Raw genomic sequence first — 72,089 nt, forward strand, 5'->3', positions numbered from 1 at the left:
AACATGCAGCCACTAGTCAGTCTACATTTAGACTAAGCCACAATACTAAGGTAAGGCTTCAATCTCTCTATATTCAGTGCAGATGGGTTCCCAGGAGTAACTTGAACTCTGTTTACTCCAGTTAGTTAAGCTTGGGTAGTATGGCTTAGGTCGCATCTCCAGCTGAATTCTATTTTAGTTTTAACCAAAGACAATATATAAATTGCAACAAAGACATGCTAACTCCTGGATGAAGCCTCTGACTTGTGTAAACCTGCAACAGGCAAACTGAAAATTGGTCTCAGCATCAGAAAGAAAAACTGTCTTAATCCACTCTCTCATGGTCTTTCAGAGAAAAATAATTCCTTTCTCACTCTGGATATCTTTCACATGGAGACACAGTTCCTCATGCAGCCAGAACAAAGTGAATTCCACACAAGAGTCTAGTCATTACTAGGAGCCGTAACCACCGCCCAAATTTGCAATGGTTGCATAATATTTTCTGTGAAAAAGAATTCAACTTCATCTAGTGAATTACTGTAGGCAGCTATTAAGAAACAAAGCAAAACAAAGCATTTTATGTATTTAAGGGGAAAAAAACAACAAGGAATTGCCAGTTTTGCTTGTTTGTTTGTTTTTAAAAGACATAATTCAGTGCTTTCAAAACCCACAAAACAAACCATGACAAGAGGCAGGATGTTCTCGGAAGTTACAGAAGAAACTCCCAGGAATCTCCTCTCAAAACAGAGACTCACTAACATAGGTGTCAGCTGTTTAGAAAAGTAAATAGGGTGATTGGTTTGGTTTGGTTTGGTTTGGTTTGGTTTCATACTAAGGGTCCCTGGTGATGGGCTGTCCACTCAGCGTTACTCACTTGTCTTCCGAGCTTTCAGATAATCTTCCCTAGTAACCCCTGCCTTGGTGCAAGGACTCTCAGGGTCTCTTGGCATGCATCTCTCTGAGACAAGGACAATTTCTGGTTTACATTTTACTGGGAGATTACTTGTCAGATGATACACTGAAACACTGCATGGTATAAAGTTTCATAAGACAAACTTTTTGGTTTTTCCCAGGGTGACAGCCTCTTAACATCATCTTTTCTGCCTTTGCAATAATTTAGTGCATCTTTTTTCAACATCCATAGTTTCCCTCAGAATAGTTTTCTATTATACCAGTGTGTTCCAGAGTCTTAGCCTCCAGTACAAAGGAAAAGGAGGACAAAAGAATCAGAAAGCTGCACTATGCCCCTTCCTTGAACATAACCCTCCAGGTGAAGTGCGGCTCTGGTTCAGCACAGAGACACACCAAGGCTTTTCTCAACCTGCCCCAGCCAGACAGTAAAATACTAATCTTGGGATGCCTTCTTTCAACCAAAACCTAAAAGAAAGGAGTGAGAAACAGAAAAATAGAGGGAGACACCAAAATTCCTTAGCTTAAATCTGATAACTATTTATATAACCCTTCTAGGCCAACTGAGTATGAGGTTTCCCAGCTTCTCCTTGGTTCCTGAACTAGGGAGCTCTTAGGTTAATAGCCTCTATGTCCCAGAGAGGAAAAGGTCTTAGAGACAGAGGCACTGAACTTGAATTTCACCTTCCCACCACACTTCTCATATGACCTTGAGCAAGTTAATTAGGATGGGTATCGCAAAGGAATTTGGGCACCTAAAACTTACAAAGTTCTAGGGGAATCAGGTGCATACTCTAATGAAGGCATTTTCCTGAGATTTCTAGTATTAACAGAATACTATTCACATTTTACTGTATAAGAACTTGTGCCTGAGATGCAGGGACAAAAATTTGGTTGTGTTGTTGTTTTGGGTTATTTTACATTTCACTGGGGGTGTATTAAAGAAAAAAAAGACTGAGCCTCTATAGAAATTGAAGCAATAAGAATAAAAAAAGTGATCCTTTCTGGGCAAAAGTAATGAACTCCTGCCTAGGCTTGTAACAACCTTAATACCAGAGTGTACACAACACCTTACTTAGTTTACTGTTCTTTAAATGCTAGTTTCTTAATCTTTAATTTTTTTTTTAATTTCTTAAAATATCTATCCTATTTCATCTACTTTCCTAGTTTTTTATCTTCTTTTCTTCACACTCCAAGTCCCCTGTCCACTTATCCCACAGCAGGGCACACTCTTTTGTCATGGTGGCTAGATTCTGTGGTCCCCTCTCCAGCTTTCCTGCCTCTCACCCCAATGCTTTGTGTAGCTACAATTCCCTCCTCTCCCAGTTTATCTCCAACAACTGAAAAATAATTGTCCTGGAATGCAGAAGGACAGTATTTTTGAATCAGTGATTTAAAATTCAATGTCTCATTTCTTTGTGCCACACATGCTTTTGTTTAGGTATCACCCATCTTTTAAAAAACACCTCTATGTGACAAAAAGTTACTGCTGCTGGGTGCTATCCTGGGTTGCACAATTAAAGAAGGATGTGAAAGCCCTTGAATGTGTCCAGATGAGGGCAACAAAGGTGGTGAGAGGCTCATAGGAATGTTTCATGAGGAGCAGCTAAGGACTTTGGGCTCATCTAGTTTGGAGAAGGAGGTGCTGATCACTCCTTCCTGTTATGCTGGGACAGGACACATGGGAATGGTTCAAAGCTGCACCAGGGGAAGTTTAGAATTAACATTAGGAAGCATTTCTCTACTGAGAGAATGACCAAATACTGGTACAGGCTCCCTAGAGAGGTGGTTGATGCCCCCAGCCTGTCAGTGTGTAAGAGGCATTTGGACAATGCCCTTAACAGCATGCCCCAACTTTTGGTCTGCCCTGAACTGGTCAGGCAGTTGGATTATATGATCATTGTAGGTCTTTTCCAACTGAAATATCTATTCTATGCCCTTAAAATCACTTAAGCATCTTTCCAACAGAAGGTCACATTCTGGAAGAGAAAAGCAAACAATGGTTAGGAATAAAATATCCTTTTTATTATACTGCTAGAATTTTTTTTTTTTTAATTTTGAGTACCAGAAAAGAAGTGTCTAGAAAATAAATGGGATTTATTACCATCTTCAGATTAAAAAGTGCAATCATCTGATATTATTGTTGTATCATAAACTATTTTAATAATATAAACATAATCCTCTGATCATGGTGGTTATTATTGCCTCAGTCTAAAGAGAAAGCAGGAAAATTTTCACAGACCCAGTACAAATGTCAGGTGTGAAAGAAATCAAAGTCTCATCCTCTAAGTATACCAAAATATTAGAGGCTGTATTGTTTGGAAATTTTGTTAAGAAACTGTGGTTTAGTTTTGTGCAACTGAGATGATACAAAACCAGATGAGATGAAAAGAGCTAGGGATGGATCACTTTCAAGAGTCTTTCTCTCTCTGAGACAGCTTTTTTTTCATGTAAGGATGTACCTAGATAAAAACTTCAAATTATTTCTACAGGTTTTTCATCAGTTTGCTTAATAGGGAATGGATGAGGAAAGAATGTTCATTTATATCTATTTTTATATCCATTAACTATGTGAATAATACATCCATAACATCTAGATCTCAACGATGTAATGTGTCCTGTCTCTTAAGTAGACCATGGGTCTCTGAGAAATCGAAATATTTGCCATATTGCACCTGTGAAACAAGACCTATCTAATAGCTAAAGTCCAAGGGCTCCAGCCTTCAAGCAATCTCTTTATCATACCACTTCTTTCTCCTTCCTTCCAGCCCAAGCAACTTATACTGTAATTTTACTGTGCTCCCTTGATGGGTTCTTCTTGGAGCAGGATATGACAATTATTTGGGTGCAGAAGCAGGGGAATTTTCTGCAGTTCACAATCCATATGCCAAAACTGTTATTTCAACCAAGCTGGATTTGGTAAAGTTCACAAAATTATTTCAGTTAGGGGACAAATTTGGGGAACAGCCAAATTCCAGGAAGAGTGTTACAAGAGTAACAATCTCCTTTTAATTCTGGTACCAATTCCAGTGGTACAAGCACCCCACTGAGAAATAGGAAACTCTTACACATACTTTCCTCTCCTACCTACCAGCACGGCACCCTCACCATGATACCATCAAAATTTGGCAAAGAGCCAGAGAAGAGCCTATTTCTCAGTGATGTTTTTCAACTTGGCATAAACAACTAAACATTTGGTGTCACAGAGGCTCCCTTCTGAATTGACCATGCTAAACTCCAGGCTAGACCTATCCTCACTGGCTAGTCACAAATTCTCAACTAGGATTTCAGGATATTTAATGCAAAAAAAAAAAGCAAAGCCCAAGCCTTTGGCTCAAAGCTCTGCCCCAGCTCACCAGAAACTGAGTCTCATCCTGTCACTTGTGTTTTCAGCAGCTGCTGAGGCTGGGCCCAAACTTTGCATGTTGTCTCCTGAATTCACTGCACCTATTGGAAGCTCTGGAATACCTTTGAATGAATAAACACATAGAGAACTTGTGCACTCAGAAAGTCGTGGACTTTCAAGAGTGTAGGATAAGAGTCTCGGATAAGTGCAATAGCTAGATAACAGCTTAAAAATTAAAGAGAAAGTAAGAAATAGAAAAACTACATTGACAGCTGAATTTTCATCTTTAGGACTATGTTAAATCCCACTTAAAAGGGGAAAAATTATACCTCTCAGAACTATTGCTTTAGAGGATGCCTAGAAAAGGCAAAAATGATGCACCACTTACTCTCATGCCATACTTTGAAAATCTCCCAACAGCCACATCCTGGTGCAGCTCAATTTGAGCTCTCTGTGTGACACCATGCTTAAAGGATCCCTGGGTCTCTAAGGAGGGGTTACAGCAGTGGAAGCAGACAGAACATTAATAGGAGGCTTTTGGTGTACACTGTTAAAAAAATCGTTGCTGGAACCCATCTTGGGCTGTGGTATCCAGGTTTGAACAGGAGCCTCCTTCAGAGCAGGGTGCTGCACTGAGGGAGGGTCACTCTACTGAGATTATCTAGTGATACGAGAGAGATAATTTAATCTACTGAGTTCATATGTGGATTTATACAGCTGAGAAACCCCACATATATCCACTCAGCTTCTTCTGAGGCTCTCACTGTCTCAGACATGGGCTCCATCCTATAAGATGGATGCAGGGATTTAGGGTGAGATTTCTGCACTGTCTCCTGTGAGGTTCCAACACAAAGTCTTACTAACATCCTTTGTATGGAAGAGTACCATTCTTAATTCAAATTGACACCGTGAAGCACCCAAGCACAAATTCAGGAATATAGGTGTCTCTCATGCTGTTTCAACTTGCACAGCAGAGGGACCTGCAGTGAGTGTTGCTTGACCCCTGGTACCTTGTCTCCTGTAGATCTTTGCAGGCATGATGAATTCAGTTCACCTTATCTGGCCGTGAAGGGGAGAAGCAGGGGATGCTGCTTCCTAAGAGATTTTCATTCCTGCATTTCTTGGTAGATTTTAGGCCACTACAACTGCTCTGGGTCTGTGTTTAAAACCTGTATTCTCATATTGTAGCATTTCCACAAATGCCCTTTGTTCAGTATCTCATTTCTCTCCACCTTCAAGCATGGCCCACCTCACACTGTATTGCCCAGAGAGAAGATGGCAAATTCCTTTATTCAACCTTAGACCCTGCATTTGACCATACCTAGAAAACCCCAGGTGGCCACTTCTTCCAACCACCACCATTTCCTTAGTCAATAATAACCTCCTATAGCAACACCCCCTTAAATGACAGGCCATTACAGCAACCATCCGGCACTGCTGTCCCACACACGACGCTTACTGGGGACGTATAAGCTGGCCACGGCAAATACAGTCCCGTTGCTCAGAACCTGGGATTAATCTCAATGAGTCAATAGCACTTAATTTATCAATTCAGTGTGTGTCACTGTAAACCTCAACTTTTGCCCACAGCTAACACCAGGCAGTCCTTTAAGTGTGAGAGTTGTCCCTGCTTGGTTTCATTTTGTCACCTACCACTGGACATGATGGAGCCTCAATTCTTTTGACATTGTCATATTAATTATCTTCAGTCATACCAAGTTGCCATAGCTGGGTTATCAATGTCCCCTTTATGATTTAGTATGACCACAATGAAATTAAAAATATTATTGCTGCAGAATGCAGCAATTAGCAGTCACCTGGATCATGCGAAAAAATAGTGCTTCCTATATAGATCCTAATATTGTAACATAATTTATAACTAAAGCTTGTCTTAAAATAGACTAGGTGTTTAAAACCTTATAGGGACTATTCACACTATTAGCTGCCATTTGAAGTCAGTATGATTTCTTGTACAAAACAAAGTAAGCACATTTACTGGTGTCATATGGGGATAGACAGTTGCAGGACATTCAAAAATCAGTCTTGTTAGTATCAAGGTGGAACCTTCATTTCCTCTTCTGATTATGTCTCTTTCACTTTCCCCTTTGAGAAACCATTTCCCATTTAAATGAATAAAGTTATTAATGCAATTTATGTTACAATGAAGTATAGTCGGGAAAGGTACCTCAGGGAAAAGAGAAAAAATTTGCCTCACGGGGCTTGTGGTCTACAATGGTTTCCTCTCATAAAAATATTAACATCTTGCACACATTCACACTGCTTTGGGGAGATGCTGAATGGACCTGTCAATGCAATAGCAAAGGTCTTTCAATTAAAGCAGAATCACACCTAGAAATCTCCCACTATACATAGGCCAAATCTATCCTTTTAACTAATATGGTCATCCTCAGAAAAGACAGAGTTTTCATAAGTAAAAATTCTCCCTTCTTGTTTCTCCATATTTGAACAACTATCTATATCACAGAACTATGCAATGACCTGGATTGGAAGAGACCTTAAAGATCATCTCGTTCCACCCCCCCTGCCTTAGACAGGGACACCTTCCACTAGACCAGGTTGCTCAGAGCCCCAACCTGGCCTTGAATACTTCCAGGTATGGTGCATCCACAACTTTTCTGGGAAACCTGTTCCAGTACCTCAGCACCCTCACAGTAAAGAATTTCTTCCTAATATCTAATCTAAACCGACGCTCTTTTAGTTTGAATCCCATTCCCCCTTGTCCTTGTCACTACATAGCCTTGTAAATAGTCTCTTTCCATCTTTCTTGTAGGTTCCCTTTGGGTACTAGAAGGTGGCCCCAAAGCCTTCTCTTTTCCAGGCCGAACAATCCCAGTTTTCTGAGCCTTTCCACCTAGGAGAGGTGTTCCACCCTTCTAACGAATTTGGTAGCCTCCTCTGAATTTGCTCCAATGTATCGATGTCCTTCCTGTGCTGGGGACCCCAGAGCTGGATGCAATGTTCCAGGTGGGGTCTCACCAGAGCAGAGCAGAGGAGTGAAGAAGAATCTCCTGCCTCGCCCTGCTTGCCACGCTGCTTTGGACGCAGCCCAGGACACGTTTGGCTTTCTGGGCTGTGAGTGCCCATGGCTGGGTCATGTCCAGCCTCTCATCCACCAGCATCCACAAGTCCTTCCCTGTAGGGCTGCTCTCAGTCCCTTCATCCCCCAGCCTGGGTTGACATGAGGGTTGCCCCAACCCAGGTGTAGCACCTTGCACTTGGCCTTGTTGAACCTCATGAGATTCCCACGTGCCTATTTCTAGAGCTTGTTCAGGTCCCTCTCGATGGCATCCTGTCCTTCAGGTGTGTCAGCAGCACCACTCAGCTTGGTGTCACCTGCAAATTTACTGGGAGTGCCCTCTATCCCTTTTTCTATGTCATTAATACAATGGTCTATCTATAGATCATTACTTATGATTACTCCCAACAGCACAACTGCACAAGCGAAATTATGAGGAAGGGTCCTTCTTCACTAACCTGTAATTTGTCCACTTCTTTAATGAGGAAGAGATACAATTTCTTCAACTGATTTAGTTGCAACTTTAACGAGTTTTTAACAAAGAAAATTACAAAACTTTACAAGAAAATTGGGGGTTTTGGGGAAAAGGACTGTATTTTTTATCACAGTCCATTTACACAGTCCATAATGTATCTTTGACTAAGTGACTAGGTAAATATTATCACTTGAAGTAAAGTTTCAAGCTTGTTTCTAATGTTATTTTTACATTAGAATACATCATAAAGAATAAAGAATAAATACGTAGAGAATATGTCATCCTAAAAGAGAAGCAAAGCCTTATTCTGGCAAATCTGAGGCTTAAGCCAGATCTACCACCTCCAATGTGTGTAGCTTTTATACACAGCCCCTTGCCTTTGTGCATCATAGGAGCAAACAGCAGGCTGGCCAATGTTAATTACAGCTAAATGCACCCTAGCAGGGAAAACGGAGTACAGATAGGAATGCTGAGATGAGTAATGCTGCCAGCTCTCCACGTTTCAAGTCAGCACACAATTGCTGTGTGAGTCATCTTAGCAGAGCCTCTAAACTTTCAACCCAATGTGAGAGGGAGCCCTGCCCAGCACTGCTGGCAGGATGCTCACACAGACCTCGCACACACTGAACCAGCAACAGGGTCTTCTTGAATGTTTGTAGCTGCACTTGGGCTTCCCTTTACTGAGCCCCTTTCAGCCCTCCTGACGGTGTCTGTCAGGTCTCAGAATTAAGGAAAAGCTACAGCTCACATCACAGATGAGGTCAAAGATTAAACCCTCCAGATAGCCACACTCCCCTGTGGTAGCTCACACAGTGTGTCCTGCTCCTGCCTGGTGACCTGACATTCCCTGGAACTCCATAGTACACTGGATGCTAAAGTTTGTGGAAATCATGGCTTGTAATGCACTCTATTTCTTCAAATTGTAGAGAGGGTAGACCACACAACTCGATCTTCTACCAAGATTTCCCCTTGTCAGACTATGCACTTATCAAGGGGATGGAAGCAAAAAATCTCAGAAGCAAACTTCTGAACCAAATTCTTCTCCTGCCAGCCAGGTCTTCTAACCTCTCTTCCTCATTCTCCATTAAACTAAAGCAGAGAGAACACTCCCTTATCCATGTCAAACCAGCTTCTTATTATTAGTTAATTAACCTTTGTATTCATAAGGTTCTAGAAAACCATAGAATTGAATGCGTGGGAGGACAGAGTATAATTTGAAAGAAAAAACTTATATAGGTAAAATAAATGTGACAAGAGAGTGGTACTACATGCAGTGAGGCAAGAACAGAGAAAAAAATTCAATTGGATACAGGATAAAGTCAAGGATGTTTGTTAACCCAGAGAGGGATATTGAAGAATGAAGACACTATTTCTGAGTAGCAGTAATGTTAGGAATTTATAGCAAGAATACAGGCAAAAGCCCACATCTTTCCTAAAGCTGAAGAGAATTTCATAGTAGTAGCTTTTAAATGCAACAGTGGTTGTTTGGGCCTTTGACAATAAAAGGGCTTGAGTCTGAGTAATCTGAAAGTAAAATTTAAAACTCATCCCAACCATTCATGGAAATTTTTAAAAAATGCCAATCCGCCCACTCACTGTGATCCTCTTGTCCAAAGTCAAGTTATCAACCCAAGGGACAGAAGAAGAAAAACAGAGCAATGAACTCTAAACCCAGTACTTTTAGAGGTGAGTAGGTCTCTGGGGTTGATAAAATATAGCTGAGTGTCCTTGCAAAGACAAGAGAACTGATATCATTATACTTGCAAACTATTTTAAATCACAGCAGAGTATTAATTTTCTAACCTTGCATCTTTTGCTGTTGTTGGCTTGGCTGCTTCTCTGAACTGGTCTCTGGGAATTAAAACTGCTGTCCTTAAGAGTGGTCCCAGGTCTGCTTACAGAAACATGCTCTGCTGTAAAGTATATACAAAACATTGTTTACTCAGAGTTCAAGGAACTTTTGGGTAGGTATTATTTGGCACAAGGAGCTGACTGGCTGCCTTTAAAAAAGGAAGAGAAAGGAGAAATGCTCCTTAAAGTTTGGCTAGGCTGGATACTACGAAAAAGCAGTTAATTTCAAATTTCCTTTAAGAAGCCTTCATTAAATTACACGTTTTTTTAACAGCACTGCTTATCTTCCTTCACACATATCATGATCACTGTTATCTGGTGTTTCCCAAATAAGTGTCTCAAGGCACCCAGTAAAGCCATCAATGGACATGCAACAGATCTCATTGTCTGTGTCAATGGAAACACAAAACATAATTCTTAGTTCATATTGTAAATACTGGCCCTTGAAAAGCATAAAATCAATACAATATTTGTTGCATTAATAAATGTGACAAAGCATTAATTACTAATAGACAGTTTATTTGTCCTTGCAGAATTTTTCATTCCACAGAATTCTGTTCCAGAAAAAAATCACTAAATCTTGATTCAAATAATCTGAAGTCATTAAAATCAGCTTTTGTGTCCCACAAAATGTTCCTGGTCCATTTGGTTTTCAGAAATACTTAAATTATTTAAAAAAAAAATAAAATCAGATTAAGAGAGAAGAACCAGAATGATGTTTCACACTGAAAATCTCAGATCATTAACTCCTACTAAATTCCACTGCCAAAAGGGCAAGTGAGTAATAAAAAATTAAAATCTTGTCATTTAACCTTTCATCTAGAATGGATACTTACATACTTTGCTTTAAAAGGGGGGAAAGTATACAACAGAACAGAATTCAACATCTTCCATTTTCATTTCATCATAGTGTACTTGATGATACCATATTTTGCCAGTAGACATAGAATCTCAGTTGTCAAGAAAATAAAATAGATGTGACCATTTAAATGTACTGAAACACAGTATAAATTAAGTGAATTATGTGTATGCTACATCTTCAAACTGTAATCTCATCTAAGAATCACCATCATACACATAAAAGCAAGAAATCGAGAAGGAATGACATGATGAAAAGGTTTTATTGGTTTTGGGTTAAATGGGAGTACTGTCATGAGAAACAGGCAACTTATGAAGACTGCTGCAAATGAGCTCTAATTAAGACAGAACACTGTAGAAAGACAAGAAAGACATAAAGATATAAACCTAATAAGAAAAAAAACATCACAGGATATTTCATTTTATACTTAGTAGGCTGTTTTTATATATTTCCACTTATAAAGATAGCTGTGCAAATAACAAGCAGAACTGACATAGAGAAGCAATGAGCTATAAATATTAGCAAAACTTTCCAAAAGGCATTTGCTAATTGATAAATCTGTTATAACTTCAAAGCTCCTATAGAAGAAGAAAATTCTGTCTTTTTCACTCTCCTGGAAGCAAATACCCCCAGTGTATGCAGACTCCTGCTTCCACTTCTGTAAAACGCCAGGTTAGAAGCCAGCAACTATCTAGATTTTCGTCTTTTCTGTTCTGAAGCTCCATGAACAGCAGTTTGTGCTAGAGCTAGAAAGCCTAAGAGCACCACAGCATATTCCAAACTGTTGTCCAATGGACCTTTCTCTCTCAGTCCTTTGCATGGGCACACTTACATCACAGCCTTGCAACAGAAATCTCAGCAAATTCTCATGTGCCTTCATGGCATTTCAGTGAACCACAGATAAGAGCAGAAAGGGAGGATGTTTCTCAGAAGTTTTTTAAGTCTGCATCTTCAAAGGTGCTTGGTCACTATAAATGCTTGAACAAAGCTGATTAGTAGGGGATGTAATCAGTGACTCCCAATTTTTAACTATATACCAGACTACTAACAAACTTCAGTCTTTCTTGTAGTCATCTGACACTCGTATCACACTTTCTTTGACAACATTATGTAATTTCTTTCTGTGAAGCAGGTGGGGAACACCTCCAACCTCAAAACCATTTTTGGAGAACTACAGCGAAGGAGGCAGAGCATCACTGAAATGACCAAATATACTTATCAAACACTGTTTTCATGTATGCACAACCATGACCATGACCATCTATATTTAGAAACAGTTTCAGAACCTTTTTATATTGGAATAAGAGATACTGGAAGCAAATTCACCCTTTTACCTCTGTAAATGGACAGTATCAACTGGCAGCTATCAAAACCTACTGTCATAAATTACATTAGTTCTTTTTGGGGTTTTATATTACAGAAAAAAAAAACAAAAATCCACAAAGTCCTATTTCAGGTGACTATTTCCAGTTCTGCAGGAAGTTTAAACAAGATTAAACAGATAAACATGCAGCAATAATACCACCAACTAAAATTAAGAAAACCAAACAGCCCCTATTTCATGAACCCATAACTTTCCAAAGAATTGCTATTTTTATCTGAGGTATTCAAATTTCAATCTTTCCTGCAATTGTCTTTATTTTAAAATTTGAATAAAATGCAAAGAAATGAGGTCTACTCTTTCTATGTTTTCCTCACAAAGATAAAGCCTAACCATGTATTTTGGGCAGCACTGGAGAAGAGGAGACTGTAGTGTGAAGCCCAGGGAGGAAATGACCATTGGTGAAGTGTGTATGCTTTGACTGTGTTGAAACAGAAGTATCAGCAGTTGAAAAGTTATTTCTGAAAACATATGAAGAATAAATTAATCTCACTGGTTTTTTCTTTCTTTTTCCCCTTACATGAACATCCTCCCTGCTTACTGGGAACCACCTCATTAAACTCACTTCTTACATGTCTTTGTACCTAAAGCCAGTTGCAATAATAAGAACTTGGATTTGCCCAATAAAACCTGTGAACAGTGCTGAATATTTTTGCACGCCATCTACTGGTACATTTTACCAAAACGATGACATCTATGATTAAAAAAGAAAAAAAATTGCCATGAAAGAATACTTGAGCAATTTCAACCTTGCATGGAGTTCAAGTGTTTGCAGCCAAGCTGAAGCAGTTCTTACCTGCAGCAAGCTGAATTTTGCTGCATAGATTATCAATTTTTATGTGCTAAAGCAACTAGTCAACGAGTGAACCAGCAGCAGCTTCCCTTCACAAACCCCTGCTCCTGCCTATGCAGGGATAGAGGAGTTACTACCTCTATCCCTGCTCTCCTCTGTGATACTCATCCATACACAGCCTTACTCCCAACACATCAGCAACCAACTTTATTCTCACCAGCATCTTCTCCCCACATTTTCACAGTCCTTTACTGAGGATCGGCAAACAAACTCACCCCCCTACACAAACAACCCCCGCACGTACAGAATGACAGAGGCTTTTTAAAGCCTTTTGAATAGTTATTTGATCTCTGAGCTATGAGACTTCACATTAATTTCAGGCCCTCTCCTTAGCTTCTTAATGCTGCCAGCTCTCCCACTTCCATGAGCCAGTGTTTCATAAAGCCCCAGCTGCTGTAATCAAGATATCTGCAAGGGAAGCTCAAATCTTGTTTTTAAAGTAAATTTCCAGCCTTTGCTGCAGATGAAAAGTCTGAAAGCACTAGGGCCTCAGGCTCAAAAACAGGCAAACAAGCCCTAAATGTATTATTAAAAATATAATCAAAGGCTTGGAAAGAATGACTCATTAGTTTTGAATTCTTCAGATAAGTAATACTTATTTTTGGTGAGCACTTCACTGCTCAGATTCCACTTTAGAGAAAAAAAAAATGTTATAAAGACAACTTTCAAACTGACCAATACCTTCAGCCCTTTATTCCCTACTGCCCCTCCCAGCAGGCCATCAACTCATCAGTTGTTGAGGTTGTAGGTCCCAAACTCCTGGGCTACAATGAGCTGAGACCTTCCAGAAGGTAGGCTGTCATCAGCCTGCTCTTAAATGGAACTGCATGTCACAGGCCTTTGAAATAAATGCCTTTATCAAAACATGGGACAAAATCTCCACAAATGTCTAATGCTGCTGTGCAGAGCAGGAGGAAAACCTGTGGTGTGGGTAAGAGTGAAGGTGTATTGAGGCTGTGTGCATCAGGTTTTGTTGTATCCCACACGGCTCTGCATTTTCTGTGCTCTCAGTTAATTAAAAGTGCATTAACACCCACCAGAGCATGATATACCTCTGCCACAGTTTTAACTGATTATTCACCACTTGTCTTTGTCAGACACACCTTCAGTCATAGTAGCACTATGATTTCTGGGGTGGACAAATAAATATCTTAGGAGGTAAATCACATGTCCTTTTCCCCTATATTTAAATACAGTACAATTTCTAATGAAAGAATATAATTTTGGTATTCAGTATCAAGGAGAAGGCTTACTAAAATAAACACAGAGATATTTACACATGTCCAAGCTGCAGACTGAAAAGCCAAAGATGTGTACGCAAGATCTTTTCTTCATCAATCTATAGTGACACAGGTGAAAACAAGTGTAAAAGGTGTAGCTCTTCAAGGGTATGTCAGACAGATTCTTATATTTGTACCAGGTTAAAATTTGGCTTAATTTACCACAAGAGCATCCAAATTCATGTAGATACCTGGAACAGTAAGTGTAAGATCAGTCATTTTTAACCCAGGGTGTACTGTAGAGATGGGCAACATTTTAAAAATCTTTCTACCTTAAAATATCAGTGGAAGCAAATATGAAACTTTTAAAACCACAGAAGCTGGGCGAACACACCTTCTGTTTTCTGCGTAGTTCACAGTAGCTACCTCAAGCTTATTTTACCTATTAAACCCTTCTCCAACTCTGTACTGGCCCATCAGGCTGGCATATGTCCAGCCATGGACAAAGTGCCGGTGTCTTCTCCCTTCTGATCTTCATCACCTTAACCTGCACTTCTGCCTGCAATCCATACTCTCCACTTTCCATCCTTGCCAGCCTCACATGCCTTACTTATCTCCAGTGGCTTATGTTTGCCTCTCTTGGCTGAAGCTACAAACTAATACGTGCAGAAATGTCAGTGTTTTTAAAGCTCCGTGTAAAGACGGTGCTTTATGCTACAGATAGATTTGAGGATCCTTCCTCACTCCAAGCTCTATCTCATTCTTCCAATAGTCCCATTCAATTCTGTGGGCCAAATTTTGTCACTCCCTTTGTCATGTAGAGTAGGATCTCAGCCTTTGAATAGTCTCACTGATTTAAATGGGACTTTTTCACACAATCAGCCTTTAGTAAGAATGGAAAGAGAAGCTGATATTATATAGTAACATTTCTAATATATGTCTTCTGATGGAGCAGAACAACCTACTAATGATGAAACCTTTGCAAAAATGTAACTCTCATTGCTATATTTTTGACAAACTAGAAAAACCTTGTTTCTGTGAATCATATTAGTTTTAAAGACTATCATCCAAAGTATATCACAGGGATGCAGTGAAAGCTCAGAATATAGCAGACCTGTGCATCTGTTTTTACACTACTGTATAGCAGAAATTATATACTATCTAAAAGAAGAAATAAATTGTCTACAACTGTTTAACACCAATCAACCCTCCATTCACAAAACAAAGCTATGAGGAAAAAGAACACAAATAAATATGGACATAGCTGATCAAATCCACATACAGGTGTAAATAAAATTTAGCTGTTTAAAAATGCATTTCTATGTATTTTATACAGTATTTTAAGGTAATCATGCATTAACATCATTAATTTTCAGCACACAGAAGCTTCAAGCCACTGAGAAGCCTAAAGAGTAAGAAATGAAAGGTAAGGCCTCGAAACATACAGGAATTTAGCATTTTAAATGGTCATATATGTTGAATTAATGCATTCTCTGTACTTCAGACCAAACCAAAGTTCTAAAATGAAAGAGGTCCTTTAAACAAGCTCCGTGAAAGAAACCGATCTGTTAAAAATAACACTGCAGGTGCCACAATATTATTGTGTATATATTGCTGCTGTATTTTTAATAGTCACTCATCCCTTTGGAGAGCAACTTGTAAAAGAATTATTCATTCTCTCTGTGCATACATTTTGAGAATAATTCACTGTACTTTTCCAAATTATTTTCAAAGTGTACACACTCAGGAAAGGATACAAAACTTTTCCCAGGCTACATTTGAAAGCTTGTCAGCACTCAGAGCTAAGGCCTTTAATCCCAGGCTTTAAATAATTTAGGTAACACTTGATTACTCCATTGCTGGAACATCAAGCTCTGCAAAATCTGGGCAACACAATATTTGAGGGGAAAAGAGAGAATACTCTACTTAAGTAAAACACATTTCCTGCAAGCAAACTGCGAACTGCAGCTTGACGTTTGCAACGCAAACCTTGGTAAAGCACCACTGAGGCTGCCCTCCAAATAATATTTTATTCCAGTTTCCACTAACAAAACTCTTTAGTAAGGAGTTCTATGGTGCACTAGTCGCAGCTTACACACCATGAAGTCTGATATTCAGAAGACTTAAGGAACAGCTTCTCCTTAGGTTTATAATATTTCATTATGTACTCTAGCTAAAATGTGCACATCAACTTCAGACGAGCAAACCGCCCCCCCCGCGACACAACGCACACACATGATTTAGTCAGGAAAAAAAAGAAGGACGTTTTTACCTTTCTTGTGGACTAATTTTTTTCTTGAGAGAACAATTTCATTTTCTCAGGTAATCCACAGGGGATTCAATATTTGCTGTCTCTACGCATTTGCTAAATTAAAAAAAAATAGTAAAAATGGCTTTGTTCTCTTAGGTACATCTGTACGTGTACAGTTAACAAAGTCTGAACTACTTCATTTTTTCAGTTGTGTTCTCCATTTAAAAAATATTTCTAGCTAACAAAACTTCTCCGTAAAAAGTTGTTTGGATCATTTTCAGGGCAGGTAAGAGTCATGAACATCGTAATGTGTGCTGTGTGACAATCTATGCATATTTCGTTATATAGAAATACCAACTTATTTAAGAATAATTAAACATCCTTTAAAAATTTTCAGAAGGTAACAAAGAAGAAGAAACAAACAAACAAACATCTCCCCCTGCAAATTAAATTATCATGTATAAGGTCCTTTAAGATACCTTTTCACTGCTGCCTTTGAATCCTTTTTTGCACAGAGAAATACAAAGTTTTCCTCTTAAATCTATTAGTTCATTTTCCCCCCAAAGCTCATAGTTTAGCCCTGTGCAATGTATACTGCTAGAAAATTAGGACCAACAACAACAAGCCCATAATTGCCCTCAGCAGAGTCAATAAATGGCACATTTGACTCTCTCTCATACCATTTTGAACCAAGTCCTCACACAACTTCTGCCCTGACACCTCATCCATCAGCTCTTAAAGCACAAGAGCAGCACCCCACAAGCAAACCTCTTCTCTCCTACGCCATCTCCAGAGTGGAGGCCCAGATGAGAAACAGCCTTATCTTCCAGTATAGCAAAGATACCCCTCTAAGATCAGACCTTGGCAATTTGACCTAAAGCCATCCTTACTTGCAAAACAAAGTCTCCATCATCTTCAGAGCAAGAAGGAAAGAGAGTGAGAGGGAAAACAGGAATGGGGGTAGGGGAGGAAAGTCCTCTCTGACCTGATTGGAAACTTTGTTGTGGCAAAAAGAAAAAAAAATCTCTTTGGCCAGTTGAGAAACTGCCTGTGGTTGCTCTTGTATTGGGAGGGTCTGTTCAAGGTTTCTCAATCTTCTTTTCTCTCTCTCTCCCCCTCTCTTTCTCCCCTTCTCTTGTTTCAAAAGGGGCCTCTGGTCAGCGCTGATTAATAAGTGTTTTTTGTTGTGAAGTGTTGAATAATAGAAGATGGCCAGTGACCCAGGAAAGACTAAACCTTGTGCTACTTTATTGTGGCAAGCTGAGAAAGGGGCTTTAGGACAGAGACCCCAAGCACTGACCCGCACACATCCTGCGGATTCCCTATTCATTCTCACAGCCTTCCAGTCGCCCAGAGCTCCCATTGTTTGCCAAGCAACAATGGAGATTTTGCACAGAAAGTAAAGCTCTCTTCAGATTCCTCCCTGATGTTTTGCATTTGAGGAAACAACGATCCTTAACAGGTTTTTTTTTCCCTAAACTGAATTTCACGAAAACTCCTAGGATATGGGCTTTTATTCTCATTGCTCAAGACTTTCTAAACAAACCTAAGAAAACAAACATTTTCTCTTAATAAACACTTATTTTTTTCTTTTTAATTACACAATACATTTTTCCTGGGGTACTGCCTCCCTAGTGATTTCAGGGGAAAAGTGAGGTTTCTTTTCTTTTATTTCTTAGCATATTACTATGCTTTAAAGCACACTACATATCATATTATTCCTAAAAATAACTGTATTGAAGTAGTCTCTGTTTGAGTGGGAGTCAACTGGAAAGTGCTGCTTCTTTCAAAAAAAAAAATTAAATGAAAGCAGAAGATTGAAATCTCTTGGTTTATTTCTGCCCTGATTAGGCAAGCATAGCTTTTATCTCCTCGAAGCCTGGCCTTTTCCTCACATTCCAAACAAAGAGTTCATCCGCAGCCACCAAGGAGGGCACATGCCATTCCATAGACTTGCTCTGATTTACCTGTAGGGTCCAAACCACATTTCTCATTCCAACCTAGACATCTATTTGCAGTCTAACCATGTGGATAAATAACTCTTGCATCTGTTGAGCCTTTGGGTAGGAGCACAGTTAGAGGGATCAGAGGCCTCAGGATCACCTGCTTTAATTGCTTTCTCTGGCCTGTTATACATGGCTTTCCATTCTTCTGAGGTATCCACTTACACATGTCACCAAGTGGCTCAGTTAGGGTGTTTGGTTGTGACTTGCGTTTGCAGGTTTTGTGTCTTGTTTTAAATTTATTAGGCATAAAAATAAAAACAAACAAACGAAAAAAAACAACAAAAAAAAAACCACCAAGAGCAGAAGAATGTTGCCATCAATAGGACAAATTTCTGCTAAACTGCTAAGAGTGAGATTTTTTCTCCCTCAGTTATTTGAATCTATAACTGACTGAACATTTTTATCAGGACCGTGGCTTTCTCTCGGCGTTTACACCTGCGTAGGGAGGTCTAGAAATCCACCCTTTGGAGTTGAGGAAGAAAAGACCGGTCTGTCAGAGAAACCTTTAACAACTGGAGCGGGAACAACAGTCTTTATTAAGGATATTGGGTAGCAGAATTACCTTGGCGGGGGCGGGAGGCGTTGTAAAACATCCATTTGCAAAAGGCTCTCAGGCTGAAACCCTTTCATCGGTGGCGAGGGGAGGGGAGGCAGGGCGGGGGCTCGCAAACCCCCAGCTATCTCCATTTGTCAGCGCCACAGAGGAGGGGTCGTAAAGCCAGCGGTGCGGAGGGGTGGGCTGCCCGGTGGTCCGCCAGCCCCGCACTCCCGGCGGCTGACGGCCGGAGCGGGACGCGGCTCCAAGTGCGCTGAGCACGGCGGGCTCAGCCCGGGGCGGTGCGGAGCGGGGGACCCCGGCCTTTCACTTTCATGCCCACCGCATCAGCGTTAGGAAGGGGGAAGTGGGGGGAGGAGAGGAGGGAGGGAAGGCAAGCGCCCTGCTGTATTGTTCCCCTGCCGAATTGATATGCTAATTCCCCTTGTGAGGGCATCACAAAGAACACCTTGCACTTCTGAAAGACTTTTGTGTCCTGGATGGAGAAGTTTATTATCAACTAATTAGCAACAACTTCTAGCAATGAGTTGGGTTACATTTTCATAAGCTTTGAACAAACATCCTGAGCTGCGTTGTGTCAGGATGATGATCTTGCTAAGGAAAATAGAGTCCTAAATAAGGGAATGAGCTTTAATAATTAGCGCCTGCTATATACGGAGCCTCTGTCGACGTAAGCCTTCCTCCGAGGCTTTTGATTCACGTTGCTTCCAGGATTGCAAAGGACCATGACAAGCACTCTACAAAATAAAATCTTACTCAGGGATGACTAGCCATTTTTCCCCTCATATTAAGGCTCTTTTCTTCCAACCAAAGACTACCCCGAAAACGCACCAAGGATAATCAGTATATGAAGAAGCTCAGTACAATTAAGCATATTTATATTAAATATAATTTTGAGAGACTTGTTGTATTCAGTCTAGCACTTTGAATATAAAAATCGTCTGGGAAAATGGAAGAGTATATTGACATTACAAAAAGAAAACATCTATAAATTTCACAGCTTTTCTATGGTGTTCGTTGGGTTTTTTGATTTTTTTTAAATTTTATTTTTATTTGGTTTGGTTTTTACTTCTGTTTTACTCTTCTTATAGTCTTTCCAAAGAAGGAGGATCGGGTCTCAGGTTAGCTCAGTTCTCTTATTGCAGACTTCCTGTATCTTTGGAAGAAAAAGTATATGCTGTTTCTTTGGTTGAAAGTGAAACTAGGAAAAAGCAAGAGGAGTTTACTTTTATCACTGTAGTAAGCTCTAGTTATTTTCTTCTTGGCTTTATGCAACCAAAGCAGAAACAATCCTCTGAAGATAGGCACGTTCTATGGTTTACTGATTGACTGGAATTCTTATTGACTGGAAACAACGTACTTACAGCTTCGCATTATGCTGTCAGGTTTGGCTTTTGAGGTGTGTGATGTGGTGGGGGGAGTGCATGGGGGAGTGTCATATTGCAGTTCAAATCAGTACTAGGCTGATTTTGCAGTTTATACCTGGTTCTCCAGTATGGCCTTCCTAAACCCACCCTGGTCCTGAGGAGAGCACTGAGGAAGCGACAAGCCCTGGGCTCGTATTGGGAAGCAGAAGCAATTCACCTTATCCTCTCCTATTCAGTTCATTTAATGGGCAAACATGGTCTCCGTCACTCGGTCCCTTTCTGTCCCCTTCTCCAAGCACATTCATTTGTTTAAAATCCTAAAACATGGTATAAGGTCTTATTGAAACCCAGCAACGTAAGGGGTGGGAGTGGATTAGATTCCTTCATTTCCTTTTGGTAATCCTAAATGCAGCTATCTCTGGTTCCGTAATCTCCTCTAGAGTCGGATTACCACCCATTTGAGCAACTGCAGCTGGAATTAGGGGATGACAAGCATGCAAAGAAAGTGCCAAGAACTCCTGAGGTGACAGAGATGTCGGGGTGGCCCTGGACACCCTGCAGCACCCTGGTGTCCCCCAGGGCACCCGGGCTGTGAAGTGGGATGATGGGGGCGGCCCTGGGCCGAGCAGTGCCCACCGGCTTCCGGAGCAGACCGGACTTTCTCCTTGCTGTGGCTCTGCAGTGGCAAGGACCACCACTGGGTCACTTTGGTGTTTCATTTGCCTCATGACAGGCTTCTGCCAGCCCTACGGCTTTCTGACATGGCCAGGAGAGCCACACTCTGCCATACACAAATATGTGTTTTTACATACACACACACACACATATCCATGAATAGATGTTCCTGCCTTCACTAGAAGAAAGAATAAACATAAAATAGGTGATGAAATGTGGAGCAAGTACAACCTTGGTTATGCCTTTCTCTGTCCACCTGGAAAAAGTAACCCTGCATGAAAACCCACGTTTGTGTGTGTGGTCACTTTTTGAAACAATCCCTCATATTTGATTGAAGTGGAATATACCACGATGTATATTTAAGATTAAAGCTTTATTTTTAAAGGCCTGTAATCCTTTCAAGGAGGTTTTGTTGATATAAGACTTCATTGGAAAGTAACTGTGGATTGTATAGCTCTGACCTTTGCAGAAAGCAGGGTGTGGGTCTGTACAGCTGAGAAATACTGTGCATCAATTCCTTGTGAAGCCCCTGCAGACCAGCTAAGTATGTATACAAGTCCAAGAATTTATTTAAAACGTTACAATTAGTGTTTCAGTCGTCAAAGTTGGGGATGTGGTATTTTTATATGGAGTGAAATACATTATTTAAATATATATTTAAAAAAAATAATAATAAAAAAAATAAGGCCAGGCCTTCTACACAAATTGGAGGCAGCTAAATGCTCTTTTGTGCCTGCAGCTCTAAGGAGGCTGTGATGCATGTGAAGAAAAGTGACTGACTTAACTCATTGGGATTCAGGGAACGGCCTGCCCTCTTTTGAAAAAAAAAAAAAAAGAAAGAAAAAAAGCAAGAAGAAGAAGAAAAGTAAGTGTGTGTGTGTGTGTGTGTGCGTATTCGTGTTCGTGTATGTGTGTGAGAGAGAGAGAGAGGGAGAGAGAGAGAGGAGGGGGAGACTCACACAGAGTCCTGCTTTCCTGAGCTGAGAGCTGCTGGTTCCCAAGCAGAAAGTATTAGGAGAAACACAGCTTCTTGTGTCTTTGCTGCATTTACACAATGAAATCACTTCTATTTTTATTCCTGCTAACCGGCCGGTTTTGCTTGAATCCACTCCGAGCCATGGACGATGGGAACAAAAAAGTACTTAAAAAAAACTAGACAAAAAAAAAAAAAAAAAAAAAAGAGTGAAAGGAAACCCTAATAAACCCAACCACGCTGGGATGAGGATTACTCACTTTAGCGCTGCCTGTAAGTACAAAGTCTCTTGCTGCATTTCAGGGCGATAGTGACAGGCTGTTGTTTAGGTTGGGGTAGCTCGGGTTTGTTTTGATTTTTTGTTTTCTCCCTCTTTTTTTTTTTTTTTAATATGACATCCTCTCTTTTTCAGTCTTCTGCCGATTTACTAAAATAAGAAAATAAAAGCGGGAGAGGGAGAGGGGCCGGCGGCTGAGCAGAGGGCATGGCGGCAGCAGGGCAGCAGCCGGGGGTGCGGGGCTCCGCGGGCGCGGAGGAATGCCCGGTGCCGGCAGTGCGAGGGGCAGAGGGCTGTTTCCGACATCACTTTGTGGGCTTGGATGGATTGAATTTTTTTTTTTTTTTTTTGGTCGTCCCGGGAATGTGCTCTCCTGTGTGTGTACATACACATCCCCAGGCAGCGTGGTCTGCTTGGGTCTGTGTAGTGCGTGCAACTTGAGTCCGCCCAGCTCGAAGGAATGCGGTGGTCAAAACCGCTTTCCAGCTGTTTGGTTTTTTGGGATTCCAATCCCCCCCCCCACACACTCCTGCGTGCGTGTGATGGTGGTACTTTTCCCTGGCAGGATTTGCTTAAAATAAACTAAGACCAAAACTGTCTCACTCTCGCCTAGCCTAGTCGCTTTTCTCCCCCTCCCTTTCCTCCTTTCTTTCTTTATTTCTGTGAGAGCGCTCCTGGGAAAGCGGATCGGATAGAGGGGAAGGCTTTTGAAATCGTGGGGGAAAATGTAAGAGAATTCAGAGGGTCCGGGCTTTCTTTGTGTGTAGCTGAAGCCGCGGAGCTGCTTTGTGCTTTGGAAGGAGAAAATGGCGAGTCCTATTGTGTTTAGGCCATTTTCTTCCGGTACAAGGGTTTTCCCCCAAATCCCAAATACTTCAGGGCTCTTTTGAAAGAAATCTCCCAGCCTACGAAGTGTGAATGGCTTCAGCTCTGCCTTTTCCCCAGCCAGTAGCACATCACATTCGAGAGAGCCCACACATTTCTCTTTGCAGGGCTAGTGCACAGTTTCTAAAGCTGCTGCGTTCAGAGCCTCTTGCAGCGTAGGGGCTATTTCAGCTGCTCTTTGCCCGTGTTATTCAACTCGGGGGACCAGGTTATGAGAGAAAGGGAGGGGGGACTGAAGAAACAATATTACAAGACCTGTCCTTGCTTTTAAATGCTAAGGAACAGCGTTAGCCAATTGTGTGTGTGTGTATGTATGTGTGATCTGAGAAAAGACTTGTCAACGGCGAGTCCTGACTTTTCCACTAAATTATTTAAACTTTGTGTATATATACATGTATGTGTACGTGAGAGAGAGTGTATCTCTGTGTGCATGCATGTAGCCACGTAGCAAGATCTTGCTTTTAGGACCAGAAAGAGGCCATATGTATATGCAAAGTGAGATTTTAGAGTATATTTAGCCATTGTGGGCAAGTTATTCCTGCTGCAACTTCTAATGAAAACAAAAAAATAGTTTGCAGTGTTGTCAGTTATTTTCAGATCAGCCCGTAGGTAGGTACCGGTTACTAAAAACCGCGTCTGAATATGCACGTTAATCCATCTAAGGGAACAAATGAGAATCCGAGGTTTAGAGACTGTTGTCCGATATTAACCACTTCACATTAGAATGTGGGTTTGCCCAGGCATCAGTGATTAAAAGCTCTTTGAAACAGGAGAGCTAACAAATAAAGCCCAAGAAAGGTAAATCCTCACTTCCACCTCTGCCTCCTTCCAAGGTGCTGAATTAAAAAAAAAAAATAGTATTAATAATAACATTAATAACAGCAGCAAAGCAGAGGTGCTGATGGAACTGTCGCGGAGGGGCCGCAGGCTCCCCGGCCCCGCGGCGGGCGGCGGGCCGCGCGGGCGCGGAGGGGCGCGCAGGGCCATCCGCACGGCCGCGGGAGCAGCGCCCGCTGCCGCCGGCGGGTCAGGACCATGGACAGGGACCGGGTGAGGACGGAGCCGGCTGGTGTCACCCCGGGAAAAGGGGGTGAGCGGGGCTGTCGGCCCTCACGGAACGCCGGGGGCCCGAGCTGCTCAGTCTTTCTTGTTATCCCTTTCATGTGGCTGCTCAAGATTCTAAGCAAAAGACTTGAGAAATTACATTTATAATTCTCCTGCAGGAGAACAAACTCTGTTAAAATGCCATGCCAGTGATTTCTCTTCTTACTGCTCTCAAAAGAAGTAAAAGGATCTCTCCATTCTGCATACGATTGCTTTTTTCCCTTCAACTCCGAGCCAAAAATAAATCTACTGCTCGGATCAGCTGAATGACAGTGGTGTAAATTAAATTGATTTTATCAGTGACCAAGTTCCACAATTGGAAAAATTAAATGCCACCTTGACAGACAAGGATAATATGGAACAGATCTATAAAACAGCTCCTTTGAACAACAACAACATCAACCCAACAGGAGCCTAGATACTGGCGATCCCTTCTTCTTCATCCCGCTCCGTTATGTCACATCATCTAGTTTGCCTTTCTGCAGTACTGAAATGATTGAAACCATTGTTTGATGCAAAGGGACTAGTGATGATGAGTCATGGACTTTATGCCACAGCAAAAGCAACAGACGTGGTTCTCAGGCAAATTTCTTTTTTTATTTTGATCGCGCTTCTAATTGGATTCCCCTTTCAGATGCACTTTGCGGCAATTCCAACCCACCCTACAGCTCCATCAAACTCGGGGCTGAGCTACGGGAACGACAAGCCGCTCTGCCTCCACCTAAGAACTGCAGAAATGAAACCTCCAAGTCCTTTAGCCAGGAAAACCCTACTTCAGCGCCTGCCGCCGGCCCCGCAGGGCGAGAGGAGGCCTTGAGCCACCTCAGCGCTCCCTGCGTGCCTGACCTCGGCCCGGCCCGGCCCGGCTGGGCTCTGCTGGGCTCGCTGCCCGCCCGCTGGGGCCTGCCTGCCGCAGAGACACCGCGCAGCTCCGGGACGGGCAGCGGGCTGTCCCCGCACGGCCAGCGAGCCGCTCCGGCCCGCGCCCGCCGCTGCCCCGCCGGGACGGGCACAGCGAGAACAAAGCCGCGGGGCCTGGCCCGGTTCCGCCGTGCTCCCGGCCCGGGGCCGGCTCCGGGCTGCTACGGGAGGGAGGCTGGGGCGGCGCGGGGCCGGGGGGCGCGGCGGTGCCGCAGTGAGAGGGGGTCGGATGCCGTGCGGGGAGGGTGGCCTCTGGGTGAGCCGGGGATCAGGCTCCTCTTCCTCGCTATGACTGTACAGATTCATGTGACATTGAGGTTGGGGAGGTGGGGGAGGGCGGGAGGTGGGGGGAGAGGACCCGGAGGGAAGGGGGAGGGTTGAACTTTCTGCCGGGCTCGGCTTTTCACACCTTTCTCTCCCGATGATGCGTGAGGACGTTTTGGGAGAGAGCGGCTCGGCGGGGTCCCCTCCGACCAGGTGCCCCTCGACCTTGAAGGGACCCGGCCGGGCGGCGCGGGTCTGGGATTGTGCCGGGTTTCAAGGACACGGGAGATGATCAGGACTTTGGGAGCCAACATCTGCCTGGCTGGTGACGTCAGCAACCCCGTGTAATCCTCTTGTACTGAAGGCAGATGCCTTATTTGTTTGGCTGGAGAGGCATTAATCCCTAATTCTGGAGCAGCAAGCGAGGGGGAGAGACCGGACCGCTTCCTATCCCCCGAAAGCAGCTAGAGGGGCTGTTCTCTCCTGCGCCCTGCGGCTCCGACTGGGTGGAGGAGCCGCCAGCCGTCGGCAGGTTTGACCATTTCCTTTTTGATTATGATTCTCTTTTTTGGTATTTGGGATGGGTTCCTATTTCTTATTTTTATTTGGATGCTTGGATTTCTCCCTATGATTCTTTGCTCTAGTACGGTCTTCAAGACGAAAAACGGGGGGGGGAGGACTGTTGTTCCCCACCCCCCTTACAGTCCCGTAATTTTATTATTTTCTTTTCTTCTTTTTTCCTTTTTTTTTTTTTTTTTTTTCCCCAAAAAGTTGTCCCCTGTTCTTGCCCTCCGGGGATTTTTGCAGCGGTGGGCAGGGAGGTTGCTCTCTGCCCCGTGGCTGGCCCGTTCCCACTGCGCTGCAGGGACCCAGATGCCCGCTCGCCCCAGCGCTGCGGTGATGGGCGTTCCGCCCCGTCCTTCCTCGGCCGCGGACCAAGCAGCCCCACAGGCTCGGGTCTGGCCGGCCCCAGCTCCGCGTCAGTCCGTGTGGCCCCCCTTCCCTTCGCTTCCTCCCCTTCCCCTTTCCCTCCCCGCCCTTCTCCTGCTCTGACTCCCCCCTCTCTCCCTTTTGTCATTGGCAACCGCGCGGCGTGCGGGCTCCCGGCGCCCTTCCCTCCCAGCCTGCCTTTCCTTTCCTCCCCGCCTGCATTTCTAACGCTCTTGCTTTGTCTGTTTTCCAGGCGGCCGCACACAGGAGCTGCGGTGCCAAGGGGGGCCGGAGCCGCCTTCCCAGTTTGCCCCCGGATGCCCCGGCAAGCTACGGGAAAAGTCTCTGAGAAGCCCAGCTCGCTGCAGGATCCGGCCGCCACCGCGTGCAGCCGCAGCATATCCCGCTTCGCCTCCTCTCTCTCTCCCGGGCCTGGCGCCGAGGAAGCAGTCGAGGTCAGCTGCCCGGTTCCTGGGGTCCGGCCGTGGTCGAGCCCGCAGGGTGATGCAAGGTGCCCGGCCGCTCCGCTCCTCCCCGGCGCGCCGTCCGCACCGAAAAGGAATGGTCCCGAACCTGAGCGGTGAAAGATGGCAAAAAGCGTAATAATAATAATAATAAAAGCTTAGGCTAATTTTATTTTTTTTATTGTAATGACTTCACCCTCATTTTCTCACTCGCCAGTTCAGTGTAGGCAGGCCAGATGGGCTGCCCAGACCCTCCCGGGAAAGGGGCAGGTGCGAGTGAGTAAAATTTTTTTTTTTTTTTTTTTTGCTTTACAAAGAAAGATGACACGTCCTGCCCTTCCATTTTTCATCGCCGAAAGATCCCCTCTTCCCCTCCCCCCGCCCTTCCCCCGGCCGAGGGGAGCTGGGATGCTCTGGGGGTGCGGGCTCCCCCCGCCCGTGCTCCAGGGGAGCCGCAGAACCAGGCGGACCGAGACAGCCGGGAAGACACGGTCATTCCTCTCAGCCAGGGATGCCAACTGACAGACGTCGAGTCGGGGAGAGTCAACTCCTGTGTTTAAATTCATGCGAAGACGCTGGTGAAATTAAAGCAGTCGTCTGGAAGTGTGCAATAGGCACACGCTTATTTTCTATCTCTTTTTTTTTTTTTTTTAATCGATTAAATACGTATTTAACAGCTTCCTGAGCATTGCAAACAACAGATTGGCTAGTAAGAAAACTGGAGCATGAGTTATACGCAGCCCGGGCCAGTTTGGGACTAGGGCGGAGGGAAATTACCGGGTTTTTTTTCGGGGATCAGCTGCTGTTCTGCTTCCAGAGAGAGAGAGAGAGAGAGCGCTCTAAGGCTCTGACTCTCCGTGTTCACAGCGGACCTTGATTTAATGTCATACAATTAAGGCACGCGGTGAATGCCAAGAGCGGATCCTCAAAGCAGCATGAAAGATCTCGCTAGAACATACCATAACAATAACGTTAATAGTAAAAATTGCAATTAGCTAAAGAAATTAAAAAAAAAAAAAAAAGAAAGAAAGAAAGAAAAGGAGACACAAAGCAATAAAGAGCTCGACAACCTGTACTCACCTACGGAAACCGAGACTAACTAGGACTGGTGGACTGATTGGCTCAGCCCGGTGGAAAGGAGACGCCGCTGCCACGGGACGGGCGCCCGCGGGGGCAGTTGTCAGCAGCAGGTAACGGGGCCGTGGGGGGCTACTGGAACGGTGCGGTAGCCGTGGTGGTTTTTCAAGGTAGTGGTGACTCGACCTCTCGCTTTCTTGGGCTGAACCATGTAAAGTCGATTAATGGGAAATAAATACATTTTCTAATATTATCATCGCGAGGATTGTTCTTTGCGCATCGCCCAGCCGGTAGCTAGGAGTGCCCGCTCGGTAATGGCTCCTCCTCTTGCGGGGCTCCTCTGGAAGCCGAGGAACGCGGCCCCCGGGGCAGCGGCGCAGTGCGCGGGGGGCAGCGGAGCAGCGTCTGTGCCGCGGGCCGGCAGAGCCATGTGCAGAGGTGGTGCACGGGGCGGGGGGTGCCGGAGGTGCCGCGGAGGCACTGCAGCAGAGCCATGTGCGGAGAGGCAGCTTGGATGCGCGAAAAAGAGGAGTGTGCGGAGGTTGCGAGGGAGAGGCGGGGAGAGGGAGCAGCGTATGGGCACGGTGTGGGGAGAGCGGCGCAGAGCGGTGCCGACGGGCAGCGGAGCGGCGGGCAGGCGGAGGAGCGGCATGCGGGCTCTGTGCGCGGGGCTGGGCGGCGGGGCGAGGCGCAAGGCGGCGGCTGGCGAGCGCGGAGCGGGGGCGGCGGCGGGGTAGGGTGTGCGGGGCAGCTTACGCGCGGGGGAGGGTGGCGGGGCGGCGGTGGCAGGGCGACGTGCGCCGGGGCAGGTGCGTGCGCGGCCGGCACTCTGGAGACGCGGCTCCGGTGGAGGCGGTGGTCGTGGCAGGGCCACGCCGGCGGGTGCGGGGAGGGTGCGGGGGTGGGGAGGGGAGAGGCCGGGGTCCCCTCGCTGCCGGCGGCGGAAGTCTTTGTTCCGCGGGGCCTCGCCGGCGGTGGAACAAAGGAGCGACAGTGCTGCTGCGGGCGCTGTCCCTGGTGCTGGCGGTGGCACCGCGCTCCCTCCGCGGGCCGCCAGACTGCTTGTCCCCGGTCGGGCAGACGCGCCCCGGTGACACCGGGTGGCCCTCGGGAAGGGACCGTCCGCGGCTGAAGAAAACCCTGCATCCCGACGGGAGTGAGCGGCGAGCAAGGCAAGGGTGCGGGGACAAGCAAGAGAGCGGATTGGCCTGAGGCTCCGCCGATGCGCAGTGCACAGTCGCTGCCCCGGCGGAGTTCCCTGCAGGTTCCCCCCACGCATCCTTCCCGTCGAGTCCCTCCTACCCCCACTCTGAAACAGCCGGGTTGGAAGCAAGTCCTGCGGGGGCTCTGTCCCGCTCCCATCCTGACTCCGTCCACAGCCATCTGCCGCGGCCTAATTCCGCTCTCCATCCGTCAAACAGCGGCCACAGCCAGCCAGGGCAGGGCATGCTCTCAAACACTAAATAAGGCAAAACAACTAAGTAACAGCAGTAGCCACAAGAACTATAACGATAACAACACTGTCTGCCTGAAGGCCATAGAGCTTTGTCCTCTTTCTTATTGCGCTCAGCAGACAGCCTGACAGCAGTGGGTTTTTTTACCAAAAACTGGATTGCAGATTGGACTGATCACCCTTCTCCGCAAAGGGATAAAAGGGGAGAATTCCTGTCCTTTCCCCAGCCTGTCACCTCTTCATCCCCGTGTAATCATCCTTGCACTGTCCAGCCGACAGATGAAGCACATGGGTTACTCCTTTCCCTTCAGCTCAGTGAGCAGGGGTTGAATTTTTTGCCTGCTCCTGCTGTGACACATAGCTGCTCTCATTTCTTCTTTTGAGATACCTGTTCTTATATACACATCTACCTATACACGTATATGCACATTTTGTGTTTTCTATGTAGCATCAGATTGTCACAATTTCTATTCATTACTGCTTCTTGCTTATATGTCCTTTGCCAGCGCTTCACAGGATCTCAGGGGACTCAAGCAGAGAACAGAGAAAAAGTCCATCTTCGCCTGCTCGTGTGCGAGCCAGGATGATGCACAGCAGAGATTGACCCTCACACAGGTAGAGAGCAGGGAAGTATTTTAAATGCCTTGTGTCCTGAGCAGCCTGAAGCACTCAGTTAAACTGTTTGCAGGATTACAAACATGAGCTGACCACCCCTGCGCTGAGACATTATCTTCACCACATTTTACTTTTATTTGTTTTCTCGGAAATCAGTGCTACAGATTTGTTATAAACATTCTATAGTTCTGTAGGAAAGGAAACATAAATATGTATGTGAACTTTTCACCACCAATCATGCAATGTAGTTTTTAAGATATTTCTTAATGCCTGAAAAGAAATGGAACTTTCTTTGGAATAGATGGAGCTTTCTTTTGGAAAGCTTCCAGAGACAGGGAGCCTTGCTGCCTTCTAAACTACAATAGCAGTAATAGTGGTGGTGATGAAGATGATGGAGCACGTAAAAAATGGATGCAATGAAGATCTGAAGACCCAGGTGAAGAACTGTGCCATCTAGAGACGTGCGTTTCCCGTTCCGATGTCATACTGCTGTCGTAGGCGCATTGAGGTTCTGGTGGCGGCATTTGAAAGTAACCAGCATTTAATATTCACCGTTTTCCTTCCTGCTCTGAAAACGGAATGGAAACCCGGCTCCCAGCAATTTTTCTTGGGGCTACCTTAGTCACGGCTCCCCACAGAGAGGAGTGGTGAGCACTGCCTGACAGCCTCCCCTTGAGGTAGAAGACAGCAATGTCCTGCCTCCCCCACGCCTTTTAAAAAAAAAAAACCTACTTTTCCTTTTTCCCTGCTTAAGCGACGCCCGGCCGGAGCCCCGGGAGAAGAGCCTGTCCCCAGGGCTGCCGGGGCTGCTCCAGGCGGGGCCGGGCGGGCGGCAGGCGATCCTCCGCCTCCTCCTCCTCCTCATCTTCCTCCTCCTCCTCCTGCTCCGCCATCGCCCCCGCCCGGCCCCGGCACTGCCGCACCCCCTGGCGGCCGCGCACGGCGCCGCGCAAATCCAGCGCCGCGCAAATCCAGCGCCGCGCAAATCCAGCGCCGCGCAAATCCAGCGCCGCGCAAATCCAGCGCGGAGCAAATCCAGCGCCGCGCAAATCCAGCGCAGAGCAAATCCAGCGCAGAGCAAATCCAGCGCAGAGCAAATCCACAGCAATCCCGGCGCGGCGCGGCACAGCGCTGCCTCTGCGCCTCAGTGGCAGAACCTGGGAAACTTCAGGTATGAACCATTTCGAAGCAATGTTCTGAATGAAAAATAACTTTAAAACGTCAAACACACGTCATTCTAAATGTTTTGCAATGTAGAGCGTGAGAAGCGATGTTTTCATAGCTTCCCGGTGGGAATCAAGGCTATCTGTCTCATTTAAATTCAGAGCTATAGAGTATCATCTGTGTCATGAAAATATGAAGGGAAATGAGGTACTACCTGCTTACTGCAGCTGTTGAGGCAGTCTGGGGCATCGGTTTCACTCAGGGACAAACTAGAGCAAGAGGCACTGTCAAGCTATTGTCCAGTTTACAGACACAGTCTTTCTCAAAAAGTTAAAAGCCTCTAATTTAGCTTTTGAATTAGGAAGATTAAATACCAACATTTTATTTTGTTTCACTTGTCCTCCTGTACTCAAGGTGGTGGCTAAGAAAAGTGTAGAGCACAGGTAAGTCAGGCAATAAGCAAAGCAAGCCCTCCAGCAGGACAAGCATTGTCCCACTGTCTCCACCCTGCAGAGCTGTGCCAGCAGCAGGATCTTTCCCAGTCCCAGGGAGAAGCAGAGGAGAAGTGACCTGTCTGGTGCTTCAAGGCCTGGTGCACGGCAGTGACTGCCACAAGGCGGGAGAGTCAATGAGCCAGCCAGCAAAGGTATGACGTAAGACTCATTTTCACACTCTGCACAAAACTCCTCGCATTTCTTTTCTATTACGTAGCTCCTCTGATACTGATCAATTACCACAATAACTCAGGAGTGAGATAATAGAGATAGTAATTTGCAGTCTAATGTGAATTAATTTTTGCTTAATCTGGAACAGCTTTAATAGCATGGTGGGCATTAAGAGCACCACATTACTCAATACTAAATATCTGTGTGTCTGAAATAGTCTTAAGAAAATCTTACTAGAGATATCCCACAATCAGAAAATGGGGAAGAAATACCAAATCTTAAATACACTTATAGTATAAAATATTTCAAATTGTAAATTATGGACAATTTAATTAGCATCAAGAAACTATTAAATTAACTCATGTACTGTTCATACTAAGGTTGGTCTATAATTTGCCATATTGCAGTAATTCTGTTTATTAAGCAATTAAGTACAGGTTGCATGTTAAGCTATGTGGTCGAAAATACACACTTAATACTTGTACAAAAGTACTTAAATGCAATCTAAGGTTTTTAACTACATCACTAACAGGTTTTGCCTAAGTTTTCTGTACAAGGAAATGAAAAATAAAATACTCTGTACACAGGAATTTATTAGTGTGTATTTTAATGGATCTTAATGAATGCAGCTGGTAAAGGAGTTAGTAAGCAAGGCAATAGCATTCTTTTCTTAACAATTTTAACAAAGAATTACAGAATTATTTGAAGTATCTTTACAGTGCTTGGAACATGGAAATGTCTAACACCTGTAGGTCTTCCTGACTTCAGAGGGTTATAGTTCAACACTATAACATTTTGCACAATCTGTATAAAATAACTGTGCAATCTTTTTTGAACCCAAAAATTATGCTATACATCATTCCTATCTCACAAACTAGACCTATCAGAGTTATTGAAAGTATTTTTGGACCATTTAAAGATTTATGATTTGATTTACTGTTCTACGTCCAGGGTGTGAGACATTCAACTGAGAAAATGTTTTTTAATGAATGTACAGGCCCCTGTAAAATCTCTTCACACTGTTGTTTTTCAAAGCTAATTAAGAACTTTTTGCTATTTGTTCTTCTTTAGAAAATTTATGTTCAGTATACTAGTATTTGTGGACAACACGAAAAGAGCAGCTGTGACAGAAAAACTAAAGGTACAACCTATAAATTTTTCACTATGGATACTTCCAGGTAATCTACAGACTGGGTGAAGTCCATTAAAAATCAAGGGCACAATTTCTTTGAAATTAGAAAAATGGGGATATATCTGACTCTATTAAATTGAACAAAAGAATAAAAAAAAAGTGGCTGTCACTAATTAAAGCAATAATTAGTGAGATTTTGACCTATTTTAAAGATTTATAGCTCCTCATCTCTCCTCTGTAGAGGATTCTAAAGGCCAAACAGAAGAAATAATTTCCTTGAAAAGAGTGCCAAAACCCCAAAAGAAAACAGAAAAAATCAGTGGGTTTTTCTTCTTTGCAGTTCTTTTGCTCAATTTCAAACAATTAAAATGTCAGATTCCCCACCTTAGTCAAACCAGTGACACCAGCTAGGGGTTTCAGGCCACAATTATTTAAGAAATACATAGAAACCTGTCAGGTAAGACAAAGGAAGCGTTAATTTTATCATGGTCAATATAACATCAAATCAACATATGCGCCTGGTCAGATAGATATTCTGCACTTATATTTTGCAAGCCTAATTTTAGTAAGCTTGAGTTTTTAGCAAGGTGTTGTACTCCTAGCTCAAGAGCCAGGCTTAAATGCACACAATGAAGCGCCTGAAGCACATAGGATGCAATACACCTTTGGAAAGGAATCCCATCCTTCCCTACGTGAGGTCTGGATTTAAGATGGTGCTGCAGCACATGCTGCAGTCCCCAGCTGTGCTTCAGCCCCACAGCCCCATTCTGGATGGAATAAGAGCCCCCGTGTGCTCAGCACCCTGTCAGGACAGGACAGACACTTTGGGACTATAGAACCCCCTTGAACTGAAGGCTCAAACTGCTCACACAGCAACGGGTATGACCAAGGTCAGTGCTCACACTATACACTTACGGCAGTCAATTAAATGCATCCAGGGCCTTCCTAATAATATATATACATAAAATAGAGCATTAATCCTACTTTAAAAGAAGAAACACATTATAATAGCAGATATGTCCCAGAAACACTTTTCCATGTCTATGAAAAATACAGGACTTCTGGAATATTATGTGAGAAAAAAAGTATAACGACTTTAACAGAATTTAATGTCAATTGAGAACATGGGAGATCACACTCTGGAATTAATGAAACTGTTTCATGTTGTAAGTTAGGACTACCACTGGCTGGAGGCAGTAGGAGCAATAAGACTTAGAATATTGTTTTGTAATATAATATCTGTTATGCCAGATGTGTGATATGCCCTGGAAAAAAAAAATTGGAATGTTATTAGAGGAAATTATTTTCTGCTATAACCCTAGGTATAGGGAAGCCTACATTGGGATTATGTACAGTACGATCAATTGTGGTCAGACAAAGGGCTGCCAAGACAGCAAAGAGAGTGAGTAATCTCCAGTCATGAGCTAATCACAAGAACTTAGTTTGTCAGCTCAGCAAAATGTAGTCAGAGGGGAGGCATGACAACTCTGGCAAATACCAGAGAAGAAACAACACTAGGATAGGCAAAGCGGTAATTGTATGACTAGGATGTCAGCACTAATGTTATCTTGAAAAAAGATCTCAACCCTAACATAGGCATAAAGGGATATAAATTAATAAATAGCCTTCTCATAAGCTGGTGGAGGACAGGAAAAAAATTATTTTAAGACTGAGTAACTGAATTAATTTACTAGGAAGAATATTCTTATTGTTTTCTCTAACATGTCAAAATCTGAAAAAAAAAAAATAGAGGAGAGCCTAGCTTGGATCAAGAAAAAGTATTTAATTATATTTAAGAGCCCAAAGTCTAGGATGATTATATAAAAAAAGAAGGTTGATTTGAAAGGGAAGGAGAAAAAGAGAGAAAGAAAGGATGAGAGCAATAGACAAAGAGACAGAGAAAAAAAGCCAGTCAAAAAGACATAGGAAGAAAGTGAGAAAGGGAAAGAAAGAGAAGTATTTTCAAATGAAAGAAACTATTCACAACAAGGTCTTTTAATTCATTCATTCAAAGTATTTTTGAATTGGGTAATATAACAGAATGTACAATTTCACTGCTCGGTTTCAATGAATCAGCATTTTTTTCTTACAAATATTATTTAAAAATCCTAAATGCAGTGCTATACAAATAATTCTCTGTTCTTCCTTCTGTTATTATGCAAAACTTGCATAATAAGATAGACTTGAATATGTCAATAATATTGTAAGCTTACAGGAACAGAAAAACCAGGTATGTTACGGCTTCGTTAACGCTGCTGGGAATGAATTCTCTAAATCAAGGGATTCAAAAGCTTTTCTCTTTATTAATTTTTCTGATTTTAAGCAAAGAGGTAAGGAAAATGCAAAGATAACTTGCTTATAGATTTTGTGGTTTGACAAAAGAACATTTAATGAGGTTTATGCTGTACTAACTGCAAGCAATCAAAGAGCGGCACGTCCCGATACTTACGATTAAGAGACATCGGAGCTCAGATACAGCGTTTTTGTCTGCATGGTGGTTCATGCACAGGTATACATAGATTAAAAAATATGGATAAATAAATGCACCCGAGATATCAACTACGTTATCATTAATCCATTTTCAAACCTTTAGCAGTCCATTACGTCATGTTACACCATATTATAAATTTCAGCAATATATAAAATTCATATAATTTTTTAATTATTATTTTCTCTCGCTTTTGGAGACAAAGAAGGCATGAGGGAAAAGCCACCTAAGGATGCAAAAGTTTGAGGAAATCCTAAATACAGGAAAACAAGAGGTTAGAACTGAAAATACGTGATTCTTTTTACCATCTTAAACTGCAAACACTGCTGCCTTTCCAGATACAAAGCATAAGCCTGCAAGATGAAGGCTATTCTGTGGCTCACGTGGATGTGAAAGAGCAAAGATGAAAGACTACCCAAGCTCATCTGTATGGAAACTGTGAAACTGCTTCGAAAATTTGAGGAATATAGAAGCTGAGCATTATTAGGAAGCTTGCAGCTGATGCTGAGTAGAAATGAAGACTGAGATTCCCTACAAAGTTAAGTGAAGAGTAATAATACTCCAATTTCAGAAGTTTATATAGTAATATGGAGAAGCACACAAAGGAGACAAATAATTCAAAGAACAATATAACTGTGAAAATTACTTTTTTTTTTAACTTACAGCGCATTTTCTTCAGTTGCATATGCTCATTGTTTTGTGTTCAGCTTAAGACATTTGTGCAAGCAAGCTTCTTTCCAGCAGACATTAATATTTTGTGGGCAAACACAAAAATCATTAGATTTTCACGCCTCCAGGCACACATGGTTTTCTTCAATTTATTCAAGCACTCACCCTCTCAGAAAGTAAGAACAATTCTGTCCAGCAAGCAAGAACAACCAACAGGTCCCAAGCGATTAAGGGATGCCTTTGAAGAGTATTTTTTTGATGAAAACTTGTCAGCAGAATCTGTGTTAGATTCCTGACTGCAGAGTATTTCTTCCTTGAGCCACATGAAGTAGGATGAAGGGCAGAGAAGACAGTGATTTGGGATAAACCTTGAGCCCTGGGACTGCAACTCCAGCACAAAGCCTGCCCTGAAGGAGGGGATATGGAAGTCTGCTAAGGAACAGGAGGACAAATCCTTCCTTCTGCTTATGTTATGCCCAGATCTGGAATTTAGAAAGACCATCAAAGGGAAGCAGTAGCTAAGTCCAGACAGGAAAAGGCAGTTACAACTCCTGTGAAGCAATTTCACATATCAGAGCTAAATCAGAACAGCCTTCTCAATGAAAGAGAAAGGTGGTTGATCTTTTAAGATGCCCTTGAAAAATCCCTATGAAATAAGCACTAGGAAGTTGGCTTTGAATCAGCTGGAGTTACAAGGCAATACTAAATTATTGTGTTACATATAGACTCCTTAACTAATGCAAATCAACATAATGCACACTAGTATATCGTATGTTCCTCATCCAAAACTCCACATTTCCCTGTCATGTTTCAGGCTTTACATCCTGTAGCAAGTGATTCCTGTGTGAAACTGACTGGAGCTGGAATGCCCAAGAGTTGGCATGCCCTGTCCCTACTGAGAGCTGACATGCTTAGAAAGTGATTCTATTGGGAGAGAAGGATTAGCTGACATCACACTAACAGATCATGTTTTCTGAAGGTTCTGGAGGAAAATAACTTAGGAGATCTGGAGAGGTTCTGGGGACCCAATTTAGCAGAACTGAATTTCCTACTTTTTCAGTTTGCCTAACAGTGAGAGAATATATAGTGAAATAGGTATGTTAACAGGGTCAAAAATTGTCTGAACTCTTCCAAACAAACATCTTCAGAAAAAAAATAAAACCAAAACCCTGGAATATTCACAGAAAAAAACTGGAGAATATGATCAAGATGAGTAAGAAAAGGGACTTGACATTCTGTAGTAAAAAGACTTCTACATTCTGCTCCTGGTTATGAATTATTTAAAAGGTGTTTGGAAAACTTCATCACTTATGGAAAAAAATCTGCATCTCTAAAGAGATCACAGATTTGTGAACAGGATCCTAATTTATTTTTTCAATATACCATCTCAAGGGTGCCCAGCTACTGAAACAAGAAATAGTGATTTTAAGAAGTTTATTTATCCAGTTTTCTTTTATTTTTTTCATCCAAATACCATGCAATAAGCTTGACTACCCCTCCTCCAGACAGCTCTCAGGAGGGCTTGTGAAGACAACATGGCACAGCAGGGTCTGTAGAACCACCAGCCAGCCTCAGACACAGCAATTGCCAGACGACTGGTATCTAAATTCAACAACATTTACAGTCTTCCATCTAATGGCTGGTTCCCACCATGGAGAATTCCAAGGATAGTCACTAGCTGGTAAGCCCACACTTCAGCACTGGAACTAAGTCCAGGCTTCAGTGACTCCCTATCTAAAGCTCTTGAGACCTGCCTACCCTGGCAGGAGTAGATAAACACACATATATATACACACACATCACACAGCCCTTGGGCAGGTTGTGTCCCCAGTTTGGGAAGCACCAGTACAGTTTCTCAGTTCCCAGTGTAAAAAAGCTGCGACCACCACAGTACTGGTTATCAGGGAAACTCTCTTATTCGAAGTAAGTATTTTTGCAGGTCAAGCCCTGGCAGGACAGGGGAGAAATGTTACAAACATTACGTTTTCAGGACCTAATTCAAGTGATTCTGTCTGCTGCACTCTATTACTTACATGATACAACTGTGTTTATAGCAAGTAGGGGCAGTAGGGACTACTTAATTGGGACAGTCTGATGTATGGGCAATAGTCCAAAGTGATACATTTTCTAAATTTTGTATGGGCAGAAATCTTAAGAGCTCTATAGGAATCAGAGCTGTGAAAGAAATTCTAAGGAGGGCTTTGGGTATTAGATGGGCATAATGAGAAAATCTGTAAATTCACTGTGAAGAACTCTGCCAGTTCACTTTAGCATTGGCATAAACTGCTTAACCTGTGATGTTCTCCCTTTTTTGTTATTAGTCTGTCTGAAAGTGGTTCAGAAAGGAGAGACTTTGAAAACCTGGTCAAGCATGCTATTGGGAAGAACTATTACATAGCCAAATTTTCCTGTCAGGGACCACCTCTTCAAGCTACAGCATCATGTCTGCAGGATACACGCTTATTTATTCCCAAGTGTTACATTTGGACATCATGTGCATATAGTACATAGAGATACATATGTGTGTGTGTGTATGTATGTATATATATATATATATATATATATACACCTACCTTAATAGCACATTTACTAAAACAAAGGTACTTAGAGAATCGAGAAAGTTTAAAACACAGAATTTATAGAAGAAAAAAAAAATCTTTCAAAATACTTAATTCTAGGTTTCCTTCTATTGCTCCTTCCACCCAAGTAAAAGTGCTTCCACTGTATTTAACTTACTAAAGCCTGAAGACATCCATGGTGTTTACTTTAAGTTCTAATCCATTTCCTTTGTTCATGAATCAGTTCACAAAAGCATTCAAAAATACATTCAAGTACATTCTTAATGGCGACTTCTTGAATCAGTTTAATAATTTAAAGTAGTATTAATAAAGATTATTTAATAAACAATTACATTTACTATCTGTTCACAATACAGTGATGCTCTTACATTCTTTCACGTTTCTGGTTTTGCTACTAATGGTAGTAGTAATATTAGGATGCAAAAAGTTGACTTCATATTTCTGATAGTCAAGGCTTAATATGGCTTTGAAGACCCTCATTTTCTGAAGCCACCACTTCAAAAAATCAGGTTCTCAACCCTACATCAGTGTTTTTTTGGGAAATCTTGGCTTGCTCTTCTAGGCAAACCATTATACTCGTAGCAACATACCATGGCTTCCAGTTTGACACTGTGGTTTCATAACCATTGGTTGTGTTGTGAGTAGGTTTTGGAACTGGTCACAGCTGGTCTGTGCATATGAGTATGCACGTGTGTGTGTGTGTGTGTGTGTGTTTGTACAAGGTAGGTAGAAAATAGTGCTTGCTCATGTGAGCTGTCCTCCCTTTCCTCAAGGCTCAGTCAAGACAAGTTTCCATGAGTAAACAGATTTTACTAAAACACCCTCCACTGCTTATCTTTGTTTTCTCCAAAAAGCATGTGTGCTAAATTCTGTGTCCAAGTGCTTCAGCAGTGGTACAGCAGAAGGACTGTGGGGACAGTCCAGTCCAAGAACAGTGCAGGAGGGAGGAGGACTGACCACCAGCCTCCCAGTCTGATCCCCAACCCAGTGACTCCAGGTGTGCTCCAGCACAGAGCTCGGTATCATTCTCTTCCTGCCAGTGTGCAAATGAGGGCATTTCCACTTTCTACATCAACTACCCAAGCCATGCACTTCCTCTTCCCACTGCTCTGTCAGTGCTAGAGCTGCAATGGGAATCCCCTTTTTGAGGACCAACTAGTGACGTGCAGGGCTTAAGCGAAACCCAGAATTTTACCTCCTACATTTCAGCAACTACCACAACAAGTTGAACTTTCACAAGGGTGAAAACAAAAGGAAGCAACAGGGCACTGTGTATGAGGATGGGGAAAAAAGCAACGCTGTTACTCAGAAAAGGCACATAGGACTTTAGTACAAAGCTTGATAACTGGTCACATTTTAAAATGGCCCAGGAAATATCTGCAAGCTCCTAAGTGGCATGATTTAACAACTGCCCTGAAGAACAGGCTTAATTCAGAAGTGCTCAGAAGGAAAAAAGATCGAAGTGCATTGATATGTAAATCTAACCAGCAAGTAGAGCTGCTTATAGAGCCATACAAAAGGGATTTACCCTTTTTTTAGATTTTTGGCTTTATAATGGCAGTGGTGATCTAAGGAACATCCCTAGTCAACCTCAGAACTCCCCATTTTGTATGAATATGCTAACTTAAAAGTAGGGCTGGCCAGAAGGAAAGTTTAAAAAAGAAAAAAAAGGTGATTAGATTTCCAAACTCATCCTTGTTTCCGATCGGAGGAAAAAATTTACTTCTCATACATTACTGGGGAGGGTGTAGCAGGGGGAGTAAGCCACCATACAGACATACACACACCCAAAAGAGCATCTTACTCCTGCAGTCTTGCTGCTACAGTTTTCTCAAACCCAATACAGCCTCCCTCCTCTCAGAAGGGAAAAAGAAACAATTGCAGCTATGGTTAGTTTGATGTTGTAGCTACTCATGTAGACTCTCCTGTGACAAGGACAGCATTTGGCAAGTCCTTGTCTCTTGAGAAAATGCATTTAGTTTGTGGCACTGCCACAAAAGTAGACTGCAAACACAGGCCTTCTACTAACACACCAATAAAAATCCCAAGCTAAAAATGTTCCAGATGACGTTGATCCAATATTCCTCCTACACACACAAACCCCAAGATTGCCATAAGGACTGCTCTTCATTAAAGTTTCATTAAATGGGCTGTTAAAATAAATAAGCAAATTACTTCTTAGAACCACAGCACACGGTTCCAGTCAGAATAATGTGGAAGGCATGACTTATATTGAGCAGATTTTTAAGCCTGTTATCAAAACTATTAATCATGTCTTGTCTAACAAGACTACTGCAACATTATAATTTAAGTGAACATAGTTACTGTTACAAGGAATGCAGATTGCTTTTAAATTGTTGCTCTTACACAGAAGAAAGTTTGCATTGATGTATTGTATGCATCTCTACTGACTTCAGTGAAATCTGCAGGGAGATGTAAACACGGTAAAGGTTGTCTGGAGCAACGTGAGCTAACCAAAGATTTGCCTGTAGAATATGGGTCTACTCCATGCTTCTTTTGGTCTCAAAAAGACAGAAAAAGCAATATTCCTCTCTTATTTTCATGAGAGGAGCCTGGATGAAATCGTCTGAGCTGGATTTAAAATTCTCAACCAAAATCAAAGAAAATATTTGACTCAGAGATGTTCTTCAGATTTACTGGCAAACTCAACTGGGAAACCTCCTCAGATGAAGGTACTAGAGGCAGAGCATTAGCTATCCCTCTAGCCTAAACCATCTAGCTAATCTCACACAAAACCACTAAAATCTGCCTATGAGATATGGTGAAAACATATAGGTTTATAGGAACTTCAGATCTACAGTGCTTATGCACAGGGCCTACCTGCATTCTCTGGAGGACAGGTTTTTTGAGAAGAAAAAGCAAGACAGTCTGTGTCCTGCTATGGTGCTGAGACCAGCTCATGTATAAGCCAATAAAGTCTGATCAGCACTTACAAGGTTACCCTTGCTTTCCCCGTATTGACCCTGTGCTTTTGCACATGAGAAAACACGTCCAGGTGTTGTTTGTGATCAGCTTACAGAGCTATGGACTGGGATGACTTAAAGAGCATCAGCTCCTAGCTGGTTACTGATGGAAAAAACTGTTTTCTAACCAAACCCCTTGAGAGTCCTGCCGTTTTCCTTAACACATGTCAATAGGATAACCATGTCAAACATTCCCTATGAAAAGGTGGAAAAAGACTCGTAGAACAACTTTAGCATATGCTGTAACTCTTTTTTTAAAATCTTAGCTATGGAAGGTCCTTCAAAGCCTAGGTCCCTCCCTGCTAGGCACTGCATGTGTGGGTTACTCTCAGGAGCCTCTACTACTATCTTTAAATGGAAAAATTGATAGATATCAAAGCTGTGAGGAGATGAAAGAAATTATGGTAAGCAGCGATCACAACCCAGCTCATTCATAATCCTCGTAACTTTTTTTGGATAATTCATTGATGGTATGCACCCTCTTTCTTCTGCAGATGAGTAACAGATCTTCTCAATCAGTGGGACTTCAGGAGACTGAGTGAAGCAGATAATGTGGTCTTGTAGTGTTCACTGACTTCCCATCCCTTTTTGATTAAACCAATTCTTTTCCAGTCCTCCTCCTCACCTGGCTTCTGCCTGTTGACCTCTGATTCAAAGATGTATTTGGGCATCTAAATGCATGCATGGGAAATTCCTGGGTATAATATTCTCAGGGCAAGCTAATTGCTACTTTTAAGACTACAGGGGAAGCACAAACACCTTTTAAAACAAACAAACAAACAATTAAACAAGCAAACAGAAATATTAAAAGAAAATAAAGCCCAATATTTAATCCAGCACACTCAGTTTGTACTGGAGCTGAGATCACAGTCTCAGCCAGAGGAAACTGATGGCAGGCAGGCAGGCACCAGGCTTGTAGCTCCTTTCCTTACGCTCCAAAGTGGTTATCCCATTTGATTTAACTTAACAAGCCCCACATTTGTTTACCTGAATGCATCCTTGCATGGCTTATCCTTTCTCAGACAGAAAAATAGTGGTAATGGAGATGGAGTTGGCAGCAGAGTGGAGAGCCAGGTATGTTTTGACACTCCAATAACCTGGGATGAACCACAACCATGCAGCACTACGGACATGAGTTTCTAAGACATTTTATAAGCAGCCCAGATCTGAGGGAGGTGTTTTGCTTCAAAGGGTGGAACTGATGCCTAGAATTGAAAGAAAGACTTTGCAAACAATATTAAAAGTGGCAATGTAAAGAACAGTTCTTTAATGAAAGCCTGCAGGTGCACAAATATAGCTGTGTGCACACGTGGCATGAAATCTTCACAGTTTTTATAAGTCTAATTAATTAGTATATCTAGCAGGTACGTCCAATAGGAGAACAGTTGTCCTGGTAACCCACCTTTGGGTCTGCCCCTTGGAGATTCTGCAGGGGGTTCTTTGCCCTATTTCTTGTTATGTCTCTGAAGTCCTGCTGCAAAACAGAAATTATTTTCTTGAAAATAAGACTAAACAAAATTTCAAGAATGTGACATAAAGGGTTAGCTGCTGTTCTGAAGTGTGACAAAGAGTAAGAAAGTGCTAGAAACTATACAATTATATATTAATATCTACAAAGCTACAAATATTTGAAAAAGTTGAAAATCTTTAGGCATCAGAACAAAAACAAATATGTATGGCACTTTTTGTAAAATTGGAACAAATTAGAAACGCTCAGTGTCATGACTTGCAGGATGATTGTGAAATTGTCTTTTTCCTGAGAGGTAAAGGGAACACCCTCCACTCAGTTCTGTAGTTTTTCATCATTTGCATGAAAGGACAGAGATATTAATCTTACTTAGATTTGGCTCCCCACAAGAAGCAATTTGTCCACCACCCTTCGGGGAAGAACCTCCTCCCAGAGGTGCCTATCTCTCTGTATCTGCTCTAGAAGAACTCCATCTCAGGCTGAATGGTTTCCAGGCAGTTCAAGTCTGGAAAGGGGGATCCTGGTGGTTTCCCTAAACCCCATCCCCTGGGTCACACCTAGGTCTAAAACCTGCAAGATTCAGTGGCATTGCACTGGGCACAAACATAGGAAGAAGCACTTTAGATTCCAGGGCCAGAGGCTTAGTATATCTTTTAGCACAATTTCTAACCTGACAGTGCTGTCTTTGCTGCTTTAATGACTTTTATGGAGATGTGGTCTCTGCAGCTACTGATAGGACAAGAACAATTTTCTTGGTCTTGCATTCACAGCACTTCCTTTAGAGGAATTATGTCTTTTCCTAGTTTAAACAAATAAAACAGCATTTGGGCTATATGTTTCAGATGATTAAAACACATTCACTTCTGGTACTGCTTATTCCCTGCAAGAGGGAGTGAATGTTTTCGGATTATGCACATAGCTAAAAACCCATAAATTTTGTCATTCATATCCATAAGCAGCATGGCAAGCTCGCAAAAGCTATTACTTTTCAGTTACACAAGTGTGTTAAATTACTCAGTCAACTGACATCTGGCACAAGCTATAAATTGCTCTCAAAATTCTTTTAGAAAGATTATTATATTATTATTAATTTTCTGTGTATGTCAAAGCATATCACACACACAGCAATCCTGAAATTAATTAGCATTTTCAAGGATCACCCTGAAAAGGCCCACAAAGCCAGCAGAAATAATCTCCAAGATACTAGAAGGTTAAGCAGTGCTGGCACAACTTGTCTTTAACATATTTCCTTCAATCCATCTTAAAGAATAAAGCACTAAAAACTTTTTTTTTAAAAAAAACAAGCTCTTTGTCACATATCCTTGACTATTACAAATTAGGCTCAGAGGGTAAGGTTTCGTTGTCAATTTATAGTCACTAAAAAAAAGCATTTTGAAAAATGTCAGTATTTTTTACTCATTTTTCCAGCAATTCAAAGACAACCTGATAAGATACCCAGTTAAATAAAGGAACACATCTTAACTATTTAAGCATAATTTTGGATACAGGACTCCTTTCCAGGTTTGCTGTGGTCCTTCAAAATATCTAGACAGGAAAGCAGAATATTTAAATGAAATTCTAATTTGATAAAATTTTATTCAATGTAATTTCAAATAAAAAACTTATTAACAGCATAAAAACAAGACTAAATTCAACAATGTTTTATGAACATGATTACTTTTCAGCACATGAGCAATCCTGATGAAATCTTACTGAAATTTTTGTTTTACCACTTCTTACAATTTTTCCATAAAAACACAATGACATCTCACCCAAAGACCCTCAATTGAAGGATTAAGAGCTGCAGTAAAACAGTCAGACACTTGAAGAAGTTGGAGTAGGCTGGAATTACAGTTGTCTGGGAAGCCTCACTACATCCTCCATGCAGCATTGGCAGCACAGTCATGGAAATATCACAAGAAATCCTTTTCCCAGCCATGACTGCAGGAGACAGCTCAGCAAGAGTGAAAGTAATACAGGAAGTCCAAATTTGGTGGTTCCTGCTTCCAGGATTTTGGACTTTGCAAATTCCCTTAAATGTATTTTGCAATGATCCTGGAATATGTTCTAGATAGGAGGTGTTGGATGCCCACACACCAAGTTGTTGGAGTCTTCACAGCATTTACCACCCATCTCTGTGCGCCACTGAGTATAACCTTACATGAATATAGAAAACATAACCTTTAAATAAATTCCAGATTATTAACTCTCTTTTACCCAGCAACTAAAACTTTCATTTCCAGAAATGTCATATTTGAGGGTTGGCTATAACAAAAAATATCAGTGTTAGTAAGTGATGCCAGCTTGCAGAATGAAAACACCACCATTTTCTAGATCTCTGTACTTGGAGAGTTTTTTTCAAAGGAGTGGGGATGAGAACAAATTTCTCAATGTCTCTCCACAGCTTTTGCTTTGGATTTAAAAGAGGAATGGCAACAAGCTTAAGGCGGGGGTGAAAAAAGCCTTCAAAATTGGCATAACTCAGCACAACTCACACAGAAACACCTGCCTGAGTCTGTGGGAGGCCTGAGACCATGCCATAAAAGTGAAACAACAACGAAAAAAAAGAATTTATTTCCTGAATCTCTTCTCTGAACAGCCAGTAGTGCAAATTACAAGTGGCACAGTCAGCAAGATGCCCACACTGCCTCTGTGTGTATGGAAACCAGAAGCCTTTCATCACTATGGGGTTTATCCACATCACCTACTTGATGCAAAGGCAGGTATCTAAACTGGAGGCACTCATTTTCCCCTATAGGCCACTATCTCTGTCAGCTGACACTACAGTGGGTTTAGGCTATGTGAAAATTAACACTTATCACAGCCTGAAAGGAGTGGATCCATACAGTGAAACAGCTGGAGCCAAGAGCATCCACACTGAAAGTTTTGGAGGGTGTTTCTTCAGTCAAGCCTCTAATCTTTGCTTGGGGTCTGAGGGTCTTTACAGTTGTAGCAGATGTGTTTGGAGTGTGACTGTCTTCTGTGCCTCTTGCATAAGGATTTCTTGATCTCATCCTAAAGAAAGCAATTTTGTGTGCTCTGAGACCACCCTGTGGTGCTTAGGTCATAATATCCTTCTTGACTCAAACTAAAACACTGGAACAGAGGCTCCTGTCCTGCAGACTGTCAGAAAGATCAAACAAGAAAGCATTTTGAAAACATGAACATACTCTTTGGCCAGCAACCTTCATTCGTCCATAGCATACATACTAAATAAACCGGCTAATGCTGCGCCCGTCCTCACCTTTGTGATGGATGTGAAAGGGAATGAAAGAAGCGCGTTTCTGCCTGCGGGAAGTTTCTGACAGGCTGCCCCTCAGCCAGACACACAGCGCTCGGGTGCAGCGCACGCTTCCCCGCCTGGCCGCGGGGTCAGACACCCCCGCAGCCCGCAGCCCGGAGCCCGCAGCCCGGAGCCCGCAGCCGCAGCCCGCGGCCCGGAGGCCTCAGCCCGGAGCCCGCAGCCCGGAGCCCGCAGCCCGGAGCCCGCAGCCCGGAGCCCGGAGCCCGGAGCCCGGAGCCCGCAGCCCGGAGGCCTCAGCCCGCAGCCCGCAGCCCGGAGGCCTCAGCCCGGAGCCCGCAGCCCGCAGCCCGGAGCCCGCAGCCCGCAGCCCGCAGCCCGGAGCCCGGAGCCCGCAGCCCGCAGCCCGGAGCCCGCAGCCCGCAGCCCGGAGGCCGCAGCCCGGAGCCCGGAGCCCGCAGCCCGGAGCCCGCAGCCCGGAGCCCGGGCCGGGGAGCGAGGCCGCCGCACTGCCCGGTCCAACGGCGCCATCTGCTGACTGCTGCTCCGAACGGCAGCCGCGCCTCGGCCCCGGCTGGGGACGCGAGCCCGCCCACGCGGTGGCAGCCCGACAACAGCCAGCGGACACGGCACGCAGGTAAAGACACAAAAAGCCAGCCTAGAAGGGAGGCCCCAGAAACACCCCAGCGCCAAGGCTAGCCGGGCTCAGAACAATTACAAATTACAAACCTCAAATTTTGCACACTCCGTCTGAGCCAGGATTGAGGCAATGGTGCAGGAGAAGGTAAGAGGGGTTTATGTTTATATAGCTCTGGCTAAGCCAGTCAGTTTCTCACAGAAACAAACTGTCCAAGACAAGTTTTTCTTACTGGACTTCATCGACACTTTTGCAGTTTGCTAAGTGATACAAACACCCAAGTACTGTCAACCAAAATACCCGAAACCATGAGTGAGAAGCCTGACATTAGCCTAAAAGTTGTAGGACATTAATCAGGTGGGAAGGGTTGTTTAACAACAGTCTGCCTTTTTATGTCTACAGGATTTACATTTTCAAGCCACACTTCAAACATTTATTTAAGTGAAATATTATATATTCGTATATTCAAGTGATGTCAGGTGCTCAGGCTTTTTAAAAGAGGAAAAAAAATCCTTACAATCACAAAACCAGAAGAGTTTGTAATACTCAGTTTGGCTTAAAAGACCAGGACTAGGGAAACCAAGTGAGCATGCCCTTTTACAGCAGTTTAAAATTATCCATCCATGGCCCCACATATTAAGGAAAGCCTTTCAAATTGTTCTCCCATAAGCATCAAAATAGCTACACTTCACAGTAGTTTTTCAGTGACGTTTATAGAATTTCGTTATTTGTCTGACTGTCAGCACACAACGTTCACCCAGGAGCAGCAAATACATTAAGAGAAGAAAGCAAAATTAGAGAGTCATGGAGAATTGAGAACCCAGCAGCTGTTTCCCCTTGAATTATCTACTTAGGAGTCCCTTCTCTGCATGCTTGACATGGAAACAAAAGAGGCTGCCGTCCCTCCTCCCAGCCGTGGCTGACAGCCTATGACAGACTATCTGGCAAGCTGCAGATCCATTACTGGCTTAGTGGGAAGACTCAGGAGACATCTATGATGCCACTTTCAGGCAGGGCCCTACACCTGCTAAAAGGCTGGATAATTCCCATTCGGGCTCTTTGGTGAAATGCCCTCTTGGGGCTTCTGTATGTTTTATTTAGTATTTTCATGTCAAGTTGCTTCAAGTGACTGTACAAGGACATGAAGCATGTCTCTATCCCTTGAGGGACACGTCTCCTGAGATCACCGTTCAGGGCCCTTCAAGCTGTCCTGTCTTTCATAAATAGCTCATCTCTCAGCTGGTTATGATGGGTAAGCTCTTTTGGCACGTTCTTCCTCTGATCCGGACAACCCTGGAGTACGCATGAGTTAACTTCCTGCAGCTCTGCATCCTGATTGACACTTTGTTGCATCAACTGGATCCTCCCCTCGAGATATGGAAGACTTGTCACATGTTGACAGACCCTATTGTTCCACAGAATAACCTGAAATTTTTTCTGAAAAAGATGCTTTGTCTCGGCCAACACAATTAACATGAGCAATGGCCCTTCTGGGCAAAAATCAAAGGTTTTCCAAAGTTGCAAAGTCATCCAAAGTAATTTTCTATTCTTACCTTTGAAATTGCAAGAAGAGGCTTTTATGTGAATTGCTATTTTGTTGTTTGCAAGAACATAAAGAAAACTGGGCCAATCTCTAATCATTAACACTGCTCAAGTATGACCATTCACTTGAGAAGACAAAGGGAAGAACAAAAGCATGAAGAAATTCACCATTAGAAACCAGAGTAGATTACAGAGTTCACAGAAATCACCAGTTATTCAACAACAGAGCCAAATTAGGACTGTTTTTAACTTTTAGCCATCTGACAGACTTTCATGCAGAAAATAAAGGCACATTTTGCATTGTATAGCTCACTTGGCCCAGTGATGGTGTTTGGCCTCTGCAACAGAAATGACATTGTTTAACAGGGGAATATGAATTGAAGGCATCTTCCCTGGCCACCCAGAGGACAATAGTGCTGGTCATGCAGAGAGCCAAGCACCGGGCAGTAAAACTGCCTGCAAAGGGCTGCTACCTGGCAAAGGTGGGGTGCTGTTGTACTCACACCTGGAGACCAGATAGAATAGTATGTGATGCGCCAGCAAATAAGGATTCTGCTCCTGTTGGTGTATTTGCACCAAGAAGAGCACAGAAAAGGCAGACAAGAGCAAAGTAAACTAGGCAGGCATCCTACACTAACAACGACTACACTCAGATACACTCAGTTGAGGGGTTTTATGTGCAGCCACACAATCACACAAAACAACTGCACGTTGATATTGGTCACCTGAGCTTTTTGATATTACTGTCTTAAAAGGTTTCAACCTTGCCACCAGGGATTCAGAAGGATAAGTCAAGTATCTAGACACAAATTTTGAGAAATATTTCTGATTTTGATTTGCGCAATTTTTAGATGTTCCTATATGGGGACCTGATAAGGTCTCAAATACTCAACAGAAAAGAGACCTGAGTAAAAAAAAAATGACCGTGGATATATATACAGTCACAATCAGAGATTACTTAAATTATTTGTTTCTACAATTACCTCAGCATAAAATTATGCTGAGAAGAACTGATGGTAAAGTTTAAACATCCTGAAACACACAGTCCCAGCAAATGAACTGTCTTAAAACTTGTTCTACCTAACTCAAAGCAAATAATCCAATCTACCTAATTTCTAAGAGCAAACAGGGAGGGCTGAAGTTCCCCTCTGGCCTGCATGTCCTACCATTCTCCCCTAATGATTCACCCCAGAGATATCTTGCCTTCTTTCCACCTTTACTTTGTCTACCTGTTCATGTTCAGATGAAATGTCAGTCTCCTATTTTAAACTGCAGTTTATGCAAGATGAACCTTTCTGTTCACTACACAGCACTTGAAAGGACAGACTCTAAGAGGATTCCAGGTTCTCGTCCTAGATGCCCCCCCCTTTTGCCCCCCTCTTCCTTATTTAATCAAGTCTGTAAAAAGAAAGTTCAAAATGTGATAACTATGTTCATTTTGGTCACACCCCACCCAACCATATGCTGTTGTTTTTTAGCACACATGGAATTTTTGCACGCTAGCAATATGTTGGAGCTTTTTGGGCTTTAAGTGCTGAAATTAAATTACTTCTGGTGTGAAAACTAAAACCACCTCCAGCAACATGCAAGAATTTCTGAAGTTGTTGCAGATTCCACAATATTTTGGGTGTGGAAGAGAGGAGGTGTACCTCTCCTTTCCTGCTTTCTTAAATCAGCTTACAACACAGAGATACTTCAGCTAACTTGCTTATAGGACACATCTATACAGCACATTGCAGTGTGGCAGGAGCGTGGTGCAGCTTTGGGAAAAATTAATTGTTGAAGGCAAGCAAAGATAAAGACAAAGCAGTAACATAGCAACATACAGCTCACGATTGTTTGATTAAAACATACTAGCAGAAAACATGGACAGCTACAAGTTGTTTATTCAAATCTCCTGAATTCCTCATTTTGCATGAATAAGGTAATGCTTGATGAAAGCATCGAAAGAAAACCCAGAGGTTTCAGTGAATCAGCTAGAGTTTAAACACATCCTTATATAATCCAATGAGGAAGCAGAACGAGTACTGCAGTTCACGTCTTCAGACACCAAGTTTCCAGTAACAAAAGATTAATAAGTCATTGCTTACTGCAAATTGGCTGCCATGTTTATCTTAAAGATATAAATTTATCTTCAAACTTAGAATCCATAGAATTACATTTAAGTGTTTTTTAAATGTATTTTGCATACATTGACAAGAGAGAAACCTTAATTATGGAGCAGCTTCTACTGGGCAGCCACATATAAAATATACTTGATCATTCCATTTAAAATTTTTAAACAGACAGTTGCACCATATTCAGATAACTTACTATTTATAGCTCAAATTACACATATATAAGAATTTTATAAGCTTTATTGTACTTACTCACCATGGAGATGCATTTAACAAGTACTCTGGGACAGAAAAAAAAAAAAAGCTTTCCATTTCCTAAGACAGTAACCGAGTCTGGACCAGTCTTTCCTCAAGGTACGGCACATTTTAGTAGGAGGCTGACACAGAGCTCGTCTTTTGAGACAGAGAAAAGAGACACACAAAAAAAATTGTGTTTCACAAAGCTGCTGTTCCTCACTTTTGAATCCATCCATCCTGAGTTGCACAGGAGCATCCCTCTTCTGTCACCTCAGCTCTTCCCTTCCCTTTTGTCCTCCTCCATCTTTGATTCCCACCACCTCCAAAAACAGCAGCTTGATATTGCCACCAAAAGAGACTTGAAACCTTTCCCCAGCCTCTCCCACCTGAAAACCAGCAAACCTACTTATTAAATAATCCTGCTGGACAAAAGAAAACATGTTTCATCCCCCTTCTCTGAGAGTTCTCTCGGAATAATGAGCTGCTCTATGAAATATGGATTTCTACCTCAGACAATGTAATATGGATTTCTATCTTTTCCTTGCTTCTCTTTCTTGTCCTGCTGGATACACAAGACCTAACTTCTCCAGTTTTTGTCCCTTCACCATGTGGGACCCACAGCAAGCTAAGGCTCTGCTTAATCTCTCATTTTCTTTGATTGTGATGGTCCCTATCTTCCCTTTAGTTAGTCCATTTCTCCTACACCATTTTAGCTTCATATACCTAAAGGTGCCTGAGATTTATTATACATAACAGTATTCTTGACCCAGCCAAAAACCTGGGGTCCTGCTACACCGTCTTTCCAGTATTCAGCAACAGCCTTTCTGACATCAGATATCACAAAACTAACCCACAGGCATTATGAACAAGATTTCCATTCTGCTCACAAATAAAACAGAGCTCTCCCCAAAAGCCAGACAGATTGCAAGGAGTCAGAATCAGTGTGCTTACAAATTACCATCACTATATTGCTATTTATTACAAAAATTTGTCTTCTTGTGTGGTTGGGTTTTTTTTCTGATTTAATGATACACCATAGAGTGAATAGAATACTTTTAAAATCACGAATGGGAATCACCTTAATACCATCCAAACAACAACAACAGACAGCTAAAAAAGTCCTAAAATCCAGTGTGTAGAACTAGGGTGTCTGTCTAAAGAGGGTTCAGTAAGCAACAATGCACAAACCTAAATCTTTGGTACTGCTAGCATTGTACCATTTAAAGAATCATCAACAAAGGAAAATATTTCATGGGAATTTCCAATAGGAATTCCAAACTGAATCTCATATTCACTACGTGTGGATCTCTTTTGTCTGTCTACAAGATCAAGAACTGAAGCAATCCTTGACTGAACACTCTCAAAAAAAGTGTATTTTAAATTGGGAATGCTTGCACTTCAATGACAGTGGAATTAAGAATTATTTCTAGTCACATTTCCAGATGTCACATTGAGTGAAAAAAATATCATTTGCAGTTTGTAGACAAACTATGAACTGATAAAAAGGAAAAAAGGTAGGGGGAAAGTGTATCTTTGGGACCTAGTCAGTGAAACTGCTTAGGGTAGATTAGGGGAAGTATCAATTTCACGAGCTCTGAAAAATGCAATATGCTCCAGGTAAAGCTTCCATCACCCTCCGAGGAGTGTGATTTCTTTTTTAAGAAGGCAAATAAACACTTTCCTCCCCCAAAACAAACCTTAAATTAAAGCTTCTTCCCAGCAGCTCAGCTATGCCTTGTTTAAGCTTTAACCATGTACAGCTATGTATTTTTTAGCCTGCAGACTCTCACCAGCCGCTTCTAGTATTCCCTCAGTATCATGATCCAGCAGGCATCAGCATGTGACTCAGGGCAGGTTGGTAACACCTGCTTAGGAAGGTCAGGAAAACTGTGGCATCCTGTTCCACTTCCAGGAAAACCCAAGCATGGGTCTGAAGTGTTTTGCAGACCCTGAAACATTATTTTATGGGATTCTAAATATAAATGTTTATTATGATTTGTAGTTTCAAACAAGCAGCATTTTGCACTGGTGTGTTACAGAGCCAAAGGAAGGCCTACTGACGATATGGCGTGGTATCTTTCCTCTATTTGAATGTTCAGAACTACCTTTGGACAATTAGACATAAGACTATATTTCCTAAATTTGCATAAAATGAGAATCACACAGATGGACAACACATGCTTCCCATAAGTCCAGTGTGAAAATTACTCTATCACTTGTCGTTGTACCCAATCTTTCCACATTTCTGGCAATTCACATCTTAAACAAACAAGAATTGTGACAAGCAAAACAGATGGTCTCTCCTCCTCCTTCCTAAAAAGTTCCAAAGGCACATTTCCCAAAATTCTTGCTTTATAATGGTGCTGTTCTACTTGTCACAGCAGTTTTGAAAGAAGTTTCAGTAATACACAAATAGCAGGCCTAAGCTTCTTTTACACCAAGGTCCTGGAAAACTTGCCCGGGAGTGCAGAGATCCACACAGGCAATGAGCTAAAGCCCACAGACCTTCTAAGTGAATTTAAAGAGATGACAGTCAAGCTGTTTAAAACAGGCTTGCTATTCAAAGGCTAAAAGGCAGATTCTGTTTCCTTCTCCATTTATAAACTAGACTATTAATTGGTGCTTGGCCTTGGGTCATTATTCAGCATGTGGGAGCTTTATCAAACCTACATATTTGCTAAGGAAAAAATGTCCTGTAACAAAGGGCACTCCTAATCAGTGGCACAGGAGCCTCTTCATTGTGGACACTCACAATGGATATAGAGCCAAGAATGCCTGTGCCTCCCATTGTGGCCTCCCAGCATAGCAACATTCTCATTTCCAGAAGTATAATTACTCCACAAAACTGAAAGGCAGCTATGCACAACCTCTGCCTTTCAACAAATACTTCATAGTGGAAGACTGAAGGCAAAAAGCAAGGACATGTCTGGGAACATGGTGACCAAAACTGCAAGAGCATCCTCCCTAACTCCAAAAGCTCCACATCCTTCCTGATAAGTGTGCAGGAATCTGCCTGGCTGGAGGGAACCAAGGACATTGCACAGAGAAAGAACAGCATAGGCCAAGTTCTTTAAAACTAATCGCCGCAGTCTGGCAAATTTTTGGCATGCAGCCACTCCCAGCAGCCATTCAAAAATGCCAGGTGGCTCCATCTTGCCAGCGAGATAATTTGGCAGAGATTTTGCAATGAAGCAATTCAAAGTGAAAATCATCTGCCCTTTCCAAACAGAACTGTCTCAAACACTTGATTAGATTTCAATCCAAAATAGATATTTTTCTGTTCAAATTAACTTACTGCAAGATAAGCCCTTTTTGTCCTGGTCTGTCTGGCTGATTGTGCCCCATAACAAACAATGGTATTTCTGCATGTTACCTTTGCTCAGGAGGGGGCTCTGTTATGGTAACGGGCAGGATGCATTTTGTGCTCTCACTAAGCAGGAACTTCAGATTAATAAAAACTCTTGTGAGCCACAATGCGCATCTGCCTGCAGCATCTTGCCACGTAGTGTCTCACCTTCAACTGCAAGACTTACTAGGAGAAATAAAATAATCCTGACTGCTAAGCATGAGCAGAGGTAGTTGAGAGGCTGTTAAGACAATTTTTTTTTGGTTTCTAAAATATTGACTAGTTGAAACTGGACCTGAGCTAGTTTTACAAATTTTCTGATCTCAGAAAGAATTCCAATCTTGAAACTGCTCTATAATCTTATTTATATGAGGTTTAACACAAATAATTTTATTCCCAAGTTAATTTCTTGATTTTATTTACATCACAAAGAACTTAAACGTGTTAAAAAGACAACATCCAAGCACATTTTAATTGACCTGATGCTAGCTACCTTTGTTTGTTTTTCTGGAGGAGTTTTTTGGCATTCCATAGTACCTAAGTATCAGACATTTACATGGTTTTCACCATGCTACAAAGCAAAATGTTTAACTGTTTCAACACCATTTTCATGGTTTTCACAATTACTGCAATACTGAAAAAACATCTTCATAGATATTTAAAGACCAGTAGGGAGCTCTCTAGGCTTGTCCTCTTGCAAAACAGTTTGTAAAGTTTTTTCCTAGTGATTCATCCACCAAACTCATCCGTGCTTTAGATGTAGCAATTTTCATCCATTTTGACTTGCGCTTTTCAAGGAGAAGTGTTAACTTCTGTCAAGCCTCCAGGCAATAAAGCTGCCTTTTTAAGCTCTCCTTTGAGATCTCTGCAAAATAGTCCATAGAGACCAACAGCATCCTGTCTAAATTGATTAGAGCTTATTGTGTTCACTGTTGCAACTCTTTGCCTTCCTGTCTCCCAAGAGCTACCTCTGCTTGCAGACCCAGACAAACCTGCAGAGAGCAGCAGAACTTCTAGCCAGATGTGATGTTTAAGGCATGGAGGAGCAAGGGAAGGAGATTCTCTCTATCACCTGTTTAAGTGTGCCGCCCTCGGGATGGTGGTCTGAATTGTCTTTTTCAGACCACCAAAATCTTGAGATAAATAAAGTTCAGTGGGATCCAGCAGGTTGCACACTTGAAACAAAAACCACCTGCATCTGTATAATACTGAGTTCTGCTTAGTCCAACCAGGAGAAAAATGTAAGTTTCATGATATTATCTCTATAGCCCATTCTAAAAACACACTGGATCCTGTGACATCAAGCATTTCAATTCATTTTCAGATATCAAAAGTCTATGTAATCTGCTTCTGCCTTTGGACTACTTGTTTGTAACTGTTACAACCAGAGATGTGAAGCAGCACTACCCAACTCAGAAGATGTGCTAGCAGGCAAGGCTTTCAGAAGTAAGGCCCTGTTCCTGTCTAATTAAATTTTCAGTTAATTATTTTGTTCATTGTAGGGTTTACATTTTGCCTCAGCTCCCCTCTTTTCCTTGAAAAAAAAAAAGCTGGATAGTGCTATGGAACAGAGGGTCAGTTTCCTTGTGGGGACTGCACAGGGTATTTTGAACCCTACCTTGTTCTATGCAGGAATCTTTTACAAAGAGTACCAAGGCAAAATGTAAATTGTCTCATAGAGCAGATGGCCACAAAATCACCTGAATGAAGTAAGCACATTGAGCCTCCAGGTGGGCAGCAGACAATATGAAAAACTCTTCTCACCAGGGAGACAAACCTGCAGTCCAGGTTTCTCTCTGTCCTCTCCTACTACCTTGAAGCTTTAAACACTATAGATTGATTTTATTTACTACAGTGTTCCCAAGCCAGGTCAGACCATTCCTTTTTGAGTGAAAACTCTTGATTTTGTTATTAGATCCTCATAAAGGCATCTTACTCATAGTTCTTGGAAACAATGTTCCTCCTTGGGCAATTTTATAAATGATTGGATTACAAAGGACTGAATTGTGATGAAAGTGCTGCATAAACCAGGTTAAAATTGAAAGCTGCATTTCAAAAAGCAATTTATCTAGTGTTTGATAGATTAAGAAAAGGAAAAAAGAAGAGAGATCACTACTGAAGAAAGCATTCTCAGAAACACTTATTCTCAGTGGACAGTGAATTACCCAACATCCTGTTCTTAGGAAAGCAGGATCTGCCTTCTCACAGTTGGGCTGTGAGATTAAAAATCATATTAAAAGAAAAATAAATTAGAAAACAAGAGGAAAAAAAAGTTGCCTGTCCAAATTTCATCCAATCCTATTGTCTATAAGCACTGTGAGGTGAAATACTCTATTCTGTGACAGAGTACACAATGTGCTATGGCCATAGAATCATATCCCAGGCTCATTTAATATGCAAAACAGCTGATGTGCAAACTTTTATTCAACCTTTCTACGTACCTCCTTTCAAGGGATGGCTCAGACTTTGTTTGCAGTGCCACAAATCAATGTTATATCAAGTATGAAATTATTCATTACCTCCTGGAATTTTCTGTGATGATGTCATTTCAGAGCAACTGGTCCACAGCCATTATGAATTTATCTCTCTAGTATGCCTGAGAGATAAGAGCAAGGACAATTTGCAGAAGGGATGGAAGCTGAGACACAGAGACATTTGGGTTCTGTTTAGTTGATTGCCTTTCAAGTGGTTTCCCAAAGTGTTTAACACTTTACAACATCATGTAGCAGAGAAAACTAGAAAAAAATCATATGCATAATTCTGGCAGCACAGCATCTTAGCTCTGTAGCAAAAACAGAGCTTCCACCTAGTTCTCCAAATTCCTGAGGTGATCTTATACAGAAGCCATTAAGTGGCCATTACCAAGACTTCTAAATATCCATTAGTGAATGATGTAAGGTTTCAAAGGCAATGCTGATTTAGGTATTTCCCTACAGTAAGCTTCCTTGCACAGAAGTGTAATTTTTTCTTGTGCATGAGTTTAAACAAAGCCAAGGATTTTACATCCATTGTAAACACACCTAACAATCATGTCTGCTATCCCTGCACTTCCCATCCCTGCCCTATGTCACCTGAGGTTCTCCCTCTGCTCCCAGCCACAGTCATTGGCATCTCTTTGCTGCAGGTTAGCTCAGATTTTCAGTCCTTGCCAATTCTGCCTTCTTTTTTCTGCCTTTCTATTTCTTCTGATGCCTTAAAGTGGCTACTTGCAAACAGAGGCTAGTCAAGGTTAAGAGAATAAAAGTGGGTATTTATTGAAGGGCCTTCAAAGGTACATCTTGAGCAGTCAAAAAGCTCCCGAGGGGATCCACCCAAGATAGCACCTGGGTCATTGGTTTTTCACACTTTTATAAGTTTGGTCCATTTGCATATCAGGGTTAATTCTCCAATTACAATTTCAGGTAATGATGTCATTACCCCAAGTTTGCTCCCCCTGTCCAGTTTACATATTTTGGGGCCTGGAAAAACAAGGTGTCCTTGAGTCCAGGCCCAGAGAGAGTTTGTTATGTCTAACCAGAATGGCAGAACAGTAGCTAACAGGCTATGGAGTTTTAGAGTTACACACTAAAGCAGTACAGGATCTGAAAAATATAAAAGCTAAATCCTAAGGCATCACTTCTGCAATCCAGTCTGAGAGACCCCTCTTTTTATCATGCAGACACATTAAGGCAAAGCACCAAGGGAGCAAGACAGGTGTGTAAGTTCAGCAGATATGATCAGCTGAAAGCCAGAGACTTAAAATGAAAAGCATTAGAGAAGCTGAAGTAGCCAGCTACTTCAGTAGCAGCTCTGTCTTTAATGGGTGCAGTGGTGGCTGCCACAATCGTGTCCTTTCATTTTAACACACCAATGACTATTATCTCATTGATACCAAGCTCTTGCCTCAGTTACATCTCTGGCACTGGATTCCCCAAGGTAGCAATAATAGGGCCATATGGTCGGGCCTATATGTCAATGTTTCATCTGTATATTTGCAGTAGTTTAAAGTTCAGAGGAAAGGGAAACTGAATGTGCTAACAAAGAAGTTGCTGCTTGTTTAAATTGTGTCTCCACCAAGAAAGTTCTCAAAGACCTCACCAAAGCTGTCTAGCACAGATACACACACCCTTAGCACATAACAGAGATAGACACGGGGGTATCCTCATCTCGCAGTGCCAGATAAAAATCCCAGAATAATCCTGAGAAGCAGTTTAGGGTGATGTCTATCCTCTGTTTTTGAGGAAGAACAAACTATATAACAGAGACATCATGAACAGGAGTTTAGCTGCCCACACAAATTCTTATCAGTAAAATACTACATTCTGCAACGCTGTGCCACCCATAGCACACATAGCAAGGCACTTGTCATAATGTATGCTGTAAAGCTTTCTTTTTACAAAGCCCAAATTTATTCTCTTTCTCTCTTAGTGATGGAATTTAATCTATCAAACAATCGAGATTTTTTTTTCTGGTTAAAGCAGAGCTAGGAAGATCTGCCACAACTTCTTCTTTTAAACACTGTGCTGAAGAGGGAAATGGTTGAAACAAAAAGGTAAAAATGTCAAAAGATTATTCAGTGTCTGACACTCAGTGGTCAAAATCTAGTACTGCAGCTACAGAAATAAGAACTGCATCAAAAGTGACCCAGCTCAAAAGTGACCCCATTCAATGAACCAATAGAAATATTAAAGGACACATCATCTTCTATTTTTTTATTTGATTAGCATATGCTTTTAAAATATGGGATTAACACAATGAGAATTAAAACCAGGGTTTAAATTACAGATAACTGAACCTGAATAGAGGGCACAAAATTCAAAGACTCTAATTTAGTTACTTCAGAATCAATGAGATTACTTCTATTTGATCATTAATTTCTGAGAAGATAGATTTTGGGTTCTTCATTTCTGTGTCTTTAAAAATGCCGGTCACGCTTCTGGCATATTTTAATGAAAATGGCAGTTTAGGCCTTTCACTTTGGGAAATTTTAGAAAAATGATATGAAAATGCAAAGTTAATCCCCTGAAAAAATTATCCACATGTAATCAATAAATTAATCTTAATTCAAAATAAACCATCAAACCAAAATAAATAGATACAGCTAAGAATTACTAATAAATTTCACAAAGATATTTAACTTGCTGCAAGAGAAATCATAATGCCACATTACATTGGTGTAAGGTAGGCAGTGAAATCACTTATAGCATAACACAATGTAAAAAATATATTCTAAAATAGAATAAAAATAAGATGTCCCCAAAAAGCCTCTCACTGCATGTTATCAGAAACATAGAGGCTTTGCTTTACATCTGCAGACTGAAATCCAAGCCAGACTGGTGCTGAACCCCAGCCAGAGGTGGTAGGCTTGAGCACATCATGTCCTGAGCATACTGGCTGTACTGCCACACCAGCTAGAAAAAGTGGTGTGACCCAAACACTCTGACCCAGGGAGTAGCCTTGGCTGGGGTGGTGGGGACCAGAAATGCAGGTTTAATCCTGCAGATTAAAGGACTCATGAACTACTCCAAGAAAATGGCAACACAAAACAAGAGACAGTCCATACCTTCTAGCATCCCATTTCATTTAGGGCATAGAAGTTATCCAAGAAAAAAAATTAAAAGAGCTTGTAACTGAATGAAGGAGTTTTAGGTAAATTCTTATAAAATCCTTTTGCTTAGCAAAGGACAGGGTTTGAACAAAGGTGTATGATGTTGTCAAGGAGAAACATTCCAATAAAGACATAAGAGATGTCAAATGGGAGCGCAAAATCAGAGATAAGTTTTGTCCTTCACTCCTTGAGTTTATGGACCAGAATATTCTAGATTAGTTTCAGAGCACTGGTGGCTTGGTTATGAAAGCCAGCCATGTACATTAGAAACACTTCTGTGTATCTTTTCAAAAGTTACATTTCTTTGCACAATAGGAACTTTATTATCCCAGATACGAAGCTGGATATGCATGGTATTTTTGACAAAAAAAAATATACTATCTTGAACCCAGAACATTTTGCAGACATGCCTTGACCCGAAAAAGAGAGACTCTGCAACCTCACTGTTAAAGAACATAGGACGGTCATTCCTTCAAAGAGGAATCCTCACGTTCCCAGGTCCTGGCCTTCTTGGATATCCCATTTTCTGCTGAAAGGCCAAAACAGCAGTGCACAAGCAATTCAGGAGGTTTCTGGAAGGTACTGATAATAAGTTCCTAAAACAGGTTGGTGCCTTAAGAGGCCTCCTAGAAACAGAGACTAGACAGGAATAAAGGAATAAAAGCAGGTATTTCTTTGAAAGACCTTCAAAGGTACACCCTGGGGAGCCAGAGGCCATTGCCAAGATGGACCCCAAGATGGACAAGAGGTCACGAGTTCTTCACACTTTTATAGGTTTGGTTCATTTGCATATCAAGGTTAATTCTCCAATTAAAGCTTCAGTTTAATGATTTAATTCCCCTCCGCTTGCTCCCCTCTCAAAGGCTTTTGATTTATACTTTTTGGGCCTAGGACGGTCTTGAAGAGGAGGCCTGGAGAGGCTTTGTTATGTCTACCTAGCACAAGAGAGCAGAAGTTAACAGGCTACAAGAAACTTCAGAGTTACACACTAAGCAGTACAGAATTTGAAAAATATAAAAGTTAAAACCTAAGGCATCAAGGTGATCACAGAGCCAACAAGGAGACGTGCTCTGCTGCACCTCATACTTACAAACATGAGAGAGCTTGTTTGGGATGTGAAGGTGGGAGCAGCTTTGACTGCAGTAATCACAGGATGCTGGAGTTCAGGATCCTGAGGGGAGGAAGCAACATAAAAAGAAGAATTCCCAGCTCTGGACCTCAGGAGAGCAGCCTCGGACCTCTTCAGGGAGCTGCTTGGAAGAACCCCATGGGATAAAGCTCTGGAGAGAACAGAGGTGAAGGAGTACTTGTTGATTTTCAGGGACCACCACTTACAAGATTGGAAATTATCCCAATTATTGTTCCCATGTTTGGGAGGTCAAACCAAGGTGGCAAATGACCTGCATAGTTGAGCAAGGAGCTCCTGATTAAACTCAGGCTCCAAAAGGAAACATACAAGGTTGAAGTAGGGCCAGGTTATGCAGAAGTATAGGGACACTGTCTGAGCATGTAATAGGGTTAGGAAAGCCAAAAATCCATTGGAGTGAAATCTGATGAGGGATGTGAATGGCAACAAGAAATGTTTCTACAAGTACAGAAACAACAAAAGGAAGATGGAGGAAAATGTGGGTTTGCTGCTGAATGGGGCTGAGGACATGGTGACAAAGGACAGGGAAAAGGCCAAGATACTGAATGCCTCATGCTTGTATCAGTAAGACTGGCCTTCAGGAACCCCAGACTCCTGAGTGGAAGTCAGGAGCAAGGCAGACTTATTCTTGGTAGAGAAAGGTTAGGGAATATTTAAACAAACTGGAACTTACATGGCATTGTTACGATGCGGTTTAAACCCAGAAAAGCAAAGTAAGCTAAGTCTCTGTGCATAAACTGGAAAGAACTTAGAGAAGGTTCAAAATATTCCCAAAAGTGACATTAAAACCAAATGAGGTTAGATGTTGGTGCCAAAAAAATGATGTATTTTATTTAATAGTAGAGAGGCAAAGAGAAGGAAAGAGAAAAGAAAGAAAGAAATGGAAGAAGTGTGCGTGGGGGCTTGGGGGAACAGGGAGAGGTGACAGGGCTTAGGTGGAACCATATCACCCATCCGAGGGTCCCAATGATGTCTCGTTGCTCCCCTCCATCTGCTCTGCTGGTGGTGAGGGTCTCCCATCGCCGCCGTGGCCATGCTGCCACACGGTGCCACACGCCAGAGAGTGCAGAATCCCGTGGATTAATGCACACTTTGGGCCAGGTGGGAACGCCCACGTGTCTCCCCTTGCAGGGGCCAGCTTGACACTGTCCCCTGCTACACTGAGGGTCTGTTGCATCACCTCTGGTGCTCTGGGGCAGGGTCTGGGCACCCCTTTGAGAGGGGGCCCCTGTGATGGGCCATGTCACCCCCTTCTGCTGTGGATAAGCTTCTCCCCCCCAGTGAGGAGCCCTCAGCTGGGCTCCTCTGCACAGCGGAGGATGGGCAGTCTCTGTGCCTCTGACCACAGGCTTTTCCAGGACACCCAAAGCCTCTCCTCCCCCCACCCTTTGGTGCAGGGGGTCTGTGTGAGCCTGGCAGCTGATAGCCCTGGGGCTGTAGTCTCCCCCTTGGAGGTGTTAAGCTTGTGCTTTGTGAATGTCCCCAGGCCTGAGTTGTTCCTTAATCTTACCTTCATCAGCAAGTAGTGTAAGGCCTCAGACAGGACCCTATTCAGGACGTGGTAGTCTTCTCTGCAGCTTTTGTAATACAGTTTTAAAAGTCCTTCATGAAAATGTTTAAGTCATAAATTATAATATCTCAGTCTCTGACAGGCATCTGGCAGGATGCACCTGTGGTGGGTGGTGAGTCTACAGAACAAGGGACAAAGAGAGTCCACTGGTGGGACAGTCCCTAGCACCAAAAGATCCTCCCCAGGTTAGGGTGGACAGAAGAGGCTTCCCCCAGGACGCTTTGCTTTGGTATGTTAATATACCCCAGTTCTGCTTCCCTGGTTGGCCCCATTGGCCTCGTCGCCCTTTGTTACCTTATATGTCCCTGCCCTAGAAGGTTCTCCACTCCAAGTTCCCCCCACTGGCCCTTGCCCCATTGACACTCCCCCAGAGTTTCCTTATTTGTTCGTTTACTCTAGTCCCACCTGTGTACTGCCCCCATGCCCTCAGATCATTGGTCTCTGATGCTCACCCTGCTCCAGTATATAAACCTGGGCCCTCCTGTGTTTTTGTCTTCATCCCTTAATGCGTGTGGCTGCAATAAATCTCATCTGTGGAACCCCATATGGAGGCCCTTGCTGCCTCTTTGCCGTCAACCCATTTTAAGGAGCTATCCGTGTGTGTGCGTGCACGCGTGTGAGTGTGTGGTGGTCCTGCCGAGCAGCTTCGCCTTGGAGACACTTTTAGGAAGGTCGCAGCGCCTCATTATCCGGCACCGCCAAGCTGGAGACCGTGACATGCACCCACAGGTTCTGAGAGCTGGATGATGTCATTGCAAGGCCACTCCCAATTGTCTTTGAAAGGTCCTGGTGTTCAGGGAGATTCCTGAGGACGGGATGTTGCTTCTATCTTCTTGAAGGGCAAGAAGGAGGATCTGGGGAACTACAAGTCAGTCAGCCTCACCTCAGGCCTCAGAAGGTGACATCTTCATTAATAACCTGGAGAACAAGACAGAGGGCACCTTCAGCAAATTTTCAGATTATACATAATTGGGAGGAATGGCTCTCCATCAGGAAAAACGTTGCCAGGAGGTAGAGGGAGGTAATCCTTTCCCTCATGTCTGCCCTGGTGATACACATCTTAAGTGCTGGGACATGGTTTGGGCTCCCCTGTGCAAGATTCTGAGGAAGGGCCATAGAGATGACTCAAGGATCAGAATATCTGATGTATGGAGAGAAAGCTGTGCCTATTCAGCCTGGAGAAGAGAAGCCTTGGAAGTATTTTATCAATGTGTGTAAATACCTGGTAGAAGGAAATGATAAAGATGGACCCAGGCTCTTTCCACTGGCATCCAGTGACAGGACAAGAAGCAATGGGCACAAAATGAAATGCAGGAAATTTCTCTTCAACATAAGTTTTACTTTCTACCTTTTTCCACAGGTTGCCCAGAGAAGCTAAGGGGTCTTCATCCTTGAAGGTACTCAAAATCCAATTGGACACTTCTTGAGCAAGCTGTTTTGGGTGACCTGATTGAGTAGGAGGTTGGGCTAGATGATCTCCATAGGTCCGTTCCAACCTCAACCACTCTGTGACTGTGTGAAAAATGTGGCTTTGACTTCATTTTGGCAATGGACTCCCACACAACCCTGTTTCTTCGGCCATGCTTGAAAGGCACTTAGTCAAGCCCAGAACAAACAGAAGTTACAAGAGGTGGTGGAAACAAAATTTTTCTTTCTAGCCCAGGAACCCTAAACATGCCAAAACAACCTACAAACAAACAAACAAAATGTTCTTGAAAAGCTTTAGGTACTTTCAGCATCCTGAGGAGAAGATTCAGTGCACCAAAGTTAAGCTGTTTGTGAAATATTCTATAAAAGTGTCTTTATCCTCTTTATCACCTTTAGCCTATAGAAGTGTCTTTATCATCTTAGAAAGTGTCTGTAACAAGCTTAGAGGACAGTCCCCAAGTCATTCACCCAAGGTGAACCAGGCAATGTACAAATAGTTATAAACCTAATATTTTTGTCTCAATAATTCAGTTATAAATAATAACTGAGTACTACAGAAGGAGTGAGAGAGGAAATTTCATTACTGTCAGTAATGTTTATTCTCACCCCTATTAGGCATTACATGATACCTTGAGCAGCAAAGAAATATTCCTCATTAAAATAAAATATCTCTGTTGGCTTTAGCTTTTCGCTATACCGACAGCATGAAAGAGGGCAGTTATAAGGTAAATTTTTCATTTGATGAATGACCTGCAAATGTGGTAAGTGCTGCACATCCTCAACATCTGTTAAAACTGTTGTACTGTTGTACAATGTGCTGTATGTAAGGAACAGATGTAGCAAAAGCATATACTGGGAGAGCTTTGTAAAAATCTTCAAATGTCTTCTGAGGACTGTTTGTCATAGTTTTTTTGTCTGTGAAGTCATGTTCTTACCTTTAGAAATCTATCCAAGTAGAGTAATAACTTTTTTTAAAAAACAGCTTAAAATCTCTTCCTTAAAAACAACAGTAAGAATAAGTGATGTAAAAAACACAATTTAAAATGTCATTAGGTAGGATAGGTTAAATTTTTTCTCTTTGTAAACTTTTTTCATAAATAAGAGATGTTTGTAAAAAGTCAGAAAAAAATGTCTAGGTATTTTTGAAAAGCAAAAATACAATCAACTAATACACAAACAAACAAATAACCATTTATCAGCCAAGACAGGACCTGGGGACTAGTATAGTCCTCTAACTCTCAGGGTAAGGGAGTATAATTCTGGAGATAAAATCTAATATTTTGAGGACAGAATTAAAATCTCTACCTGTTTAAATAGGTGTATTTCTGGATTCTTACCAAGGCACTTGGATTATTGGCTAGGTAAAAATGAGATGATGAAAGAGAATGCTGCTTTGCAGTATGTCCTGTTCCCACAGACATAATTGTTAAAATCAGACTTACATACATGCCTGAATACATACATGTACATGTATTATATTCCATGTATCCAACAGCACGAAAACAAGTTTCCTCCACATTAGGAGTGAAAATGCACTCTGAAAATCAGGCTACAGCCTTTTCAACTGTTTGAAGATAATGTAACTGAAGTTACATCCAGACCTCTAGTTACCAGCTTCTGTGTCAAGAAAATCAAGGCTGCTGAAGTCTGCTGTGATATCACAGGAATATGTTTGGAGGATGCTGTTTCACCAGTAGCTCTTCATCTTGAACTGACATTTCTCACTGTTCATATCCATCAACGTCAAAAACTATATCAGGTTTTACAGCAAACTTTCTACACTTGCCTTAAAGGGTGTCAGTCAGCCTATGCTGTGCGCAGTTAGATGGGCTCAGTGGGCAGCAGGACTCCAAACTGTGCTGAAATGCAGCCTGCACCAACACTCGTGTGAGACACGGGGCTGTCCTGACAGCAGTGATGCTCAGAGGAGGACATGCTGCTCCCCACACAGCTGATGCTTCCCCCTGCCATGACTGCAAGAGCTTTCCACTGGAAGTGGGAGTTAGTGTTACTATGGTAAAGTGGTTTTGCTTGTGTTTGTTGAAAGGTATTTAATAGTAAGTGTAGGGTTGAGTGGATGTGTCATCTGCCAGTCTCTGTACACATGGAATAGAAGAGAGGGAATCTGAGCATTCAACTTGTGTCCCCTGATAATTACCTGAGGGTGAGGGGCGGGTGCTGGCTGCATCACCTCATCTCATCTCATCTCATCTCATCTCATCTCATCTCATCTCATCTCATCTCATCTCAATACCTTCTTTTGAATTTGGGCCTTTGGAAGATAGATTCTGAAGACAGGAGATATAATGGTAAAATTAAGATCTCAAACAGTTTGCAGATCAGGTCCTACAAGTAGAAGAGTATTCTCCTCTAGAAAGGATACTCATTTAAAACAGCTCATGAGAGAAAGGACTGCAGGACGCTGCAGGATTGTGTTCTGATGTTTTTGTAAGTATCCATCTATATCATCTCCACTTGGACAGATTCTTCCAATTCTTCTTTTTATTTTCTAAATATATCATTGGACATCACAATCTGATAGTGAAAACACTATATAGGTCCCAAAAGGGCAAGAGGTACTGAGCTTGCACATTTAAGTGGGTATAACTAAGATGATGATCATTCCAAGATTTGTAAGTGAAACTTTAGTACTGATGGCAGTAAACCTCCAAACCCTGAAAAACTACATAAAAAGTTCAAGTTGATTTCCAGTTACAAAAAGCAAGAACTAACTGCAACTAGAATCCTCTATAACACGACTCAGTTCCATCCATCATAAGACTCACATTTGACCATTTGTATATTTGAGGATGCTTAATGAGATCTCAAACCAGAGATGTTCTTCTAACATTGCTCCAGACAGTAGCTTAGTTTTCCTCTCCATGAATGAAATTTCTAATGAGTTAAGTCCTGCAGCTTTTCACTTGCCATAAACACCCGAGGCAGTAAGCTAACCATCAGACCTCTTCCTGATACAGAGAGTACAGGGTATAAGGCCTCTACCATGGCTAATCAGAGGAGAAGGAATAAACAGCTTTCATCCTATAATTAGAAGTAGGCTAACTATAAAGATATTAACAAAACAGAGCAATTAATGCAATGAACAAGCAAGATTAGTCTGCTTAGAAGCTATGTAACAGGAAATTAATTTTCTATCTTTTTCATGGCAAAGAATTGTCAGAGGGAAATAAACAGGAAATAGGAAGATCCTACTACCAGTTTGGAAAACTGGGGGCATAGCTGCCCTTTTGTTTGCTCCTTTAACTCCTTTGGGAATAAAAAGAAGAGGAATGCACCCAAGATGAAGAAAAATGTCCAGCTATAATCAATGCAAAGGTGCTGAGAAGATCTATTACAAATGCAACTGAACCACAAATTTCAACACAGCTTCTTCCACAAATCACATATAAATTGGGGGGTGTTCACGGTATATATTACAGTGATTTTAAATCACATTCTACAAGAAATAGTTTTTTCAGCAAGTCCCCAGTTTCTCTGCTGTTTGCACTGGTGGTGTTAAATTCCACCTTTCAAAGAAACCAACAGCAGCTACAGAGTGCAAAAGCTTGAGAGCTTCAGAAAATGTCTTGCATGCATAAGAAAGTGTACACTGTATGGCTGGAAAATGAAATTTGGTGGGTTTTTTCTTCCATCTTATTTTTGTGCTCCTATCAAGAAGGGACACAGATTTTCATAAAGGAAGAATAAAGTGATCTCTTCCTATTTATTTGTACTATTTGTAGCATACTTATCTGTTTCCTCTCCTTCCTAATGCTACAGATTTATAGTGCCAACAAAAGTAATGAATGACCTGAATTCACCTTAAAATCCCAGGAAGCTTGAATAGCCTTTATCCACTGAAGTAACACTGCTTTGGATAATAAACTCCTAACTGGACTGACAGAAGTCAAGTCTTTGTTGAATTCCTCCTCTAATCATCTCAATACAGAACAAGCTGTTTACTTTAATGTTTATTTTCTTGTAACACAACAAGACTTCATTGTTGGAATTACTGCATAAATATGGAGCTGAGAAATAGTCACTGGTGAACATTATTCATGGATGTAGAGGTCTTAAATGATTCAGACTCTGATTCACTCACATCCTCAATAATTATCGCCACAAAAGCAAACACATTTTAAAGAACAGGTTGTGAAATTAATGTTCTGAAGAATTTATAAAACAAAACCTCTACAGATTTTTTTCAAGTTCACTATGAATTATTACTGACTTCTAATAGCTCAATCAGGAGTCTTTCTTTTTCAAGCAACCACAGTACATGGATTTTTTTTCATTATTAGAACAAAAGAGAGTTGTTAGGTAACTGGAAACTTTTAGAATTACTTTAGGTCAATTTAGGCCCATTACTGATATGGTTCTGCTATCATTGAGCATATGTGTGGTTTAAGTCACTTATAAGTGAGGTTTAAGATTATTTTGTAGAAAGCAGAGCAACTCTGCGAACATCCATAAGAATCTTCACTCAGCACTGAGCCAAAGACTTGGGGAGATTTACTGGAAAATTCTTGGGGACATCTATCTAAAAATTAGCAGTAGGTTTATTTCCTTCTGTTTTCAATTTAAATTAGCCCTATAAGAGAATTTTAAAATATCTTTGAAAGCTCCATCACATGCAACATAGAGAGCAGCCAACCTGAGATTTGGGATAGGTAACTGACAAACATTTCTGTCCTCAGCCATGGCAAAGATGTTCTAAAGAGCTCAAGAGGTTCTTGGAAGTCTTAGCTAGTTGGCCAAATATTGTATGTTGCAGTCCTATCTCAGAACCCCTGACTTCATTAATTGACTGTACCATGTGGCATTATGATTTCATTGCAATATTGTGTTTTCCTAGCTTTGGTTTTCAGTCACGGAAAAAAGAGTGTTTGCAACACTGGGTGATGCAAATCAACCACAGAGCAAAAGGTAATTGAAGAACAATTTGATGAATATTCCTGAAAATCAAATATGGTTGTGCAGGTGAAAATCAGATCACAATCCTATCATGAGTGAAGAAAGGGGCTAATATTTTGCAAATGGTATGAGGCAATATTCACTTTTAACTTTAGTATTCATTGGAACCTTTGAATGCCTACAAAATCTGAAGAAATTCTCTCAATCTACTTGATGTCTGCCGAGGTGTAATGGACTGATGCTATACCTAAGGTTTGCCTCAAAACTAGAAAAGATTGGTCTAAACAATGAAGTAACTATCTAGTATTTTTTTATATTTGCCTGGGTCACCAGGGAAACAGCAACTAAAAGTTCTGTTTACTTCTTGAAAAAGGTCTTGAGGAGCAGGTTGGACTAGATGACCTTCAGGTGTCCTTTCCTACCTTCTTGATACTTTGATTTTATTTTCAGAGATAGCTTGCACCAAGATCAACAATTAACATTTAACATAGAAACCTTATGTTTCCTCCTCTAGACTTAAGGATGTTCTACCTGATTTGCACAGGTTGCACAGTCATAGAAAATAGGGCTAAAAGAAGAGGGTGCATATAGTTGTCTCCCTTCAGCTAGTCCATGATAATAATTTAATTATGAATCTGGTATCTATAATAATTTAATAATGCAAGTTCTGTTAGTGCCATAGGACTCCAAATGGGCAATCAAAGAGAAAGTTTATTCCATGTAGAAAATACATCCATCCAATTTCATACATTTTTCAGTATAGATCTTGGTCTTGAAAATCTTGGGATGATACAAGATTAAGTTATTGACTAAAGATTATGCCCTAGGAACCATCCTATCACCATTCCAGAGCAATAATGCTACAGCTACTTCCACTGAGTGCATGGAGATTTCTGATGACTGAAAATGGATGGTGTTAGATTCTCTTCAGTGGTACCCAGTGACAGGACAAGAAGCAGTGACCAGAAACAAAACCACAAGTAGTTTCACCTCAACATGAGGAAGAACTTCCTTACATTGAGGGTGGCAGAGCACTGGAATAGGCTGCCCAGGGAGGTCATTCCCAACCCACCTGGACTCATTCCTGTGTCACCTGCTCTGGTTCACCCTGCCTTGGCAGAGGGCTTGGATGAGGAGATCTCCAGAGGTGCCTTCCCACCCTAACAATTCTGTGATTCTGTGAAAAGGTGTTGGGTTTGAGTAGTTTTGGTTGGCTGGTTTTTTTTTTTTTTTTGCTTTGAGAACATAGTCAAAGCAGAGGACAGAAAGTAAATGTCATGGAAAATAATGAAGCAAGAGAGAAAGAACATATAAGGCTGGAGTACAAGAGATAAAGAAGAAAACAGTTGCAATTTTTCAGGAGAAAAAAGTAGTAAGGGAAATCAAACAGTCATAATGAGCCTCAGATAAAAAAGTGGTGTGAAACTCTTAAAACAATAGATGTAAAAAAGACTGTGCGAAATCTTTGGCAATGCATCCAGTCATTCCAGAATGTCTAATCATCAGACAAAACATTTCATAAATTATTTTGAATTATTATTTTGATACATGATTTCTAGAATTTAATATTTGGATATTTCAGTGAAAAAAACAAACATGAAAACAAAAACAAAACAAGCACACACACGCACAAAAAAAAAAAAGACAGAAAAAACCCCAAAATACAAGTTTTGGTTTTAGCCCCAGGGTTTGTGATGTTTTGGTTTGTTTTTTTTTTTTTTTAGGTTTTCTAGGGCTGGCACCTCACTTGGACAATGGATCCTTCCTGAGTGCCTCTGTGTGTTTTAACATTGTGTTCAGATGCAGGCAGATGTCATCTGTCATTCATCTATCTATCAAGGGAGACAACACACAGGAAGATAGGAAGACGTGATAAACTCAAAAATTACAGAATGAACAGCATAATTCAGCTTTAGTTCTTCACCAAAAACATAAGCCATACCTTTCTCCCATTTTATTTCCCTCTTACTGATCCGAGGACTCTTTATTTTGTATGAAGCATACAAATGTGCTGAATTTGAAAGCTATTCTAAATAGCTATTCTGCTTCTAAACTTCTTAGTCTCATCACATTTTGAAAATAAAATAAATACAGTCTGCACCCACTCTTCCAGTGATTAGAAAAAGGATAAACATTCAGAAAACTTGGGAGACTTACTTCTATGAAAATTATGTCAACTTGTTCATGGATATTTATAAATTCAATTCAGATTCATTGCTTTGAAAAACCCTAATTTTTTTTGTTGTTGTTGTTTCCACATAACTGTTGCCACTATGAATGCTTCTATTTTGAACAAAACTTCAATGGATCAATAGCCATAAGGTTTAACAGATTCCTAACAAGAAGTTACACTTTCTGTGCTTTTATCCAGAATTCCCAATCTGAGTACATCCAGAAAAGACGCACATCAGCCAAGTTTCCTGGACCAGAACTGCAGACCTGAATGTTATCTAAAGTTAGATCATCACACTACGCTACACAGATTTTGTCATCCTCTCACTCCTCCTGTTCTGAGGTAGTCAAACAGTTATTCCAAATCTAAACTGTTAGTAGGCAAATTATGGAATTTGCATCCAATACCATAATCCAGTTCTTCTTTGTGGAACTTCAGAAATTTGCCTCTAGAAAATGTGGACTTAGAAAAATGTGAAGATGTTGACTATGTAAGATCTTCAGCCTAAAATGTTGATCCTTAAGTGAGTTAGTTGCCCATTCCCTTAGAGGTCATGGAAGCATCCTGGACTTGTATTATTTGCTCAGGAAATGTAAATGGAAATATTTTATATGTTTGAAATATGTTAATATGTTTGAAAACATCTTACTGAGGTGAAATGTGTCACAAAGTGATACAAAAGGACATCAGTGGATAAGAAGAAAGAGAAATTGTACTGAACAACTAATTCAAATTCTTCAATGAAAAGTATATTTAAACTGTACCTGTCTGTAATGATATTACTGTTGCTTTTACTGAACATTCACACATCCCATTTTGTCAGTAAAATAGCAGCAGATAGACGCTTCCCCTGGTTTTCACATTTCTCCCATGCCTCTCAAGCCTGAGGGCTGCTTTTCCCTTCCCATACTGCCCAGGGTCACCCTCTGCACAGACAGGTTGTTCTGTCTCTCTAAGCAGGTACAAAACTTGGGCTGTCAAGTCTTCTTCCACTCGCTTCTTCAGCTGACAGTCCTTCAGCTACAATTCAGCCTCCAGCAGATGAACTCAGATTTGCCTGGAACCTACCTCCAATTTTATACTATCTGTTCTGGGGTTTAAAAAAAATATAGAATTTGAGGCAAAGTTTTCAGAAGGGATCTGTACAGCAGGACAGCTGATGCTGCCGTCGTTAGTCCTCGTGACAGTTTGTGCTTCACTCAGCCTTAGATCATTTTCTTCCACAAAGCTGCACCTAACAATTACTTTTGGTGTCTGTTGCAGAGCTGTCAGC

General features: G+C 42.0%; 2 protein-coding genes and 1 long non-coding RNA gene across 3 annotated transcripts; 2 read left to right on the forward strand and 1 right to left on the reverse strand.

Moving 5' to 3' along the window:
* The first annotated feature begins 21,219 nt into the window (after positions 1 to 21,219).
* Positions 21,220 to 22,617, forward strand: LOC104692850. Its single transcript, XR_002046772.2, has 2 exons — positions 21,220 to 21,309; positions 21,505 to 22,617. It is a non-coding gene; the product is annotated as an uncharacterized LOC104692850 (long non-coding RNA).
* A 4,602-nt stretch (positions 22,618 to 27,219) lies between these two features.
* LOC120409811 lies at positions 27,220 to 28,320 on the reverse strand. Its single transcript, XM_039550127.1, has one exon. It carries the CDS (start codon positions 28,310 to 28,312, stop codon positions 27,914 to 27,916), a length of 399 nt encoding a protein of 132 aa, XP_039406061.1. The 5' UTR covers positions 28,313 to 28,320; the 3' UTR covers positions 27,220 to 27,913.
* LOC104692848 lies at positions 28,311 to 38,753 on the forward strand. Its single transcript, XM_039569605.1, has 6 exons — positions 28,311 to 28,393; positions 29,620 to 29,728; positions 30,394 to 30,899; positions 31,406 to 31,538; positions 32,629 to 32,698; positions 35,377 to 38,753. Exons 1-6 carry the CDS (start codon positions 28,311 to 28,313, stop codon positions 35,421 to 35,423), a joined length of 948 nt encoding a protein of 315 aa, XP_039425539.1. The 3' UTR covers positions 35,424 to 38,753.
* The last annotated feature ends 33,336 nt before the right edge of the window (positions 38,754 to 72,089 follow it).

This window comes from Corvus cornix, chromosome 2, assembly GCF_000738735.6.
Source record: "Corvus cornix cornix isolate S_Up_H32 chromosome 2, ASM73873v5, whole genome shotgun sequence".
Taxonomy (NCBI): domain Eukaryota; kingdom Metazoa; phylum Chordata; class Aves; order Passeriformes; family Corvidae; genus Corvus; species Corvus cornix.

Coding starts and splice junctions, on each gene's coding strand:
- LOC104692848 (XM_039569605.1), top strand. CDS start 28,311: ATGCGGGCTCTGTGCGCGGGGCTGGGCGGCGGGGCGAGGCGCAAGGCG. Junction 31,539..32,628: donor CAATGAGCCAGCCAGCAAAG/GTATGACGTAAG, acceptor GTTCTTCTTTAG/AAAATTTATGTTCAGTATAC. Junction 32,699..35,376: donor CTGTGACAGAAAAACTAAAG/GTACAACCTATA, acceptor TCGCTTTTGGAG/ACAAAGAAGGCATGAGGGAA.
- LOC120409811 (XM_039550127.1), bottom strand. CDS start 28,312: ATGCCGCTCCTCCGCCTGCCCGCCGCTCCGCTGCCCGTCGGCACCGCT.